Here is a 69870-nt window from a genome sequence, read left to right on the forward strand (position 1 = left end):
CTGCTATATTGACACCAAAGAGAAAAACCACCCGGAGACGGCTGAAACGTTTCCTAACCGCATATTTCACAGATGGCGCCGGATGAATCCGACATGTTTTTGAACACTACAGCCGAGCCGAGTTCGACTAAAACTACCTGCAAACACACGTTCCGCTTCCACGCCACGAATGAGGCAACATGCTGCAAAATATAATGAGAGGAATCAGCTCATCCTGGAATCAGTGTTTACTGAGATAAACTGTTGGGGCTCAAGGACTCTGGGCTTAATGAACAGCTGTCGCTGGCAGCGCTCAAGATGTTGGTGAGACGCTACAGAACACGCATGGAGCCACCAGTCAGTCATCAAACACTTGACAGCAGTTTATTCTCTGAAAAGAAGGAAACACACACACACACACACCTGAGTGGACGAGGTCGTGACCTCTGACACTGAATTTTGCGCTTGGAGGGGTTTGTTACAGAGGAAGGGGACACTCGTACAAAGACCCAATCGACATAAATAAGAAATAAATCTAAATGGCATTGTTGGAGATGTTTTTACAGCAACACCACTGTTTCATCAGTTAATTTGAGCATTATCAAAGATGATGTGTCCACCCGAGATTTTAGAATTGGTGTTTTGGTTTTCAGTGCCCTCCAGCGGCCGTTATGGAAATTACATCGGGGTGAAGCGACGCAATCCTCCCTAATGGATCTAAAACTGCTAATATGTGCAAAATCTTAAATCAGCAAACAGCATCACGCACTTTTAAGCTAATGATGATAAAGATTTCAATGGAGTTAAACTTGCTCTCGGTCTCAACATTTCTACAAACTCTATAAATGGAGAATTTCCCAGATTAGAGAGCACTAACCTAAAGAGGAGAATGAACAAAATGGACAAGATCGGTGGTGCCAAACCCACAGGAGTGACAGAGGCGTGTTTCAAACATCTCCGTAGCTCCTGAAATCGGTGACACTGTCAAACCATTATTTGTGTCACTTTTAGTGCACTTCTCCATTTGTGAATCTTGGAAAACAATGATTTTCTTCTAAATTCAAATTTTATTCCTTTTTTTCCCTCCTGGAGATGCACTGTCATGTGTCACTGTTTGTCCTTTGCTGAAGTTACATAAAGTCACCGTATTATCGAGCAAGTGAAGCATTTTGTTCAATTCTTGGGTGGAATAAGGCAAACAATAAAAAAAAAAACATCTAAAAAATATAAAGCATTTGGTTTCTCAGCTACGAAAACAAAAATCAAGTGAACGTTCTTTTTAATTCACACTTTCACAGATAAGTTAAATACACAAACTCTTAGCACAAGTAGCCATCAAAACAGAACCTACATTATTACATGAAGTAACATTTTAAGCAATTTCAATATTCAACATGTAGCTACTTAAAAAGCAGGAGAGAAACTGCAGCCTGATCATGTGACATTTTAGGACGCACCAAATTTTTCAGTAATTACACCCCCCCCCCCATAAAGTTCTGCTGCGGAATATATACAAGGGGCTCTTTTTGTAAAAGACATCTATACAGGAGGAATCAGAGTACCTTAATAAAAGATTAAATCCCCCCGTAAAGCTGAAAACGGGGCAAACCCATTTGTAGAAGACATCCACAGACGGCGACGTGACCTCATGACCTCATGTTTTGATTGTTTTGATTTGATCTGAAAAAGAGAAACGAGGGGGATTAATTAGGTGGCTCCGGCGGAGGAGTGTGTGGGTGTACTGGTGCTACTGGAAACGTAGAAGATGGATGTTGTCAGAATCTTTGAGGTGTAACTTCTGCTCAGTGCTCGGCTACGATAAAACGGGTCACAGACACACAGCACAGTCGTGTTCCACCATGAAAGCAACACGGGACCACCACCAAGTACTCACTGAGTCATCTGATCTATGGAGGAGTGTGAATGGAAGCAGCGAAGATGATGAAAAGAAAAAATAGGAGCGGTTTGTCAGACACATCTGGCTGTGTGAACTCTGCGTGCGGGCGGGCGTCCACACCAGCTAAAGACTGAAACACTTGACTTTGATCCTACCTTGTAACCAGTCGACTCCCTCCTGTAAACCTTCTCCTTTCAGAGCGTCGGTGGCGCTGTAACACAACAACGCTGTGAGGAACGCGTCGGCTTCGTGGAGAGAGCAACAGTCTGTACTTCAGTTTGCAAATGATTGTTGTTAAAACAGCCCATAAGTTTCAATAAAAAGTAAACTGCCACCCTTTTTTAGGATGAGATTACGTGTATTGATTAGGCAGCCGGCGACGACTGATAACGGTTGTATTTTTCCTGTTCATCACTGTCTGCACAGAGAAATCTGGGAAAGGATGTTCCTACCAGATGTGCCAGGGTTTATCCTTGATGTTCTCCAGACACAGGAGCTGCGAGACCTTCACTGACGACAGAGCGTCTCTGACATCCATCTTGTTGGCAAAGAAGAGGATGGGAATCCGCCGGTGCTTTATGTCTGAAGGCAGAGAGAGAATTCACGTTGATCAAGTGGCAGAATAACTGCAGGAGGACTGGAAGACCAAAATGTCTTAAATATTATCCAGCTTTGACCACTTCACACGAATAAAGAGCATTAAAGAGACGGGGCGGAGGAGCCACAGACCAGGGTGGTTCAGTAATGTGTCCAGTTCTTCTTTGGCCACCACCATCCTCAGTTTGTCTGCACTGTCGATGACAAAGATGATCGCCTGTCCTTCCCTGAGCAACAGAAATGGATCACAGGATCCCTGAATTATCACAAAAACTAGAGAGGATTGATCACACTTGAAGCTGCGACACACACTCACTTGTAGTAATGCTCCCACAGGTTCCTGTACCTGCCTTGTCCAGACATGTCGAAGACTGTGAAAGAAAGACTGCAAAGACAAGTTGTTATGTGTGAGCTATATGTGCTTGCTGATCATGACACTGATGTTAAATGTTGCTTCAGGTTCTCTACCTGGATGTCTTAAACTTCTCTATGCTGAAGCCAATAGTTGGTACAATGTCTTGTGCCTGAGCCTGAAAGATAACAGTAAATAACTTTGATGTGCACAAATGAGCTGGGGAAAATCATATGAATTAGATAGGACATTACAGGATATCAAAATAAGCAACAATAAGAAAGCAAACAACTGCGGTGACTTGCATTGGAGGGCTTGAGGCGGTTGATGATGGTGGTTTTTCCACTGTTGTCCAGCCCGAGACACAGAACGTTCACCTCCTTCTTCAAGCCCAGCCATCCTGCCAACTTATCAAACAGCCCCATTGGCTAGTCATCCACTACCTGCTGCTCCTTCTGTCTCCAAGAAAACCAGCAAAAATAAAGTGTAAGCAGAGGTTTCACAGCATCACTGGCATTATGTTTTCAACCCACATCAGCACCTGCAGATGCCATTAGCAGGATAACTTGGTGTCTTTACTAGCCAGAAAGATTAGAGCAGATACAGAAAATTGCCCCTGTGCAGTTTCAGTGAACATACATCGTTCAGCATAAACAAAGCTAACATGCTTAATTGGCTCTTGCGGGTTTATCACATGGTAACACTCAGCGACAGCTATGGTTAACCAGCTAATCTCCTGTTGCTACTGTTGCTAGCGCTCCTTAGCCAACCCTACATGGTAGCTAAACTGTAATCAGTATTGTAGCTTTCCTGGTCGTGTTGCTACTTTAACTAGGCAGCAAAAAATACGATATCAATTCAAAGTCGAAGCTGTGATGTCGAAAGCTCAACAGGCTGCTGCAAAGTTACGAAGCAATCAGGACTAATACGCTAGCCAGCGTCGATGTTAGCTTGTAAAATCCTTTCTCGAGTAGATGGTTACCTGCAGTTGAGTTGAGCAATGGGATTTTCCCCCAAAGATGCAATCGAAGCCCCGCCAGCTAGTTCATTAAATCGCCCGGCTCAATCCAGCGTTTCATTCATTTTGCTTCTGTCTTATACGCATTAGAGGCTGGCTAAAAGCCGGGTATTTACACTGCGTTGCTGGGAGACCGCTGCGCTGGCTCGTGATTGCCCCCTGCAGGTCAACCAAGGTAATGCACGCATACTTGTGAAAATGATGCAAATTGATAAAGATATTTAAGAATGCTGATACACTAATAGGAGGGGAAAAACACACCACAAAACACATTCAAAGATCTTTCAACTATATAATGATTCCATAGCTAAGAGGATCTTTCATTGCAAGTTCCTTCATTTAGTTGCATTAATTTGACAAACAGTTTTACGGTCAATCGTTAAACGAAAATATGATTCTGACAGGGATCCCAAAAAGAATGCCGTGCTTTTCACCTATGACCTCCCATGAGCGCCCATTTGACAAACTCACCTGACGATTCTTCACGTCTAGAAAACGTGTCTGTCCGCCTCTTGAGTGAATAACAAGAGCGTGTTTGAGTGTGCGTCCATGGACACCCGCACATGTGAGTGCATTTCCAAGAGAGGGTGTTTTCAGACCGAGAAAACAACGTTTTAAAATAGCGCTGTTTATTGGGGAACCAACATTTGGAATAAAACGTACAATTTTCACAAGACGATTTGATACAAGACACGGAGCGTCATAATGAGGATAGAACACACATCTCTATAAAATCTTTTGACATTCAGCGGTCTTTAGTTCAGAAACTCTGTATTTTACCATTCTGTGAGTCAGTCTTTATTTCTCCCTCACTGGTTCTCAGAGACAGGCTGCCTCACGTGCCCAAACAATGATCATCTCTGGTCATGAGGTAACAAGACTTGAGACCATTCAAAGTCAATAGAAACGGTTGGATTGTCACTTAAAAAGAGAAGAGGTATCGGTGGACACTTGAATAGACGACAGAGAAAAATAAGTCCTAAATTCAAGTGAATGCGAGCATTTGCAGAGAGAACGAGGAGACCACGTCTGGCCGATGAGGTTGGTCGTTGGTCGGGCGGTTGTACTGATGACGATCCAGAAGATGATGGAACTACACCCAGGTATGATCCAGCGGTGGAGCCTGCTACACCTGACAGTGGTCTCCGGTTGGGCAGGAACAGTCTCTCCTCCAGGGACCACCTCACACCTGAAAGCCGCTCTGCTGGATGTGGTGAAGCTGCAGGCGGAGAGACTGTATGCTGCTTATGATCCTCCTCTGGTGACCAAGCAAACAGATCCCGATGCGCCTGATGTCACTGAAGGCCGAGACCAACATGGTGAAAAAGCAACACTCACAATCGGGACTCAGCTTCTTATCTACCCTTTCCTACAGCATCATGTTTCTGTCGGTTGTTAATGCACGACTTACTCCATGCTCATGGTAGAGATGGAATCCAGGGTTGTGTATCCTGCTGCCAGGAAGTTGTTTTTGTACTGGCACATCTTGATGGAGTCCAGCCAGTCGCCAATGGAGATGAAGAGAGGGTAGTCGGGCAAGTCATCCGGGGACTCGGAGAAACTAAATACACAATAAAGAAGCAGGTCAACACATGTCTGATGGGAGAGACGAGTCCTCAGCGTGCCCTCACCTCTGCACATCCTCCATCAGACTGCTGGGATTGACTATGAGTTTGTCCAGGAACGACAGCACATTGCTGAAGCGCGGCCTCTGGCTGGCCTCCTTCTGCCAGCTGTGCAGCATCAGCTGGTGCAGAGTCACGGGGCAGCCCACGGGCGCGGGCAGACGGTAGCCTTCCTCGATGGACAAAATAACCTGAGGGGGGCGCCAGTCAGTGAAACACGACGCCTCATTCTGGACGGAGTTCAAGGGTCGACCACTTACGTCTTGATTGGACATCTCCCAGTAGGGCCTCTCTCCGTATGACATCACCTCCCACATGACGATACCGTAGCTCCAAACGTCACTAGCTGTGGAAAATTTCCCATAAGCTATGGATTCTGGGGCTGTCCAGCGGATGGGTATCTTCCCGCCCTGACAGGGAACACAGAGATGGTCAGTGGTCAGAAAGAGCCTGGTTGGCTGGCCTGACCATTAGGATGTGCGGGTGTAATTGTTCTATGCTCACAGTAGCAGTGTAGGCCTCTTCGCCCTCGTCCTCCAGGACTCTGGACATTCCAAAATCAGACACTTTGCACGCCAGGTTTTCATCCACCAAGATGTTGCGGGCAGCCAGGTCTCTGTGAATATAGCCCATGTCTGACAGGTAGGTCATCCCTACGGCAACGCCGCGCATCATGCCCACCAGCTGCAGCACCGTGAACTGACCATCATGTGACTGGAGGAGACGGACGGGGGTGTAGAACAAAAAAAGATGAGAGTTATGTAATTATGGGAAATGAATTTCTGCACGTGACGCTCACCCGGAGGAAGGAATCGAGCGCCCCGTTTTCCATGTACTCAACCACAATCATCACAGGTCGACCTGAGAGGTGGGGTAAACGACAGGATTTGAGCAAAGAGCAGAGGAACGAAGCTACGGCGACGGTCTTTGAGCTTACTCTTGGTCACCACTCCTTCCAGCCTGATGATGTTGCTGCTGCTAAACTGCCCGAGGATCGAAGCCTCACGCAAAAACTCTCTCCTCTGCTGCTCCCCCTGGCCGGCTCTCAGCGTCTTTATCGCCACGGTGATGTCCATCCTTCCAGGAGTGTGCAGCCGACCACGGCAGACCTCTCCAAATTCACCTGTCAGAGCAAGACAGGAGTTAAATTCCCCCTTTTCCACTGTGGGATTAAAGCATCAGCTGAATGAAAACAGAAAGAATGTGGAAAAATCTTTGTATAAAAGGGATAAACCAATTTTTTTTCTCAATACAATGAATCAAATGTGAAAACTAAGAAATACACACGGCCGCCATGCGAGAATCACTGCAGGCACGCGTGTCGTCCACTAGAGGGAGCCATGTGGCAGCAATGGAATTATAGAGAAGCAGCTAATCTGCTTAGTTTAATAAGCATCAAATACTTTTATGCACAGTTACAAGTACAGCAAATGGCTTTAAAATCAGCGTTTTAAAAGGAACCATAAAATTCCATCTGAAAATTTACGAGGTCTGACATTGTTATTGTAATAAGAAATACTGTAATATTTCAAACGTACACAACTTTCTCCGTATCGTTTTGAGGAAATTATATCTATAAAAAGACAGTGGATAACATGGGGTTAATGACCTTACCTGCACCAATCACCCTGTCGATGCCTATACAGGAGGAGTCTATCTCTTTAGCAAATTCCTCCACCGCCTGAGTGGGATCTTCGTACGTGTCTGGGTCCACATACGTCTTTATTCCAGAGAATGGAACTAGAATAGCAGAAACATTAGTAGAAAGCCATTAATGAGTGTTTATGAGAACACTGTTTCTCATGTGTCCTGTAAAACGTTATTACCATGAACTTCAGCTCCACACAGAATTCACAAACAAGAAAAATAATGTTGCTGTTTAACTATATGAGGGTATAAAGGCAGTTAAATGCGCCAGGCTGTAATCATTTTATATATTTCTGTTGAGGGATAAAGAGCAAAATAAATAAAAAATACCCAAGAGCATCTGAGCTCTTGACTGAGGATGGGCCCAAATAAAGTTCCCTCTGGCACAGCTCAGGCTGGTGAGCTGGGGACTAAATGTACCTCCTAACTTTTAAAAAGTCTTTACTGGTTGAACTACTTCACCCAAAATAGATTCAAGTTTACAGACTGTTCACTAAGTTGCTCTCTGGGGTTTCCAGGCTCAGCTCTAAAATTGAACAATCCTTTTACCAGATTGCCGAGTCTGCTGGCGTCGATCTGCATGGCGCTTCTGCCGCTCAGTGCATGGTTGGTTAATTAGATGAACACGACCTCTGACAGCTATGCGGCACAATAAAAGGTTCTGTATTCCACATAAAGTAAAACGACAAAGCAAACTGCGGGAACACCTCTACCCATGGAACACTGAGCCGCTTTCATCGCGTCTCGGTTTGAGAGGCTGTCGATATGCTAGCAAATGACAGCACTTTTGCTCACAGCTGTGCCTTTTTTTCTTGTCGATCGATCCTAAATCCTAAAATGTCCAGACGGCAGTGATGTCTCAGGAGCCACACATGTGCTCCCCCAGCAGGCCTCAGCCTGAAAGCTCCCAGAGCTGTCCCTTAACGCCACAGTAAATTACACCACACCTTTTTCCCTGCAGCCACCTGCCTCTAGAAGACAATCAATAACTGTTTTTAACCGTAGAACCTCACAGGGACTCCTGCATTTATTGTGGTTAGGAAAAAAAAACTCATCCTGATCCATGCTTGTGGGAGCCGCTGTGAGTCCTGGATGGTTGAAGGTGACACCAAAACATAGGTTTTCTATCCTAACTTGAAACGCGATTTAAAACTTGTTTCCCCCTGAAAGTCCAGTTTGTTTCTCAAAGCTTTTCATTGTTATTTCCAGTTAATTGTTATATGTCTATAGTAAAAACACATTTCATTCTGGAAGTTTTACTTTTGAGTTAAATCTAAAGCCTGAACAAAACCGTTGCAAAATAAAAATGTGCATTCTGACATCGTAATAGAATCACGGTTCAGGGAGTCAAACTAGAGGTGCAGAATACATCCGAACGCCACCGTTATGACATGATTAGCCGTAGAGACGTCATATGAGGTACCGTGTCCACTGTGGAAGCGAGTCCTCCTCTTCTCTTCAGACTTCATCCTGGCCTTAATGTAGCCCTGACAGCTGTACAAAGAGGAAAATCATCATCTTCATCTCCAAATAAAATAACAGACGTGCACCTTAAGTCTCCTCCTCACCACTATCCCCTCTAAAACACACCCAGTGTGACAGTTAGCAATTCTGTCAGATGACATAAAAGTGTTTAAAAGGCTTCCGCCTGCAGCGCCACATCATGGCTGTTGGGAATTCACGGAAACGTCTCGGCCATTTTCCTCTTTGTCTGCGTCATTTTCTGAGAGCATTTCTCGCCTTTATGAAGTTCCATTTCTGTTTCTGCATTTATCCTGCTCCGAATTTCAGGCTTTCATGCTCCGTGCACTGAGTGCCCATCAAGTAGCAATCAGGTAATATTGTTCACAACAGAATAAATTTGTTTCATCCAAGGGAAAAAAGAAGCAAAGATGTATCAAAATACAATAACGCACAGCAAATGTTGACTTTTCCAACATCAGTTGGCCTTAAACTGGTGTTTAGACACAAAGCAAAAAACACATTTAAGAAAAATTGCAGGGTTTTTGTCGTCTTTCCCGTAAAGCTGGATACAATCCTCTCTGAACAGCTCAAAACATTTAATGGAGGGGCCTCTGTTGAAAGCTCAGCTGTGCTCTGATCACTCCTAACATCAGTATACTTTAGATAAAAAAAAAGGCCAGGTGCACATTTAGAGATGATAGATGACAAATTTTCAAGGACATTAAATGCTAAACATCACATTAATGGCTGAAATAGGTTGGAAAATTTGTTGAAACAGTGTTATTCTCGTAGGATTTCGAGCAAATCCTGATAAATGTTGATGCACTTACAAGCAAGTTGTTTACTGTCTGTGCAGGGAATACTTATGATCCTTTAATTTTCTTAATCAAAACTTCCATTAAGCTAATCTCACTTTGTACACCTGGTTCCTACCAGGAGGCACCCATCAGTTCCAAAAAAGACAACTCACATGAGCTTTACTGATGGCTTCTCAAAGTATTTAATGTCCATCAGGAGACTATTAGAAGGACTATTTTTGCATGATGACAGGTGTCCACGATTTTGCCGTGGAAAAACTTTGCACGGACATGAATTTGGACCACTTTTCACTCTTTATTAATACCTGCCACTAATAGCCAAACCCTGTGAACCAGAAGGAGAGTGAAGACAAAAGCCTTAGATAACAAGTGGAAGTTAATGGAATGAGGTAAACTGCCTGTACATGCATTACACGCTGAGTAATTAGGCAGAAAATTGGTTCAGCCAGTTGGAAAATAGGAGTGTCTGCTTGGCGGCAACACAGAGTCCATTAAGAGACTTCTGGTTGTAACTTTACTCAGGAGAGAAGCAAGGGAGTGTGTGTGTTTTCTTGTACTTGCAACATTCTGAGTACAAAAATCTGCATTCATCTACCAAAGTGAGGACATTCTTGGGAAGTAAGGACATTTTGGCTGGTTCCCACAACTTCAAAAGACTGTTTGAAGGTTAAGATGTGGTTTTATGGTTTAGATTAGTATTGGGGTAGGGTTCGAGTTCAGGGGTTAACCTAAGGAGCTGGGTTATGTGTTATGACTATGAAAGTCCTCACAAAGATAGAAATGTGTGTCTGTGTGTGCATGTGTCTTGATGACATCTCTCACCGGCCAGTGATGAGGAGGAAGAGGGTAAGAATGACCAGTAGGGAGAAGCCTCCGACGGATGCTGTGACCACCACCAGGACCTGACCCTGATCAGCAACATCAGGATCTGAGGTAATTTAAAAGAAAACAAACACCTCAAAACAGAAAGCCGACCCAAAAATCTCATTGTCCCATCTGTCTTTTGGTTTGTTGTCAGGTGCATTATTAACCACCCAAATCTAAATTAAATACACTTGCAGTCCTTTCACCATCCTGCAGCAGCACAGCCGCTGTAGCACCTTAAACGATGCCCAGTCCATGTGATTATGGGATATAAAGTCAGGGAGTTGTAGGAGGCCATGCTCTCCCGCATACATCGGGATTAGAATCATCAGAGGATCATGGTGAATGAATTTATGGGCTTAGAATCACTTAAATAAATGGCTCGTGCCTGATAAAGAACTGATTGATTTCACTGATCTGTGGCTGGACTGGACACATAAATACGACCTTGGATTGGAGAGTTATTGATCTATTAATGTATAATTAAAGCCTGCACTTCTTTCCTGTCCTTCTGTGCTTGGTTTTAAACAGTGAATGTATCACAGCCCCCCCAACACACAAACACACACACACACATACGTACCCTCAGCCGCGGTGGAGAACTCAAAGTTAGGGCTGTAAGTTGTGTAGCCGTCAGCGGTGTGAGCACGCACATGAAAAACATAGACAGTGGAGGGTCTGAGGCCTGTTATTACCACGCTGGGGGCTTTGGTCCTCGTGGACGAGTAGCTCAGTCGCTCCTGCGCCTAAAAAAGCAGATAAGCAGAAGTGGTCGGGCTCATTGCGCCGTAAAGAAATCTTCCCGGCGATGTCTGGGACACAACACATACATTGCGGCCAATTAAGTGTCGGCGCAGAGGGCGGGCGCAGCAGAGACGGCAACATTTTACGGACGCCTCAGCACATTTGGGATTATGGATGTTATAATGCACGCTGCACTGCGGGTAGAGAGGCTCCGCAACCCCTTTCTGGTGTAATGTGATGTGAAAACAACTGCAGCAGATGTATTGTCTGTGCTGATAATCAAAGACTACCTTCTCATAGTATTTGACCTCATAGTCCACTATGTTGGAAGGCGGTTGTTCGACCTGTGACCAGGAGAGGGCGATGCTGTTGTGAGAGGCCGAGTCCTTCCTGACCTCCCCCACCAGGGCAGGACCTGCAGGGATGCAACAAACCTGAGAGCTGGAAGACTTTTAAAAATCACCTCTGTTTCCAAGCAGCAACAAGAGGGGCACTTGTACGTAACATTCGCCTCTGTTGTATCTCTGTGTGAACAATCAATTCCAATTTAAAATGCAGTTTTTATCAAAAACATTAGTACAATAGTTTACCTGAGACGGTTTTACAAAGACTACTTACACAAACGCTGCCGCTTTTGACTTCACTCTCATATTATTCAAATACAATATAACATGTGGAATTCAAAAATTTGAATGGAAACCACCTGTTAAATGAAAATGAATCACTTAAATAATCAATAGATTTGCCATTGCTTTTTCTCACAGATCAGGAGATTTACAGCAGGACGGCGTCAGTGTCAGTCACCTCACTGGGTCATTACAACAAATGAATCTGTTTCAAAGGGAAAGTTGCAGAAACCAGAGCGATTTTCAGACGTATCGGAGAAAATCGCTTTGATAACAACGTCGTTCTAACGGAGAGAAAGAAAGAAGGAACAAACAATAACAGTATAACAGAACAAAAACCAGATGCCGTCAGCTCCAGTTTTTGTTAAACAAAGCACATCTGTTTATCAGGAATGTCAAGACAGCTGAATTTGGGGGGATATGTTACCGGAGGGCTGCTGAGGAGGCACAAAATCGAATATTTACTATTAATTATTCATATAGTATTTGCTCCAACAGAATAGGATTTGGGAATGTAATGGAGGCAGTCTCTTGTTGATTGAGCTGCCTGCGAGATCACTGTTGGAATATAAATTCAAGCTTAGTTGGACGTCCGGTGCCGTCCTCGTGTCCAGAGAGGCAAATATCACACGAGTCATGAAAGGCCGCACAAAGGACGGGAGGATGGTTGGCACAGGTGTGTGGACACGAGAACAAAGCTGACCTCTGCAGAAGTGCAAATATGGAAATATATCCTGCCCCCCCACCCACACACACAGGCATAAACATGCAGCCACACACAGATGGGATGGAGTTGTGGTAGGTTGATGTCATATTCCTGGTGCCAGGTGGCGTGTGAGCTGCGCAGAGTGCCTGTGTTGTTCTGGGAATATCTCAAGCCTTTCAGTCTGGCTGCCGACTGCAGCTACTGATGGTAATACCGACAAAAACATACTCCGCACCCCCGTCTTTGAAAGGCGGAACAAATGCACGAGTGGGTTGAGGGCAGAATCCACCGAGATGCAAATTAATGATCACAACAGGAAGTCCGGAAATGCATTTAAAAAAATGTCAGATGGACCCTCAACTCAACTTCTGGTCAAAAATCAACATAACAGAACCAGTCTGAGATGAAAGAAATCAAATATGGACTCCTTGATGAGGGCTCGTACCTATGCAGTCTAAAATATCTGTAACTCTTTGTGTTTAGACATTTATCCAGAGGATACTGATCTTTAAACTTTATTTATAATATGTGCAATGAAGCTATATGGTTCAATGACACATGCTCAAACATGGAGGACAGGGAGGAAAGAGGAAGGAGAGAAAGAGCGAAGAGGGAGAGATGTAAAGAAGTCCCACGAGGTTCGATCTCCCCGGCATCTGAGCATATAAATAGCAGTCAGCCTTATTATTCCCAGAGCAAGGGAGATGAAAACAGAAAAAAAGAATCCACTGGAGGAAAGGGGGAAAAGGAGCGAAGTAGAAGCAAGAAAATCCCCAGAATCGGGCCGCGACACGTGAATTTGACATGTGACAAAAAACATGGAGCCTCTCAGTCAAACATGTGAGCTGAAGTCTCACGTACAGTGAAGCCAATCAGTGAACACAGCTGCCCCAAATCTGGCTGTTTTATTCTGCTTTGGTGGCCGATGGCGAGAACAGTTACGCAGGAACAAGTGAACCCAAATGTGCAGATATTAAATGATACAGTATGAGACACAATATGTAATACAAAGGCCATGTATTGGGAAGATTTCTCACATGTAGCATCAGATAATTAAATAATTCTGACCTTCATGTGTGTGTTCTTGTTGTCTCTCCTGTGTGGGGTTGTAGGGTTGACCTTTACTGAGGCCAGTGTAGCCTGTAGTTCCTTAAATCCTCTGACCTTTGTGACCTCAAGAGTTCCTCTGGTCTTTTTGAAGAACATTTGCAAGGGTCTTGAGAGTCTCGACAAACGTTTTTTTTCCCACAGGTTCCAGATGACAGCTGTCACTGTGGTTCTTGTTCTGTTCAGGTCCGATGAGGTCAAATGATATTGTATGTGTGTCTATATTATCTTTAAATGTATTTGTGTAACATGACTGGTGGGGTGTGTGGGTGTTATTTGCAGATTTCTACAACGGATCCGTTAAAAGTGTGGAACCTGAACCTAAAAGTGTGGCACAGCGCTCATAAACACGGTGATCCAACGTGCAGCCACGCAGCAGCAGCCTCCCATACAGGAAGCAAACAATACTTGTGGCGAGCGAGGACGCGGGCGTTCCAAATGTTCTAATGCGTGGTATAAAAATAAGATTAACCCAAAACCCACAACTAAAGCAGGTTTTTACACTAAAAACATTTTGCTCAAATCTAATTAAATAATTGAATAACGTGTTATGACCCCTGAATCTACAATTTATGTTTTAACAATGAACTGAAACGACCTAAAATCCGTGGGATGTGTTTCGTTCTAGACGTTTTGCCACCCACAGCGTTCGATCCTGTATTAAACTACAGCTCCAAAGCTATTGTATGCTCACAAAGGGATTCATAGAATCGCCGAACAGCATCTATTGCACCGTGTTTAACAGGAAATGTCTATTGGGAGGCGTGAATGAGAGACACAGCAGAGTGGAGAGCTGAGAAACAAACAACCCATCGCACGCAAAGCTGCATGAGGAGCGCCGGCGACATGAATGTGTGACACTGTCATGTGTGGCGATAGGAAAACTTTGTTTGCACGCCTGTGTGGGCTAACGGTGCTGCGGGGGCAGTCAGGAAACGCCATTTGACAACTTAATCCATTTTAAACATCCTGATGGGAACATGCCCACAGGCTGCATCTCCTCTCCAGAAATGAATTTGCATTCCAACATCGTCCGGTCGACCAGGCTGCCAGAGCCAGAGAGCTTTAGAAACACTTCTGCCCGACACCTGACTTTCACTGCCTATGACACTCCACCAGCAAAATGGTTTAATTATTAAAGTAATAAAGTACCGTAATGCTGTAATTTAAAGGCTGTTCATTACACAAGCACTGATGGGGTACCGCATTCAGGCTAGCATGAAAGCAACATGTCAGACAGAATGAACAATTGTATACAAATGCTAGATATGATGGAAAATGTGCTCAGAGACAGGAGCAAATTACTGTTATTGCAACTCAACATCAGGGATCAAAGGGAATGTTCTGCCTTGACAGCAGCTGAACTCACGGAATAAGCGAATCTGGTGGCCCAAACTAGAGATTTTGTTTCTGTATATACATTATTAGACATAGAAATATGAATAAATATCAGAAATGTTCACCATCTATATGGCATAGACACTGAGCTAGTTGAGGGTGGGAAGAATGGAAAGCTTTTAAAGATTATATGTCTGCTCCCGTCCCTTTTCCCTCTCATTCAGATCCAGTAATGATGGAAGAGTGGCTGTCTTGGGCTGACCAGGATTTCATCTCTCAACTGATTTTCAGCACATGCTGAAACAGGGAAAAACCTGATACCCAGAATAATTCATCACCTCCCCACCTTCATCTTCTCTTCTGCATCAATTATTCCATCAGTGTTCTTGCCTCTTAAAAAATGAAATGGACGTTTCTTTGGTGGAACTTTTTCACGCTACATTCAAAATCTGGGTCTCAGTAATTGGGACTTGTCTAAGGTCACATTGGTTGGAGGTCAGAAATACCCTGACCCATTGATACACTGAGGTGGAAGGAGAGCAGCAGCAGCTGAGGATAAAAGCTGTAAAACTCACCAGCGTGATGTGTGTTGACGGTGACGTTCACCAGCGGCCGCGCCGCCACGCCCAGGGCGGAGACGCCGTTCACGGCCTCCACGTGGAAAGTGTAGCTGACGTGCATCGCAAAGTCTAATATTGCCACAGATGTGCCGGTCAGGCCCAGTGGCCGGGGGATGAAGCGCAGGTCCGGCTCGCAGGGCTCGCACTGGATGATACTGCTAATGTCGGCGCTTCCGTCGCAGCGCTGGCAGAAGATGTTGTAAGTGATGTCCTTCCTGCCTCCGGAGTCATGAGGAGGCATCCACTGGAGGATGAGAGCCGTGTCGTTGATCAAGGAGACCAGGTTCCTGGGAGCCGACGGGGGTCCTGAAGAAAAGAGATGTAGCATTGTAATAGCTCAGTGATTCTTACATGTGCTAATAACAGTATAATAAGAGCGCATCAAAACTATCTCTGCAAATTGAAATTAGCAGCATCCAAGTCTGAGTAATTGTAAGTTAAACCCGTGAGATATTTAACAGCAAATATGTCATTTATAAGAGCTTCAGTGTGACTCCTAGAGAGACCCATCACCCATCAGGTGTGTGCCTGCGTGGCACATCTCATTTGCTGAGTGATCTCAGCAGAAGCTGAGGGCGTTTCTGTGGGTGGAAATCCTTGACAGTGATTTAGCTGTTTGATTCCTCGATTCCTCGATTCCTTGATTACAGACTCTAATGTGTAAACGAGGCGCGACAAAGACTAGTTGCTGTTCTCCAGGCAGTGGTTAAACTTATATCTGTTGATCAGAAAATGGCTTCGAATGGCTCCACTAACTTGTACAGGCCGTGGTGGAGGAGTCTTGAATGGCCCGGTAGAAGCCTTTCTCGCAGTGACAGATGGTGCCAGCTTGGTCGTGGCTGGAGCTATGCAGAGGACAAATGGAGCATTTATGGTTCCCAGCGTAGGCCTTGAAGAAACCTGGCTTGCAAGCTAAAGAAAAAGACACAAAACGGTTCCACAACCATAAAACAAATCATGTATATCAACAGGACAAATCTGTCATTTTTTATTAGCCGTTTCTTAGTTAGGCAAAGGTCAAAGCTTTGTGGAACAGATGGAGATGATGGCGTGGTGAGTGGGGCGTTTTGTGGGACGCTGCCTGTTACTGTCCGTGTCTAGATCCAGCGCCCAGCTGCTTTTGTCCTCAAATTTGGTTTGTCCCCATTTCTTCAGCTATTGCTCCGACTCAGCTTATTAGAACACTCAGTCCAGTTACAGTTCTTTACATCGTCTGGTCTAGCAAACAGCCTGCATCTGGTAGCCCCGTTCTCTCAGCAACAATAAAAGAACCCAAATGCACTGAACGCAATTACAAGGAACTGGTGCATTAAAATGAAGGTTGGACTGTTTATTCGTTGTTCTTTTTCAAGGTCCGGGATCAGCACACTTTTTTCTGACGCAACAAAAACAGCATTGATGGATTTTTGTGCCTGGCTGTCAAGTGGAGCCCTATAGCCAGCGAGAATGTAAACGAAAAGAAGACTTAAACGTATTTATTTTCAGGTCATTTCGGTCACATCCTCGACTCACAAGTTGCCATCTACAGCCTTGGCAAACGCACAGCCGGCTTGTTGCCCTGTGCTGTTTGTCAGACAGGTGGAAAGAGCTTCACATCACGCATTAAGAAAACGCAATCATAGCCTGCTTTCAGACTGAAACCAAAATCCCCAGCACGGTCTCTTCTGCTAACCAAAGTATTCTTCAGGATTCCATCATTTTCCTATACGTCCCCCGTCCTCTCTGATTTTCCCCTTCCCATTTCTTTTTTCCCTCTGTAGCTCACAGCTCCGCTTATCTTTCTCTCTCCCCAAGCAGTTTTGGCTGCGGTAAGTTTTTACCCTTAATTTGATTTTTTTCCCTCCCTCTTGCTACACCCCCACCCCTTCAACCTGCTATTCCAACTTTCCCTGTCCTCTGTTAAGCTTATCAGAAGATGGAGAATCCAATGAAGATTTCCTCCTTTCCACTGTATTATCTTAGCCTACAAACGCATCATCCCAAAAGAGCATTTGTACAATATTGTACAAATGTGGGCAGCGTTTTTTTTCTTCCAGGTTATGGTTCTGCCTCATCCGCAATTCTTGTGGGATGATCCTTTTAAATGTTAAATGCTGTCACATGACAGCATCTTTAATCTGTTTCTGTTTTCATGATGATTGTTCATGAAGGAAAGTTGCCTTCCATTTCATTCAAAACTAAAATGTACATCTATTTTTTAAAAATTCCATTTGTGATTATTGTGTTCTTTTATGTATGATTTTGCATTATGTGCTTTTCCTCACAGTTTAAATTTTCCCTGTTCTTTCAGATTTTAGGTTTCAACTAACAAGTTTTGGTTTAAACACCAATTAACTCACATCTTCTGTGCCTGTATTAAGTGCAAGTGTTCCCTCGCTGTGGGAGTTCATTTGTAGTGTTCCTCAGAGGACGATTTAACCCATTCATACATGAATTATGAGAACCTTAGCCAAGAATTTTACCAGTCGGCACTTCCGCTGCATATAGAGAACAGCTTTTGAATTGCTGTCAACTACACATCAAAGGGTCGACTCATTTATGTTCTGTACATTTGAGAATGCGATGCTCTATTAAGGGTCACTGTACGCCTGTAAGCTCCTGAGCAGCCCAATGCAAACGGAAAGAGTCTGTCACTGTACTTAATCCAGCCGGAATGAACGAGGGAGTTGAAAGTTATGTTGTGTGTGCCCTTGTGTTTCAGAGTGAATAATGTCTAGAAATCATTACATTCCAGTTAAATTTGCAGGAAGGTGAATTAAAAGTGCAATAAAAACCTTACATTAGAGAAAGCGGAGCCATTTCAGCAATTCTTCTTCAATCAATTACTTTTCTGGTTTCAAGAAGTCTGCAGAGGGCTATAAAACGGTAAACTGTGGGATCTGGCCTGTCAATATCTGCCATGCTGTGAAGCATCGGCCTCTGAATTCTAATTTGATCGGACGGTCACTGATGATTCCTTAATTAACCGTAGTTACGGTATCTATTACAATACAGACTTGAGCCATTCAAAGAACATCAAAGCTCCCTGGGGGAGCTGTAAAAAAAATCCCAACATCGCGCAACACTCCAACACAACACATCACCTGCATGTCTGCAGCAGCCTAATTCCATGCAAGCTGAGATTTAGCTGTTTGTATTCGTGCAGGGGTGGAAGTTTTCTCTTGGCTTTGCGCTGTCAGAGACAGATGGAGTCAAAGACTATGTTTACCCTCATCTCTGAGCTTTGATATGCAGATGGGAAGTTCACAGAGAATGACTGATGGTTGAGCTGGGCTGAGCTGCGTTAGAGGCCAGAGTAAACACAATCCTTAATGGACAGAAGAGGGGCTCGCTGATTCAGATACAACAGGAGAAACTATTGATTTCCTCATGCCCTATTGCACTTTACCTGAATTTAAAGTCAAGAAAGTTCCTGCCTGGTCAATCCTGCATCTCCAGAAAGTGGTGGAGAACATATACGCAAATATTCCCAGTCTCTGGAGATACACTTAGCATTTTAGAAGGGAAAGAGTAAGAAAAACTGTGATCAAATTTGTTTGCAATTCCAAATAAGAAAATAAAAATTGCTCTGTCACTATAGATCTGCAATAAGAAGAAAGTTGGTGGTTCCTTGGTGTGAATTCTATGCAGATGAGATATTAGCTGAAAAATCTATACAGAAGGTTTTTAAAAAAAAAAAAAACAGAACTAATTCATTACACAAGCTTGATCTGCAATTGAAAAGGATCATTTATTCTACTGGTTGGTCTTTTGGTCTTGGCTGCACATTTATTCTGACTTAAATGAAATGTGAAAAGATGTCTCCATTAGCTTCGCCCACAATTTCCTGCCTGCCTTTTGAGGAGCATGGCGTGGCGGGACTGTGATGGAACCAACAGCATTAGCACTATGATGTTGCCTTATCTAGGTCATGATATAACCAGTTATCTCTGAGTAATCCTCTCGCGGCTGATGCCGAATGAAAGGAATAGAATAATAAAGCGTTCGATTGAGATGTCAAAACAGTCTGGCAGAATGCTGCTGGGGTAGAAAGCACGGTTTGATGAGCGCCGCCGCCTTTGTTATGGGGTAGCGCAGAGCCCCGCTCATATTTAGGAGCGCTGAGGTTTTCCCTATTCTCTCTCTCTCTCTCTCTCTCTCCATCTCTCCCTCTTTTGCTCTTTCCCCACGCTGCCTCTCAGACAGCTTTGATCACAGCACCCTTTGAAGCAGTGTTCCAAAATGAAAACGGGGAGAAAGCAGAAGTCATCGCAAGTTCACGTCTAAACTTCCTGCAACTACTTGCAGAGTGCATGTCTCCATCGTGGCATCGGCTCCAGGTCCAGTGGAAATTACTGATGGGAAAATAGTGATAGGTCATAAATCATTTAGGCCATAAATCATTGATTACGAAAGCATAATGCTGCTGTCATGCTATGCCACACCTTTTTTGGGCCTAATGCTGGTCAGACATTATCAGCTGATTGGCCTTAATAGATGCTGACTGACATTCCAAAAACCTTGCACCAAAACAATAGAGCGTAGATGCACATCTGCATTCAGTTTCCTGGCATGTAACAACAATCATAATCGCTCTTTTGCAGTTCTTTTAGCCTTTTTCATGCATGCACTACTGACGAGTGAGTGGGCGTTCTTGGTGGTAGTGCACAATCTACCACAAGTGCCTGTGGTTGGCCCAGCTCTCCACATCCAGCCTCTGCTCACATTATGTCAATCACTGTGATCAAAGTGAAGTTACAAATAGTTTCAATCATTCACTTTTAACTGCTGCTTATTCCTAACTGGCATCACTGGGGGTTCTGGAGCCAGTCCCATTAGTCACCAGGCAACAGGATTAGACCTTAGAAGTCCATCCATCCATTCACACACACACACACACACACACACACACACACACACACACACACACACACACACACACACCACACACACACACATACAGACATACACAAAGACCCACACAGCTGGGGAATGGTGCTCGATTAGTGAAGTGCTACATAGATACTGTATGTGTGTCATTGAATGTACACAGCATGTCATTGTTAAATCAATCCCATTAGCACCAGTCAACCAGAAGGTCCTCCATGTTTCACCATCATTGTCTGGACTTCAGGGTGAGATTCACATCTAAAGAGTCTTGGGATATAAAGATTACCTTCGTGACACGAAGACCAGCAAATGTAATAACTCTCCAAGTCGTTCCTGATTGAAATGAGCTTCATCTCATCACTCATCTATCTGTTTCCCGACTAGTTTCATTAGATGATCGAGAGGGGGAGACAAAACAAATAAAAAGCAGATTAAAGAGCAGATGAGAAGAAAAATTACACTGTCGGAGGATCTACAGACGGGCCTATTTGTGCTAATGACTGTTCTCTCTGTGATAACATGAATAATCACATCACCATGGGCTTATGAAATGAATTCCACACCTACCAGCTCAGGCTTCTTCAAATCTGGAAAACATAGCAACTAAATGTAACCATGAAGTGTGACTTAATTTAGCAGCAGCCTTAATTAGAGAAGCAAGCCTGAGCCACGTATGCGAAGGAGACCGTGACTTTTTCTCTCTCTCTTTCTCTTTTGGAAGATGAAGGTGCAAAGTAATTTAGCTGTGAAACTAACAAATGGAGGTAATTAGCCAGCTTCCCTCTGTCTACTGCATAGTTTAATTGAGAAACCAGGCCAAAGACTATCTGGAGCAACTCATCAGTTGCTTCTACTGACAATAATCTGTTTTGCTGACAGTGGGTCACACCTATGTGAGGCAGCTGCAAGTGTTTATCAAGGATACATCTGAGAGAACTGTATTTATTCCCATTTGCTTTTGTTTCCTGGCTTTATTTCATCCCAGCAGCAGGAAATTGAAATACTCTTCGCATTCAGAGTGTTTGATTGTGGTGAAGGGATGTGTGGTGAGGGACAGCCTCACAGAGTGGGAAGTATAAAGGGGGAAATGAAAAGAGAGCAAAGACAGTGATGCAAAGAAGCGGGAGCAGCGTAAGTGGTGCATAAACAAAGTGGAGGAGCGACGAGGATGACAGGAGGCGGAGCTGCACTGAGGCGAAGGCAGAGGCTGATGGACAGGAACGGACAAGGATGCAGGATCTGGAAAGGCGGACAGTGTAGCATTTATGTGAACTCCACAAGCTCTGCCGTTGTTTCCTACCTTCGCAGTAACCGTCACCGCCCTCCTCGTGGCCGGCGCTGCAGACGCAGCGGCCCAGTGGGACCAGCCAGTCTCCATCTGCACCGCAGTAAAGTTTAGGGGTTTCTCTCTCTTCGGCGTTCTCCACACACGAGCCTCTCACCTCCACGAGGGAATCCATGTGAGGAACCGTGTCAGGAAAGGCTGCGAGGTTCCTCACCGTGGGTGGGCAGCGCTTATAGAACACCTGAGGTGAAAGAGCACGATCGGCTGCTGCCGTTTGAGTCGGCCACATGTTCATAAACTCAGTAATAAAAATAAAGCACTAGCAATTGGAGTGAGTGTTAATTATGACCCACTAAACTAGGCATGATTGGGCCAAGAGAAAGAGACTAATCCTTTAGCCAAAGTCCCCACAACCCAATCCAATCAGGCATTCATGGAACAGCGGTTAAATGTGTGATCCCACTGCCTCATTTCAAAGCGAACGCTCCATTGCTAATTTCCTGTTCAGGATATTATACAACAGAGTCCACGTGTATGGGAGTCAACACACTGGGTCCATTCAATGTTGGGGATCGGGTCAGTTTCATGACTCACACACCTTTACAGATACAAGCGCGATGCAAGCTCCCACATCCTGAAAGGCCAGATAAAAGCCTTTCTGTGTCACTGGGCCCACCTCCCTGACCTCAGTGTTGAGACGAAGAACTCGATCTCCGAGGTCAGTCTGAGTGAAACTCTCATCCGCTGCGATGGTGTCCACCTTAAAGCCGAAAAACCCGTCATTAGTAGAGGCGCTGACGTTTCGTGGTTTAGAGCGTATGAAAGATGAATGCAGTGACAGACTTTGGCGTAGTCTGTGGGTCGGAACCGTGTCCCTGCGGGGAGGGGTTCATCTCTTTGAAGGTAAAAGAGGTTGAAGGTTTCCTTACAGGTACCAGACACCCAAGGGATGGAGTTACAGTCTCTGAGTGTGAAGCGCAGCTCCACATACACCTGAAAAAAGGATTTAAAAAAGGGAAATCTGGGCAAGGCTTGTACACAATACAGCAATGAAAAAGAAAAGCACGTCTCCTGTACAGACTTTACTAGAAATCACCCTCGAAACTATCAAACTAGTTTAGATTTTAAGGCTGCTTCATTTCAGGAAGTCATCCAGACCCTCTGTGCAGCCTGCCGCTGGATCCACCCAGAGCGAAGCCAGTTGTTCTGGTTTGGCTCCATTACGTGGCAAACTTGGAAGGTGTGTATGGGTCTGTTCTGCTCGTCCATCTCTGTGATAGCATCCCACTACAACAACACACACACACACACACAGGGAGAGTACAGGCGTACAAATGAAGAAATCATATTATTATTAATATAGTACATTCTAATATAGCTTAGAGGGAGCGGTGAATGTGCAGAAGTGGCGCTCATACAATGTTCAACCTCTATTTTAGTGAGACATCAGTCTTTAAAGAAATGTGACATTTGAGAGACACCCAGTCGGTTGCACCAATGTTTGCAGGCCGTTGCGTCAGCCGGCCTCTCGTTTGACTGCTGCGCTTTAACATTGTGACGCCCGGAGCTTCATCTCCAATAAACGGACAGCTGACATTGTGTCACTTACACACGTACACGTACGGAGCCCTGTTCAGGTACGGGAGGCTGACTCCATCTCTACTTTTAAGACTTAAAACCTACCTCTTTGAAAAAGCTTATTGTTATTAATTCTGCAGTTCCAGTTACTGTCATAGACAGACTAATGATCATACTTAGGGGGTCGTCTAATCATTAGGTTAACATCTTAGCTGTGCTGTTATAGGCCAAGGCTGCCGGGGTCCGGAAACATGATCACCTGACAGGCCTCTGTCACCCCCCCACTGGGTCATGGTTTCCTCTCCTCTCCTCTCCTCTCCTCTCCTCTCCTCTCCTCTCCTCTCCTCTCCCCTCCCCTCCATTCTATCCTCTACCCATCCTCCCCCCTCTCTCTCTCTCTCTACCCAGCCGGCCATCAGCAGGAGGGTCCCCCTACATGAGCCTGGTCCTGCTCAAGGTTTCTTCCTGTTAAAGGGGAGTTTTTCCTTGCCACTGTTGCTTGTTGGGGGTTAGGCCCTGGGATTCTGGAAAGCACCTTGAAACATATATAAATATATAAACATATATAAATAAAGATTGATTTTAAAACCCTTTAAAACCAGAGCCACCATCCTCAGCCCACCGACACGTCGTGTTTTAAAAGGTAGGATAACGATGGCATCACAGAAATGTTCGGGAAGCTTTTCAGGAGGCTCCTCTGAGTGCAGCTCATCAGCATGGAGGACTGGTTTCTAATACATCCATGGATGTCACTAACTCTAAGCAGTGAACAAAAAACGGCGAGAATGCAGCACCATCAATCCCACCGGCGCTTTGGTGCCATCCTCACTGTTAGTGACTCCATAACAGCTCTCTGTTGCACTTAAGTGTAGCACTATGATTGACTATAAAGATCACACAGCAACATTTATTCCTGGCCTCCTCCGTTCAAGGCAGTGTTTACACCGGTCTCTTGACATCGGGGTAATAAACGCATAAACTGAATCACCCGAGTTAATTTTGGGACAAACACGTTCACGATTTCAACTTTGAGCGTTCGGTTCAATTATCAATATCATCATAGCTGAATTACATACATGACATTATGTATGTAATTACAATACATTACAAACACATTCTCAAAATTCATTAACAGCAAACATCACCAAGGATGCCGCACAGACAGACTTAAGAAAGTTCTGTGACAGACTAAGTTGAGAGCGTTATCTCATATACGTTATTACGCAACACTTTAACCTTGAGTGAACTATGCAGGCTGTTAATCTCTTATTAATTAAACTGAATTAGCTTTATGTGACTCTTGAGGGCTCTGCAGTCAAGCAATCATAATCATTTTTCCTTTTTTTGACAATTCAGACAATAGGTTTCACTTTCATATACTGAGTCTAGATGTTAATTATGAATATGCATCAGCGCTACAAGAATAAAGAAAATAGAAAAAATAGACCCAGCTATTTATGTTACTGTACTGTATACAGAATGGAGCGTCATCAAACATATGCATATGGCATCTATACTGCCTCATTTCACATGATTCATTATTGCTTTATTACTATAAATACATTTATATAATTATTTTCCAAAACTACGTTCATAAGCAACTCTGCAGCTGTGCTTGCAGGAACAATATTAGCATAAAGACATTTTGTTTAATGCTGGAATACAATGGTCACGAGAACTTTTGAGTCAGTTTTTGTTTTCTCCTCACTTATATCACAATATGCAAAGCTCTGCTGAAGTGAGCGTTTTGAAATTGCAGCTTAGCCCAATACACTCGAGTGATATAAAGTTGTTTTTGCAAATTGAAATAACTTTCATCATTTTTAAGTCAATGGCTCCTTTTACTTTCCTCCTCGTCGACCGCCGGCAGTTACTCGGAATCCGTCTGCGTGCGTTCCAGACGCTCGGCGCTGCGTCATTAAAGTTTAATTATGCATACAAACATGACAAAATGGTAACTTGTAACCCTGCGCTTCGCAGCTAAACCTTCCCCCGAGGATGTGGCACGATTCAGAGATGGGGAAAACAAATGTGAACCGTGAGCTTGAAAGAGCCGCGGCCTAAGCTCTGCGAGGCAGGTAGATCCCCACGGCTCAGCCTGTTATCCCCCGAACAAAAATCACCAGCTAACAACAAGGGAAGCGTTCATAATAGAAGTCAAGTCGTGCTCACATCACCCCTGCAACAGACCTTTTAATGGAATATTTATGCTTCAAGCTTCAGGAACATGAAACCTGCCTTCATTTATGGGAAAATGGGGCTCAAATGAGACTTTACTGCGCTGAGATTATCTAATCTCTTGTCAGAAGTGTGTGTAATGTGAACAGAGGGGTAGAGAATGTCCTCTAATCAGAAGGATAACGGTGTTCCATCAGCGTGTCTGTCTCCACACGGGGACAATTCAACAGTGACGTATTAATATCTGCTGCAATGTCCCCTCATTCTGCAGAGACGCGAATGTGGAGAGCTTTGAATGTGGTAACTTGTTTTGACATTTTTCCTCGACTCTAGGCAGCTTAACTTCTGCACTCATCTTGTGACGGGAAACTCTGACAGCCGCCGAAAACTGCAGCTGTTGTGAAAGTTGTTGAACGCAGACATGGAGGCTAAGGAGGAACTTTTGCCTCGCAGATAAGGAGATCATCTTCCAAATGAGTTATGACTGCATGTAGACCAGACTAGCACGGGCAGAATAACGCGTTCCCCTCCAGACACATTCTAGACTCCATAAAACATCATACCGTGAAGGATCGTTTATTTAAGAAAGTTTTTAAGTGTGTAAGGAAAAGGGGCCGATTGCGCATCGACCCCCGAGGCTGCAGTGATTCAAAAAGAAAAATGGAGGATGAGGAGTAAAAACAGAGAGGGCCAATGAGGAAAGTGTAGAAAAATAACCCAAAAATACAGCCCTGCTATAATGGCTGAAAATGTCATATTTAATATCTGGACTTATCCCCATGCATCACATTAGCCTGAACGGGGTCCATCTGCACTTCTCAATGAGCAACGTTCTGATGGCTATGAGAGGGAGGACAGAGGAAACCAAAGGGAAAAAAATGACGACAGTTGGTTTGTAGCTTCATTATAGCACTTTTAAATATGTCGTATAAATCAACCAAACGATCCTCCTTTTAAAACATCGATACTTTTAGGATCTTGTTTATTGTCGATATGAAATGCTGTGACCAGGAGAATAACAGAACTATTTCCTTTTTATCATCAGAATGACAGATTTGTGTGGCCAGTGTCTCTCAAACTGGTCCACAGGTAGCAGAAGATGGATCAGAAAGGAGTGGAAGACTCACACCTGTTGAGGTCACATTTCATCATCTCTTTTATTAGATGTTACACAGCTTCCATTCATTCCGTTTAATTTTTAAACCCTTTTTCTCATTTATCTGACTACAGATAGATAACGGCTGAGCTGTGCAAGTATCACGAAACATTTGTCTCATAATTTGAGACAAATGTCCCTGCAAAGTCTGTTTATGAAAAATTAAAGACATTATAGTGGAGGATATGGCTGAGCACTGCTAGAAAAATAATATGAGTGCGTGTTTGTTGTTGTCTTAATGATATAATTCAAAGAATAAACCCAGATATGAGCTCAGGGTTTCAATTCAACACAATGAAACACAAACACCTTTACATATGCATTTAAATCACAGGGACAACAATGGTGCAGCGTCTAAAAAGGCACAAGGTTTTGATTAAAACACGATCGTTTGTCATTGTCAGACTAAGGGGATGTGAGGGAGAGCGCGGAGGTGGTATAAAACTATCATTAAATCTCTGCAGCTGTGATGAATTATTGATTTGACGTGAATCTGAGCGCTGGTGTTGTGTTTTGTTCGACTAATTAATGCTGCTTCTGCTTCTCCCCATAGCAAAAAACCCAGCATTCTGGATGAGGACAGGCTCCTTCAAGAGGAGTGTCTCAACCTGAAAGATACCTCAGTATTTAATTTCTGTTTATTGGTTTGGCTCCAAAGGATTTATTACGTTTTCAATCACAGCCCCAACGCTCAAACAGTCCCTCTGTCACCATGTGTGCGGAATTAGAAGCATTATTGTGGGATAGCTATTGTTGCTTGCTTGTATTAAAAAAAAAAAAATCTTCCCTTCTGTTTTAGCCCTGCAAAAACTGATATACTACAATGAGATTACTTTAATCTCTAGTGGGATTATGATCAGGCTCTGTTTTCTCTTACAGATGAAAATACATAATAGATGAGGAAGCGCCAGTTGTTGTGACACACTGTGTTTGTTTGTCGGATGTTTGATGTGAACGGCAGAAGTGGTGCACGAAATCGGTTAAACTGCTCCGAACCAGGCCGGAGCCCCCTCAGCTACCCCGCGCCCATCTGCTAAATCGCACATACTGACCGTGAATCACACTGGCGGCACAAAGTTTGCACACTTGATGCCGATTTCACGGGATGCTGGGAGGCGTAATGTTTACAGCAGTGTGTACATTTGCAAGGTTTCTATTGACAGTGAAATGCCAATCAAAAGCTGGAGGAACAAAGTGAAAGCAGTCAGTCTATGCCCTGTAGCTATAAATTAATAATAATTCTTAATACTAATACTACTACTACTACTACTACTACTACTACTACTACTACTAATAATAATAATAATAATAATAATAATAATAATAATAATAGAGCAGCTGCAAATCACCACCACGTATGGCCCATTGGGCTTTTTAGTCCAGCCTCCCTAACTTAGTCAAACTATACTATAAATCTAATTATTTTAAAATCGTATTTGTTTCTATCTTGATCTGTCAACTCAGGTCTCATTTCTCCAATGTTTCGAAATGCATGAATGCAGCGTTACTCTCAGGAAAAGAAAAGAGGACAGTGAGTGTCGAGAGAGGATCGGACAACATATTTTTACAATGATATCAACCAACGGCTGTAAGTCTGAAATGCAGATTTTAAAGAACACAAACATCAGCAGTCAACACGCTGAAAAGAAAAAAAGCTAGCACATGCTAGCACTCAATTTTAGAACTCAGAACCCAGACCGGTGAGGCATAAAATGAGGATCACTGTCCTCTATTTAATGCATTTAATGTATCCTATAATGCATTTTGAAAATAACTAAGCAGTTAAGCCATCATCCTTTGTGGTAGACATGAAGCTAGATATACCGTAAAGTTAATTATTAAGGCCACTGTAGTAACAACGAAACGAGAACCATTGAGCAAATATTAAATATTCAGTAGGAAAAATAAAGAGATCAGGCCAGTGCAGACGTCAGTCGAGTTCGTATTCATTATGCAACACTGTGATGCCGTTTGAAGCGAAATACCTCGGTGTCTCAAACAGGTTTCAGCTCATCAGCGAGTGCACCAAGTCACGCAGGGTTGAGCGCACTCTCTGCACTCAACCCTGCTTGATTTTTGGACATAGCAGGAGTTATTTCTCACTTTCTCCTGCTAATGCGATGCTAAGCTGTGTAGCAGAGCAACAGCAGCACAATGCTGCTACACTTGATTGAGATCACATGTCTTCACTTGTTCTGGGTTGTATTCATTAAGATAACAGCTTTAACTTTCATTCGGGTAATAAGAAATGATCGTTTCACTCACCCCATTGACAGGATATGTCTTCCAGTCTAGTTCCCCCAGCACTGTCGTTGTGTCCAACAGAACCACTTGAGAACGTAGGGGTGGGCAAAAATAAAAGTGAAATGGAGGCGAAAGGCAGAGGCCAGGGTGATAGAGGAGAGCAGAAAAGGGCAAGGGTAAGAAAGGTAGAGGGGGTAAATGTTAAAAGAAGAGAAATAGCAATGACCAAGAGGAAAGAGAGCAGAAAAATTGTTATCAAGTTGTCAGCGAGTCGTACAGCCCTTATCTGGTTCAACGACCATGAAATAAGAGCTCTTAAGAACTGCCGCCACACCAGCGCGGACCCTCCCTCTGTCTTGGTGAACTCTGAAAGATTGGTACCTTCACAGAGGTCAGGAGTTTCCTGTGCTGCCTGACATGAAGGATAATCTAAACATGACTGAAGGGGAAAATAAAGGAATAAACTTTCCATCTCAAACTTTAACATGTAGTTCAAGTGTTAACCCAGCATGTGGAACAACTCCCTGCAGCCATTGATTAGAGATTTAAAGGCTCCATATCATTAATAGTGGCAATATCTTAGGTACCTGTTTTGGTCCCTCACAGCCGGAGCTCTACTGTTCTGTCAACCGCTGACTTCAGGTTTACACAAAAGAAACCAGACAAGCCAAACGGATCTAGGAGGGCAAGGTCAATTAAACCCAATAATAAACTGTCACTTTCACATTAAACTTAACGGTGCTCACCAACTACTAGAATGTCCTTCTAAGTGTCAGCACTAGACTCAGGCTCAGTCATATGAGAAGGGCCAACTTGAGATGGTACTGCTTCTTTTTTATTTGAAAAGAAGTGCACATTTCCACGGACGAAACATTGAAAATTCTCTAGTTTCCATGCCAGGCCACTAGCTGGCGCTGTGTGTGCGGTCTAAAGCAGGAACAATTGTAACCTCGCAAGCGCTTTAACACTTATTTAATCTCATTTTACAAATGAAACAGATATTTAAACTTCCAGTGACCCAGTATTCCCCTCACGCTACCACAACATTTGGTCCGTACCCGACGGCAAGAAAAACAGAACACTAGCAGACGGCTGCGTCCGTCTCAATGGGCCCCGGGGGCAGCTGTATATTCCTTCCTGAAACAGAACATCTGGGACCAACGCTGCACTGACAACAGCATTTATTGCCTACTTTTCCAAGTTCACATCCCAGCGTTCGTGGATAATCCTGCCTGCGATGGCCGTATCGGCGGCCTCAAGCCTCGTGCACCTACAAGCGCTACCAACTGTTTGCACTCTGGTCACGGCCGATGCGTATAAGGAGTCATTATCTGTCCCTTGCTAAGCCCCCTGAGTCGATTTGATATGATGAATGTGCAATTTCCTTTGTCTCCACGCAGTCAGTTAATTACAGTCTCTATCAACAAAGTGTGTCGCACTTCAGGGGTCAACAAAAAGTCACATTCTCTTAGCCACCACTTCAGCGTTTGGCCCGGCTGTGCCAAATCTGGACTAATTCAATGCAGCTGTGGCAGCGAGCGAGGTAGATAACCAGAGAAGATATACCTTAGTATAAGGTATATCTGACTAAGGCTTAGTCCGACTGAATGAACCACTTGAGCGTTTGCAAAGACTTCATTTAGCCTTGACCACCAGCCGGTAATTAAAGCAGGAATTACAATCATGCTGTCTCGCCATTCAAGGGAGGATGCAGACAGAAGGAGGAATAAAGACAGTCTGTCAGACCGCCAGAGACAGAGAGCTATTGATTTTCAACAAAATTAGAAAAACAATCTTTCATGGGAGAAAGATTGTTTTCAATCTTTTGTTGATGAGAAATGTCCCATTCGTCCATGGTTTTTACTGAAGCTACTTTAGAACCAGGAAATAACAGATCAATCTTCAAATCAAATCAATCTTTATTTATATGGCATCTTTTACAATCAAAATTGTTTCAAGGCGCTTTCCAGAATCCCAGGGCCTGACCCCAGCCAAGCAACAGTGGCAAGGAAAAACTCCCCTTTAACAGGAAGAAACCTTGAGAGGAGAGGAGAGGAGAGCGTGATGACACCCCCCCCCCCCCCTCCCCCCACAGGTGCACTCTCAGAGAAATACAGCAAAAAGCTCATTATTCTTTTCTGCGTAGTATGTCTGGGAACATAACGATCTGCCACCATCATGCCTTAACGCTCCTGACCGATGAAAAGGGTTGGTTTTGTTTTTCCTGATAGATTCCTAACACACGAGTGTGAGGACCTTTAAACTGGGCTAATTTAGTCACGAATAAATGAGAGAACGTCTAATCAATGCAAGAACTAATCCTGTGAGTTTTGGATAACCTTGAAAGTTCCCGAACCACCTAAACAATCACAATGTGATTCTGAACTGTGCAATTAGAGCCAACGAGTCTTTCAACCAAACTCCACCAATTTAGATTGGTGCTGATTATGGTTGATTACTGGCTGCTGCTATAGTGAAAAATCATTTATCAGCTCAGATGTGAAGCGCAAGTAGATGTGGGAGCGTGAGAAGTAGACTCAAGTGTAGAGACGGGAAGAAGGCGGGTGATTAAGAGCAACATATAGCTAAAAAAGCCGGGTTTGCTTGAAGATTCCACGTAAAATCAAAATGCATTTTCTTGGGTTTCCTTGGGTGGGGGCTGCAGTTGGTGGTCAGTCACCTGTCACCTTCACTCTGGTGGCCCAAACCAGAGGGCCCTCGTTTGAAGGACCTAACAGGCTCACTCTTTTAAATTGCAGTTGTTTAAAACTTGTTGAAAAGCACTTGTGCCTCTTGGTCTGATGCATGACGCACTCCTGGAGTGTCGTTATTAAGGGTTTAAGAGTGGCCATGACGTGTGTTGTCAGTCCAGTGTGTATTCTGCATAATGAGAAAAAAAGAGAAAATCAGGAGATTTTGATCCTTTTGATCTTTCAAAATCAAGCTTTTTTTTATTTTTATTTTTTTTACTTTTTTGTTTGTTTTTTCTGTTTATGAGCCCAAAATAAAGAAATAAATGTACACAGATCTGACAAAGAATTGTTGTCTCCCTCCTTTGGCAGTGATTACACAGGAAATCACTGCCTTGGTGTTTTAGCTGCATAAAAAAGCAACGCGTAAATTTACACTATGGACCTCCTAAAATTTGCAGTAAATATACGCAGTTATGAGCTCATTTCAGATCACTTCATGGCACCACCAAGTCTTTGTTTCACCCGAAGCAGTTCAAATACCATTGAAGAGAGAGAAAAGGAGAGAAAAGGAAAGAAAAGATTCTGTAATCTGAACTCCTTCTATCTTCCTGTGGATCCCAAACTCTAATCTTAACCCCTCACTATTGAATCTGTAACCCTGAGCCTAATGTTAACCTACTTGTGCTCTCAACCGTGCAGGGAGGACCAGTAAAAATAATAATAAAAAAAGTCCTCATTTGCTAGTGAAACGCATAACAAACACTTGAAACCTGGATGATATATCCACCATGACATAATCACAGTGTAAATATAGATGGTCTAATGAGCTACTTGGAACTCTTATCACCACAGGTAACCTCTTAGAATGCCAACTTCTCTTGTTGCCTTTCAAAGTGCACATCAAAGCCCAGCCATTCAGAAAAGGTGTTTAAATCTGCCCACTGCTGAAGTACAAGATGGAAGCTGTCAGATGCATCACACTGAAGACAGTCCTTTACCCGTAGAACAGTCCCTTGTGTTTCTTCAGCCTCGCACGTCGTCCAGCACATGTTACAGCAGCACCTGCGTTAACCACCTGACCTACATAAAGGCAAAAAATCCACATTCTTGACTGTAAATGTGGCTTATTTTGAAGAGGAATCCTCTTGAGAATACGTTGCCCAAGCCCCTCTTAGATTTTCACCCATGGATGGCTGAACTCAGGGAGGACAGAAATAGACAAACTCAGACTCGCTGTAGCTGACAGGATGTGCTCGAAGCTGACGTTCACTGGAACCCTTTGAGGGTCCCTATAGTTGCGGCAATGTTTTTGCATCGGGGCAGAAGTATAATCTGGGATCCTCCTCCACTGGCTGCGGCTTGTGCCTGCAAACCTGCAGGTGTTTGTTCAGGAGGCTGAAAATGTGCGTTTCTTTCTGTAAATTCAGCTCTGAGGATTCGCGCAACTTCCTGCATCCCACAGTTTTGCTGTCTCTCACACCAGTAGACAGACTCAACATAAATATGTCATAATAGTGCTCTTGGAGGACAGAAAAATAAGAGTAATTAAATCAATTTAATAGAAATCTCAGCTCTTTTTATTTAATGTTATTCTTAGTTTCTTCTGGCTGTTGTTTAGTGGCAAATTAAACTGTTATTATAAAACAAAACTAATGGAATTTTAGGGGGAAACACTTAATAGTCGTCATTACACACTTAAACAACATTTTTCTGCATAAAGAGGTTATGAGTCGTTAGTTTTAAAAGAAAATGAAAGTTGCGCAACCAGGCTGGTGTTGACGCGCCAAACACTCACCTTGATTCGTGGTCGCCGGGTCCGACAGGCTACTTTGAAGCAGGAACAGAAAGACACAGTATTTCCCACCGGAACACATCGTTGAGTGAGACACAACACAAGTGAGATCCGAACTAAGACGCGGCGGAGGCTCCTGAGCAGAAACCTCGAATGAGGAGTCGCGGAGCTGTCATGAATCGTCTCGGTTATCCAAACTCAGAAGGTCACTCGGATCCACATGCACTTCTTGTTTAGTTACGGGGTGTTTTCTCTCTCCCCCCTTCTCTCTCTCTCTCTCTCTTTCTCTCTCTCTCTCACACACGCCCCCTCTCTTTAAAGCGAGCATCCATTTATGTGGAGGCGGGCAGACGGACGGCGTAACTGACCAGCCATTGCGCACAAACCGACGCGAATAAGTTCAGGCAGGATTTGTTTTAAAAGATTAAAAACACAGAAGACAGGTCGGTGGGTGCAAACTTTCCATCAGGAGGCAGCACCCTGTCTGTTTGTCTGCTAATTGATTTTTCTTATCCAAAATGAAGTGAGAAAATGGGAAACCTCAGACTCCCCGCTGCAATCTCTCTTTCTCTCTCTCCCTCTCTCTCTTCTCCCCCTCCTTTTCCCTCTCTGGTGCAGAGTTGAATCTCTTTTTTTTACATTTTCACAGCACATCCAAGATATTTCAAAGCCAACTCCAAAGTCACCTCTGCTTCCCGACGAGGTTTCACATCTTATTAACAGTCTTTTTTTTGCGTCAGTCCTGTTGATTTTTTGGGGGGACAGGGGGTCGTGGGTGGGTTTCGTATATCACTCCTTGGATCTGATTATACATGCATGGGAATACGTTGGGGTTTTAATTTGTCAAGGGCGGCTTCTCTTTATTAACGAGGAGGAGGAAGGCGGGCATACAAATACATTGAGATGGTGGCGAGAGCGCAGTATCACCATGAACGCACGGTGCTACCCGTGGGCTGATATACGCTCTAACACGATGCTTTTTTTAGAAGAAATTGCCTCGATATATGTTTTAAAGAGTAATTAAAGTAAATTTATCATTTTAGAGGTCACGAGCTTTGACAGTTTTATCTCTGTCCTCTTTTTTCTCCTTTGCAAAAGGTCCTGTGAAGTGGAATTTGCCTCCCTTCAAACACCTGTATACATTCAGATCTATTTGTTTTTTACATTCACATTTGTGTTTGGAATAATGTACTTTCCTAAGTAACATTCGGCTGAAATGATCACAATTCTAATGCTGTGTGGTGCTTCTGTGTACATTTCTGCACTTCAAAATTTGACAGATTCTCTGAGGAGACACTGGAAATAATCCCATTTAATCCTCTGACATTTTTGAGCTTTGAACCAAACACACCCTGACACAAAGAGGCTCGTATTTACTCGGAGGAGACTTCTAGCCATCGTGATCGAGTGCTTGTGACCTGGAGTGTGTAACCCAACATGTGGTGGTGGATGCTAACATGTATCTCCAGTAAAGGGGGCACGTTGACACTACCTCAAATATCCTGCAGAGTCACTAACCAGCAGTTGGTGCAAAAACGCCTCTTTGTTGCTTACTTGAGTGTCTCGAAAATAACTCTTAGAAACTGCTCAGAGACATAGCTAGAGAACTACCAGCCAGTCTATGAAATGTAATTCTTTATTGTCAATCTTGCTGGAGACTAAATATATTTTTTGCTATAAAACCATTATCACAGTGTCAGGAAAGTGTGGCAGACCTGTATTCCTATGTTCTACTCCAACCATAAAAGGATATTTTCATGGCATCCAGATATAAATGTATAAGTAAAAGACATTTGGATGTCAGGAATCTTTCAATGCAACTCGGTTATATTTCAGCACAACGGACAGTTACTCCAGAGAGCGGATACATTCTTCATTTATTATTTTGAATTTTAGTTCACATTTGAAAAATGTATGTTGCCACAGGTACATCCTGAATCAAGGTCAGTTTGTTGCATCTCTTTTATGTTTTCCACCATTTCAGACCTCTTCATTTAGCCCGGTTGGGGCTCCCCCCTCCGTTCATTACCTCACCTCTCTCACCTGTGTTTTATTGCTGCACTCCCTGGTGTAACTGCTCTCTGCTCTCCGTACATTCATTGCTTTCTCTGAGCATTCCAGCGATTCCCCCCGTGTTGCTTCCTTTGTGCATGACCTAGTTTAGTTCATCGTCTCTAGCCGCTGTGTTTCTGGATTACCTCTGCACTGTCTGCCTGCCTGCCTCCACCAAACCCTGCAAAACATCTATATTAGTCTACAAATATGTATGATTGTTACATCACTGAATGATTTACATTAAATCTTTTCCTTTTCGTTGTTCATGTGCAATATTGACCACAATCAAATATGATCTAAAAGCGTGATAAACTGCAAATGGAACATGTTGCTGAGAAATTAAACCACTGAAAACGGCCTACAGTCGAACGCCATCCCATTAGCATCAGTCACAGGTAGACATCTGGTGAAACCTCAGCCGGAGCAGCAGTTGCCAAAAGGAAAGCGCTGGACCAGGCTGCTGCTGTTCAAGTCATTATAAACATATCTAAACACTGAACTTCCCTCAATCCTCCATTGAGTCGAGCAGATAAGGCATAGCATTTGAAAAGTCATTCAGGACTGCGGAACCGAATGTCCCTGTCAAAGAAAGCACTCCCATTAAGTTCTGAGTGAAGACTGACTGGTGCACAGAGCATTAAAGCATTATTTTGTTCCATCTATTTACTGCACTTCTGCTGTAGGACTTTGCACACTCTGCTGCCTGATTATTTCTATTTTTCTGCCTGTCAGTCTACAGCCTATTTGAATCTTGTTTGCCCTCTTGACCTGCCACACTTTCACCCTCATGATGTTTTTCTTTCTCTGTCCATCCCCTCTCAAATCAGCCTTTACTTTCATGTCCTTTTCATTTAAGTCACCGAGGGTTGTTTTTTTTTTTACAGGTGTTCTCCTGTGTCACTGACTATCTCCCCACCCCTGCATCCATCTCCTTCTGTTGGGCCCTCCCACAGTTCTCTCTGTCTCTCTCTCTCCCGTCCGTTTTGCAATCCCACTTTCTTTTCCCATCGCTCTCTCTGAATATTTCATGATTTGGTTGCACAGCGCTAAGGTGAGAAGGCTTCCGCTATCTGGTGCTTCCACCGCACAAATATTTACTCCCAAGACTGTGTTTAGCTGAGTCCATGGACTCGTGCGTGTGTGTGTGTGTGTGTGTGTGTGTGTGTGTGTGTGTGTGTGTGTGTGTGTGTGTTCAGTAATTTCATGTGACACAAACCCGGGGGGTGGGGGGAGAAGGTCCTTTGGTCCCCTCTGACATTGATGTTACCACAACAAAGCATGCATTCCTAGATGGACAGACAGGCATATAGATGATAGATAGATAGATAGATAGATAGATAGATAGATAGATAGATAGATAGATAGATAGATAGATAGATAGATAGATAGATAGATAGATAGATAGATAGATAGATAGATAGATAGATAGCTAGATAGATAGATAGATAGATAGATAGATAGATGGATGGATGGATGGATGGATGGATGGATGGATGGATGGATGGATGGCTGGATGGCTGGATGGATGGATGGATGGATGGATGGGTGGGCAGACTGACGGACAGACAGACAGACACTCAGAGACCTTGAGGAGTGACACAGCTTCTGTTTTGGCTGACGAGAACACGCTCAATTGCAGATCTGAAAGAACATCCAAACACAATTATGGGCTGACATGGAACTGGTCATGCAAAAGAGTGAGAACAGAGAGATGAAGAGGAGGAGATAGACGGGGTTGAGATAAAGTCAACTACCTTGGGGAAAAAACAAGCAACCATACTAAGTTGTAGTTTCTGGTTTAATGTTCTGTGCTGAATAACAATCTTTATTCCCTGAGAACGTTGACTGATTTTGGTGACTTTTCAGGCAGATGAATTATTAATTTAAGGGTATTGATAAGACCCAATAATCATGGCTGATGAATATAATAACTGAGAAAGATTTGTAGCGGTGCAAGTTTTATGTTGAAGCCTTTATGGTGGGTTTTTTTTTTTTTTTTTCAAATAAAACAAAATTCATGCGTCATCATAACACTTTCAGCTCCAAAGCAGCTACATATACAGTTAAATTCAGGGCATTACCCTCCTACAGGCACAACAACTGAGAGCTGTTTAGTCAGCAGGAAGTATGCCTTCCGATATTGTGTGTATTAGTCACAGAGTCACACATTATAAGTTCTTTCTGTCGGTTTTGTAAGTGCGTAGTGCTTAACTGATCAACTTCTCGCCCCTCTGAGGCATGTAGTTTTGGGCAAACGCAAAAAGGTCACGATTAACATTTAGTTAAAGTTTCTGTGAGCTTATAAAAATAAAGATTTAACTGTGAAAGGACACAAAGAAGATCAAATGCACACTAAAGAACGCACGTTATAGCAAATTGCTTTGAGATCCCTGTAAAACAGGATACGCAGATGCAATCACAAGCAAGCGTTTCAAAAGAGAAAGGTCACGCAAACGTATAAATGTGATTAGTTATGCCCTGGCCTCCGCGCAAACCCTTTATTGGGGTAGGTGCAGAGTGATTTTGCAAACGCTAGATTACTAGCCAGAAGGAGTCAAATAATTGGTTAGATATCATCTTTCCTACTTAAGGAGGAACATATATTTCTTTACTTCTGCAAGTGATGAAAGTAAACTTGAGTTTATAACTCAGAGAGGCATCAGCACAGCTCTAAAACATTTAAAGGACACCCTATGGACACACCACCTGCATCCTACCGAGCGATGGCCTTTGTTCTGGAGGTCTGCTGAGGGTGTGCAAACACCTCTGAATACCTGGTGTTAGAAGATCGATGATGGAGGAGGGGAGGCCCAGATTTGCGGTTCAGGGGCCGACGGTGTTTCTAACAGGCTCAGTGGGGCGCCGAGTCCTCTGATCGATGAAGCCATGAGCGAGGTTCCGTGACCTTGAAAAAAACGTTCAGCGTTTGCAAATTTGAAAATGTCAAAAGGTCACGGATGGCTTTTCATTAAAGTTAAGTTAAGGCAGCGGTTTAAACAGTCTGGGATTAAGGGCTGCGTGTTCAAGTCCAAAATGGCCACACAAATGGGAAAAACAAGCTTTGTGCTTACAGAAAGTGAACATTAAATGAATGCCTCTCCAACAAGGACAGCAGACGTAAAACTCAGAGCTTTTTCTAATTAACCTGACGTTTTGGACTTGACCCCCCAGATTTTGCAGACACCTCTGATCTGATATTTGGGTGTGAACTGGATTATGATGTCCGTCAGTATGAAAGACAAAAATTGTAACAACTCAACCGGCTTATTCTGGAAATGTTGCGGTCTTCCAGACATCAAATATAAACAAACAAGGCCAGATCATCAAACTAAGACTTATCAATCGCTAAGATTCTCTTCCCCTTTACATCCATACTTCCTTTTATATTTGCTCTGTTGAAAGTCCACTGTCCTTCTAAGCCTCAGACAACCCTGATGTGGCTGCTCAGATGTCCACTGGAAGAAAAAGAATGTCTTTAGCTGCTGTCCTTTTGGCTCAATAATATGATCCACACCACAAAGATGATGCTTCAAATATTAGAAATAGCTGAACATTGAAGGTGGTTTTACACAATATACTAATAATAGATGATGTGTTGTCCATTTAAATTGTGTCTGAATCAGTGTCTGAGAGGAATAAAGCTGACTAATAATGATCTGGTCAATAATAATAATAATAATAATAATAATAATAATATAATAATAATAATAATAATAATAATAATACAAGGTATATCATTTCTTCTCTAACATGTATGGTGAGGCATTTCTGTCCTTGGTGTATGTTGTATGTCGTGATTGGAGCTACTGCTGCTCTTGCCTCATCTCTTTTCCTTCTGGGTGAACAGCCTCAAAAATGTATGTTATGGGTCCCGAGTCTGAGTGCACTTGTTAGTTTTACAAGAACATCAAAACACAATCAAGTTGCACGGCTCCCTGAGGCTTCAGACCAGGAGCTGCAGCACTTAGGGGAGGAGAGAAAGGGAGAGGAGGAGGTTGGATGGAAGACAGAGGCGGGAGATGCAGACCGACGGTGCTCCTTTGTCTCGTGTATGAAGGATTTCGGAAAAAATTAGATTGGGTGGTAGAACAGGGTTTTGAAATGAAAAGAAGAAGAATTAATTAATATTAATCATTGTCATCACACACCTTCAATGAAATTATGTGTCTGCATTTAACCCATCAGAGGGCAGCCGGCAACCTGTGCCCGTGGAGCATCTGAGGGGTTTCAGTGCCTTGCTCAAGGGCCAACAGTGGTGCCAGTGGTGGTGGGCAGATGGTGGTCCTGCACCCCAGTCTGCTTCCTGGTCACCACTCCAAGTCCAGGTCTTTCCTTCTCGGGCCTTGCCATCCGGGGTTCAAACCGGCAACCTCCCAGTCACACACACACCCCCCACCCCCCCAGCAGACTTCATTACAGCACTATTACTCAAAAGTGAACAAACCAGCCAGAAATCAGTCCAGTAGCTGCTTCTACCTGACCGCTGTCATGTGACTATCCGACCAATTGAGGTATTGATTTTATGCATTTTTAACCAAATATAAATAAAGCACCAAGGTGGCCTCTTTCAAAACAAACAAAAAACGATTTTTGCCCCCCAAAAAAAGTCAAACCTTTTAAGGATCTTCAAGAAGAAGCCCCACAAAGGCATCTTTCGATGTCAACACAGCTGACTACACGTGTAAACACGGGCGGGTAAAGCTGGTGAATCATTAATAATCACACTGCATCTGTGAATGTGGGCGCTCTGCATGCGAAGCTTCCGAGCTTAATGAGTTGATGCGAAGCATATTTCCGATGTGTCACCTTTGCAACACAAGAATGATGATTTTCCTTATTTTGTGCACAAGGCCAGGTGAGTCACCTTGGCACACACACACACACATACACACACACCTCACTTCATATTTATCTTTACCAGATTGTTACAATGCCAAAGGGAAAATAGTTTCTTCCAGTCGTCCTGGAGTTTTACTTCTCAGACATTCACCCCCACCAAAAGACACACAGACTCACTTCCTTGAATTAAATAATCGGATAATACAATTACGCAGTAACACTCCCTGCGCGCATTTCATTTGTGGAAGGTTAGGGTTAGGGTTAGGGTACACACACAGAAAGGTCAGTCAGGCTTCGCAGCCACTGAGGTCAGGTTGACAGGGCACACGCAGACACACAGTATCCCCCCCCCACACACACACACAGAAAAAACATGGAAAAATCCACACAGAAAGGTGACTCAGTCAGAAAACAAGTATCCGGTGTTTCATGCCTGAGCTGAGGAAAGGGCAGAGTTTGACATTTCCCGCAGCCGACCGTCAGGACACCGGAGAGGTGCTGACGTCACTATTTGCTACTTCCAAATGGAGCCTGCTGAGTAATCCACCCAAAAACGAAGGGGAGCTGTAATGTGTCTGGTTTATTTTGTTTATGAAGCCCTCTCATGCACGTGTACGCATGCTTGTGGTTAAGGGCGACAGGGCCAGTCAATAGAATGTGCACAGCAGGGAAATGATGTCTCAGTGGACGCCAGAAAGGCGGCAAGTGAGTCAAGACATTAATAGGCAGAGAAAAGTCATCCTGCATCACTGTGGAACTCTGGGCTAGAACCAGCGAGATCAAAGGGAGAGAGAGGGGAGAGCCACTCAGACAGGCACACACACACACACACACACACACACACACACGCAGAGGAGAAAAAGTCATCCAGCTACAAGGAGATAGGGAGAATAGCAAGTTCCGAATGCACAGCAGGGACGGGGAGGCAGGTAAAGTGGAAAAATCAACAGGGAGGAAAAATAGGAGGCATTTCCTGTCTGCTGTCTGCCTTTGTGCTGACTTCATATTATACACTGCTGTGAGCTCGGTGTCACCTTGTGTGTGTGTGTGTGTGTGTGTGCGTGCGTGCGTGCGTGCGTGAAACCCTGGAAACAAGGTGGGTGTGCTGGCGCTGAGCACCGCCGTTCAGCACCCTAACTACTGAGTCATGCTGTTAGCAGATGAGCCTTCAGTGTTTTCAGGAACGCCAATGGCGACGGACGGTTTTATTCGACTCCGACAACATTGGCAACGCCAGTCTGTTGAATCCAGGATTAAAGCAGTGTCATTTTCTGCAAACATCGGAATATTTCTAGCAGTGGAAACACTGAGAGGCAGAGTCGACCACTCCAGCGCCGCGCGCTCCTCCAGCAAGTGAATATGAATAATAAATGTGTTGCGTAAGCAAGCGCATGTGTATCAAATCTGACGAATACAATTTTATCAAATAGAAAATCCACTTTATCAGCGCGTTAAGTAGGTTGAAAGTGCTCCCAATTATTTTGTAATCATCTTATGTTATTAGTGAAGTGTCATTTATCCTCTTGTCTTCTTTTAGAAAAACGGTTAAGATCTTCTCTGGCTGCTCCTCATCTGCTGCTGCTGATGGGTCACATTAAAATGAAACTAAATCGATTCTATTACTTTTGGGAAATGCTTCCCCAGTTTTTCTGCTCGTGTCCTTGGATACCAACTACTGACAAAGACCCCCCCCCCCCCCCCCCCCCCCCCCCCCCCCCCGCCCACCCCCCTCAAGTTCCTAAACAACAGAACTCCACTTTTAATCCTCCTTAGCTGGATCACATTTGGACTCTTTGAGAAGGAGAGACAGAAGATCAGAAGATGAAAGATTCGTCGTCTTTCTTTATCTTGATGGATCTTTCGCTCACTCTGTCATCCTCTTCTTCGTCTTCCTCGGGCAACGTCTGGCAGCCCTCGCAGTGAGCGTACCTGATATCCACCACAAAACACAAAAGCTTCTCTTCATCCAGTTAGTCCTGCATGCAGATTACAGGGATTCTAAACTAGCTTCTTTTTTTATGGCATCCTCACATATTTTAAGCCAGAAAAGGCCACATGATAACCATAATGGATTGGCTGGATTCTAACCACCTGCTCCTCTTTGTGCCTTCCTAACACCATTGTTCTTTCCAGGATTATCTTCTCACTCTGGCTAGTTTACTCTAAAATTAGAACTCAGCTAAAATATTCCTCTGTTTTTGCACATAAAGAAATAAGTAGGTTTCATTCTTTCAAGGGATAATCACTTCCACTGACTGAATATGGACACAGGTGACAAACAGTAGACTGTAGATTCAAACACAGTTACGCATTTAATGCAGAGGCTGTTTGAGAGGAATACGTAAATGCACACGGATGGAAAATCAGACGATGGAAGCAGAAGACGCGACACGGTTGAGCTTTAAATTCTGCACCTGTCTCCAGACTTTCAGCCTGACAGGTATTTGACTTTGGCAGCTACATCACGGCAGGTGTGTAGTAAATGGTTATCAGCAGCAGGGATTAAAGTGATGTCAGGATGTCCGAGCTGACTGACAGAGCTAAATGTTACCACTGGAGAAAAAATGTCATTCTGGCTTAACCGAGCTCAAACCAGATTAGCCGATTTAGCGGTGGCGTCCTCTGGCATTCAGGCCCATCTTGTACCCAATTGCTGCTTCTCCTTTTACCCGCTGTTTGACAATTCCTTCCCTATTCCCCTTCGCCGCCCGGTTTATTGTCAGCAACTAGAGTTTTAATGATTACATCTGGCGGAGGTACAAATTAATTCCTGCCTCTCTGGCAAAAAGCTGTTCCCCACCTGATTATGCAAAGGAGGCCTACATTTTCTCCCTTTGAAGTGGAGGGAAAGCTGCTTAGAGATTCTCCCCTTGAGGGAAGACTGCAATATGGGGGAGCATCAACACAGCCGGGTTCAGCCAAAGGTCACAAACGTGGTTAACCCAACATCTCGCTACACTGGCAACATGATGATGAGCACGTATCAGATGCTGAAGTTATTAATCAAAGGCAGAAGTGGAGCAGCCGGTAGAAACATCTATATTGACGTGTCCCAATAACACTTAGGTTCAGTGGAGTTCTCTCATTTCTGCAGCTCCATAAACTTCATTTACCTCGTAGCACTGCAAGGGATGATGCTGCCTCCCAAATCAAGCGATTGCACATCAGACATCATTAACTCCAGCTCGACTTCATTCGGAGTGAGACGGGACGGCGACAGTAGCAGAAATGAAGGAAATCGGAAAGTTAATTAGCTCCCGATTGCTCAGTGTTTCAGGTTATTATTCTAATCTCTCAGACAGGAAAAGAAACATTTACCCCATGATGTAGTGTCACGCTGCGAGATATCAGCAGCAGCGTTACAGTTCTGGGACAATCAAGCGCAGGTCACAGAAAAATACCGCATACGTATTTAATATTTAAAGTAATTTCCTGAAAATAGCTGGGGGACGAATCGCGCACGTAAGCCCGGCTGATGATTTAAAGAGGCATGTTTCTGATGCAACATATGTGTCTACAAAGCAATAAGTAAGTTTAATACCACCAGAAATGCAGTGGGTGGACCTCAGAACTGTACCACAGTGACCCAATTAGTTCTCTCATTCTTCTCACCTACACCTCCTCTCCATCCATCCCTCCATCCCATCCATCCATCCATCCATCCATCCATCAGCTTTGCTGAGTCAATAACTACACACTGAGCTCTGGCCCCTGTGATAAATCCATATTTCCAGGGTAATAAACCATAACATGTATTTGTATGTGTGATTTCTCCATTATAAGCCTGATTCTAGGGTGTAAGCCATTTAAAAGAAACACTGTTCCCTATTTACTCAATGCATCCCATAATACATAGTGAAAAATTGTGTACGTATGATACGCCCTAACCAAGAAATATATCTCACCATTCTCTGCCATCTTATCCGAGAAACTAGGCAAAATGCTAATTATTAATGAAGTTAAACATTAACGACATAATAGTACATCAACAAACAAGAGACCCTTGAGTCTTTTATATTTATTAATTTTGTAAAAAAAAAAAAAAAAAAAGTACATAAAATTACTGTCAGTACCTTGCTCAAGAGTACCACGGTGGTGCTGTGAAGACATATAAGCACCTTTCTACCAGTATACTTTGCAATTTTTGGCGCACAACCAGGACCAGAGACCCTCCAACCTGCTGCGAACGGCTTAACTTCCAACTTTTGTCCAACAGATCCAGTGAAAGGTATAGAAAACAGAAAAAATAATAATATATTAGTATACAATATTTTATTTGAAATGTGATGAATGTAGCTTTCTCTGTTTGTTTCAGTGTCATTAGCCTGTGGGATATTTACTTCTCGCAAGATGTAAAATACGAGCAGAAAAACAAAATTGCACTTCTTCATTTCCTCATATCCTTTTGGCACTATTTTTAAACTACTGCTTCTTTTTAATGCGAGATAAAAACATGGGTCCCCAAGTCTTGCCAGGCTGAGGAACCACTAAAATCCCCAGTCTGTGGTGATTACAGGACATGATGTTCTGTTGCAACAGGGGCCAGTCGTGAAGCGTGTGTCCTCCTGAGTTAAAGAAGGTGAAATATTTAGAGGTAGAAACAGCCAGCTCTTCCCACAGGTCTTCAGGTTCAGCCTCAGGGCACTCTTTCAGCACCGTCTTTACAACACTGTAGTTCTCAGAGCTGGAGAGTGTACAGGTCGAATACACCACCACACCACCTGGGCGCACCGCTGACAGTGCAGACCTACAGTGATGTAAAATAGTGCAATGATATTCAATCCGATGCCATTTAATACTAAAGCATTTACCACAGTCACAAATTGAATTAATATAACCTACAACTAGACTCTGTTGGTGATAAATCTATATAATTGTAAAGTTTGGAGTCATTTTCAAGGATGAGGCTTACTTCAGTAGTTGGGCCTGAAGCGCAGGTAGCTTAGCTCTTTCCTTTAACCTTTGCTCCCCCTGCTGGTTATTTTGGGAATACAGCCAGCTCCTGTCATTTGAACATGGAGCATCAACTAGAACCTGCGTCAGAGCAGCAAGAGCGACAATTCAATCATTGGTGTACTTTTTCAGTTTGGTTTAAACGTTTGGGGTGCAAAAATGGGTGTTTGCTTATAAAAAACAAACAATAATAAACAACCGTGACACCCGTATCAACCCACCTTATCATATTTCCCGACTTCACTGTGCCCAAAATACCGTCCATCCTGTGCAGACAAAATCACTCTGTTGGTCACAGACTGAGGCAAAAATGACTCCAAGGTCTTGGCCAGCCGTTTTTGTCTGTGAGGGTCCGGTTCATTACAACAAAGAAGTTCTAGAACAAAGTAAACTGCGTTATTACATGTTACTAATATTCAAGCCCATAACTAATATAAATTTTTGATGGAAGCTCAAAAAAACATCTTAGCCATTTTGCAAATCCACTTAATTTGTTCAAAAACACTGCATTCTTATACCCAACTGAATAAAATGAATACAATTCAATAGAAGCTTGTAAACATTTAACTTCTCGCTCTCATTTCACCTGGTGTAGCACACTGCATTATCACTAAGGCTTTGCCTCCAGGAGCAGAGCAAAGGTCCAGAATCTTTTCTCCATCCCTGACTTTAAGAGCTAGCACTGGAAGCAAGGACGCAGCATTCAGGAGGTAATACTGCTTCAGTTGTCCGGGTATGTGAAGCTGAGAGGGGAACCGCAGTGGATATGTGTGGATGTAACACTGTAATGAAGTAGATGGAAAACAGACCGAAGGTGATGGAACCTCTGGAACAAACATATGAGAAGTGCTGCCAAGTTGGTCATGAGAGTCATTCGGGGGGCACTTGGAAATGCAGTGAGTTTGCAAGAGTGAGTCATTTCCTGCTTGGTTTTTTAAATTTGACACTGTTGAAGGGCCATTATAAACCAGCCCTGGTGCATCCACTTGTGGCAGGAATGTGGAAAATCCCTGTGATTGGAGAGTCTGTGTGATGTCTGTCACAGTGCTGAAACGGTTAAGCATGACTGCATACTGCCAGGAGTGGGGGTCCAGGAGGACTTCTCTGTGGAGAAAAGCAATCCCAGTGAATGAAGAACAGACATCTATATGAAACCAGACTTTCTTCTTAAACAAAATTTTACCTTGCAAGTGGCCATAAAGGTCCAAGTTCCTGATTATACTGCTGGTCAAAGCTATCCAGTACTTGTTGGCACAACAACTTTCCCTTTTTGCTCTTTTTTGTTACCTGTTATTAAAAAAAAACATTATTGGTTTTATTTCTGTGTTTGAAACTGTGGCATGTAAATATAATGTGGACCTTTTGTTATGAAGAAAATACTAGTAAAATATCACATGGACAAAGGTCAAGTTAAAACTCGTTAACGCGTATAATCTGTGCCAATTCAGAACAAAAGCTAGCACTGGAAGCAAGGACGCAGCATTCAGGAGCTTTATTTGTACAGTCTGAAGCTTAGTCATAATAAATAAAGACTCTGGTGTATTTACCTGGTTGCTTGAGATTCTTTTTTGGTTATTCACGTCCAAACCCGAGGGACCAGTATGACAGTTACACGACAATAAACACTGCGGATCAAGCTTAAATTTTTTCAAACGAAAAATCCCCCATCTGTGGTAAAGTTGGAATATTGGCCCCATGTATTCTGAAATTCAATTATCTATTTGCTATCATCATCTAACATACATAAACGTTCAAAAACTCAGAGATGATACTCAAGGGAGAAGTCCGTTGCTGAATTCCGTCCTTCCTCAATTTTTGTTCCGTGTTTGGATAATTAGTTCCACCTGACAAACGGCTGAAATTCTCCTGAAATCATTATTGGGATCGTGAGGTTTAGGTGATCACATCTGCTGTTCACGGATCCATCCAGGACTTTGCATTAAGGCGTCGAAGTAGTATTTTAAATGCACCATAATGCAATTTCGCAGCGCCATCTAGCGTAGGTATTAGAAATTTAGAAAATTAAATTACCGGATTAAAAACACACTCTAGGTTACAAAAATTGCCTATGCATAAGTTCTATTATCATTTTGTAATTTGTTTCGGATCTAATTTTTTTTTTTAAAATGTTGAGATATTTCAGGCAAATGGGATGATTTATTCAACATAAACTGACAGAAAAGTGGTATAAAAAAACACACATTAATATTTAAATGTTTATTTCTCTTATTAGTTGCATGCTTATTAACAAACATTTGATTAAATATACAATACAATGGCAAAACTATTAAAACAATTTAGGCTTGCCAGAGTTACATACATTATTGGATTCACAATCTCTGAAGAAACACCAATGAGTTAAGGGCAAAAACAATCTGAATTATTTAGCCCCATCATAAGGCATTTCGAACAGCTAATTCTTGCTAATATTGTGACAAAAGCCTCTGGGCTTCACATAGCAAACAGAATAAGGAATGCAACCATCAGACAGAAAAGACCCATAGCTTCAGAGAGAGCAAAGCCCAGGATGGCATAAGAGAAGAGTTGCTGCTTCAGAGAAGGGTTTCTGTTGAGAGAAAGGACACAAAACAAAACTCAGCTGTAAAGCATTCAAACAATTTTACTCCCAAATCAATATCTGCTTACACTGAGATAAAGTCTTAAAATTGGTTTAATTTACCTAGCATATCCGATAATAAGGCTGCCAAACACTGTTCCAATTCCAGCACCAGATCCAGCCACACCAACCGTGGCAGCTCCTGCACCAATGAACTTAGCGGCAGTGTCGATGTCACGGCTCACAGCACTGGTCTGGAATCCCCGAACAGCTACCAGCTGCTGGGAAGTCACTCCACCTGGTGGTGCCAAGAGGGAGGCAGTCTGAAGAAAAGACAAAAAAGAATGACTTTAAATTCCTTTAAATTTGCTACCACAGATCTATGTAGCCATAACAATATTTTAAGCCTATAAAGAAAAATAATGTGCAAACTCTATTTTAAATGGGACCGTAGAAAACCTGTTTGAACCTCATAGATGCAAATATCTTGTCATTTGTAACTTGGCTGTATCACCATAAATGTTACTGTTCCAGTCTGCTGATAGCCTAAAATAAGGTGATTTACACTCCTGGCAAGTTAAATGTAATTTGTGTTAAGGGTCTAGTAGTTGCAAGTACAAATAAAGGATTACATTTGATTTCTTGACATCTGAAACTACAGCTGCAGAGAGTGGTCTGAGCAGAGCCCGAGATCCCGCACGGACCTGTGGAAGAAAAACAAAAAGTCAGAAAATATTAATTCACACAGGAAGTTCACCTTTTAGGAAATGTGCCTAAATACACGTTAACACTTGAATGACCACAGAATGAACAACACTGGTGGACAAATGTAACAAGGCCTTTAAACATAAGAAGCTGAGAGACCCACCAAATGTGGCTGACTTTTGTCCAGATCATGTAAATAAGGATGTCCTTGCATGCATATGAACGTTATCTGACAGGGTCAAAGACAGCTACACAGCAGAGTGACACCGCGTTCTGGCCCAACAACCAGTTGCTTCAGTTTATTGCAGATTGTTACACCTTTTGTGAACAGGTTGTACAGTCTGGCTCACTGAGCCCTTTGATAATTCCATTCATTCACAGACTCACCAGAGAGGGTGTAGAAACGAACTTAGCACAAGCGTACATGGCGAAAAGGCGTAGTGGTCGACTGATTGCGCTGCCGTTGACTCACAGTCTGCAGAAAACGCAAAGACATACATCAAACGTACATCCAGTCATGTCAGCTATTTCATTCTGTTAGGACTCTGTTAGGACTGTTAAGCCAGTAAGGCGACGCAATATATGCAAAAGTGGCCAAACAATAAAGGTCAAGATTAGCTACAACCCGAAAGCTGCTTAAAAAGCTGGAGCGAAAGAGCCAAATGATTGGTCATTTAGGCGTTGCCAAACGTCAAAGATAACGGGTTACACAGAAATAGCACACGTGTATTTTTATAAGAAGTTCACAATAGAAGACGCGAGTTCTCACCGGTGTAGAGGTCGAAGACACGAGCGGTTTGCGCATGCGCAATAGTGCAGCCAGCGTTCACTTCCGGTGTTACAGTGACGTAGCCTCAGTGCGCAATAATCACTCTGATTGATTGATTGATTGATTGATTGATTGATTGATTGATTGATTGATTGATTGAGATTTTTTTCATTCGAAAAGAGCTGTTCAAATTTACCTGAATCCAGTACATGACTATGACTGATATAATTGGAAGCATATCCATCAGCTTTTAATAATTACGATTTATTCTATATAGATCGAAATCTATATAACTCACAAAGAAAAAATTAAGGTGAAAAAGATATATATGTATATCAAAGGAAATAAAACAGAAGTGTAGTATACACTTTTCACACAAGGGGGCAGCAACAGATCATACGCACAAAACGGAAACTGTAATTACATTTTTCAGTACACTATACACCATGCTGCAGGCTACAATCTGGGTTTCAGTTTAAAGATATTTAATTAACACCAGAATATAAAGCCAATGCACTTATAGATTTTTTAAAATGGCGTCTACATGTTCAGTAGCCTATTTTTAAAGCCTTTCTTCTCTGTGGCTTTGTTAGACCTGTGAAATTATATGTGAAGGATGTAGATGTAAAGCGTTGAATACCGCCATCGCAAGCCTCTGTTATTATGCTGAGTAGATTGTCATTGTTAAGAGAATACAATGTCGAGCCACCACATAATGAAGATTGATTTGTGTTTTTTCGTTAATTATGCTCAATGCTATAATACTATAATTCGCAAAAAATGTATCGCCTGCGATCCAGTTTGACCCTTGTTTTCTAGCGACCTTCATAGCCATGACTGTATCTTCTTTTTTAATGAAAGTCATCTGCGTTGCCGTTGGACGCCTTTGCACCTTTTCCACATTTATTGCATGAAACAGTATTAAATATTTATATCACTTAGGCTTGATGTGGGCTTCCCCTGCTCAACGATTCTTCCCTGGCCGCCCCCTCAGAGGTAAGCTCTCCATTTGGTGATGCGGAAGGGAGATTCCTCAGCTCTTCCAGTCATACACCCCCTCCGCTGTATGATGTTAACATTACGCACCGCCGTAATAAGCGGAGACGTGATTCTCCGGGGCGAATCCCTGGCGACGTCACTCCCAGCCTCATATAAGTAGGATGAGCAGCGCCTCTGATCAGACTCAAGCAAAAAAGTGTGTTTTCGACATCGCCTCAGACCAAAATTATTGGATTAACTACCAGCACCAAGTAAGTGTTTTGGAGTATTGTGATATTCTTAGTGGCGGTGCGCTCTGTGCCTGATGTGTGTTTTATTGTTTGAGATTAAGACCAATTTAAACCGATATCTGGTAAATTGTGAGAATAGCAACATATGTTTTATTGATACGCTGTGATTTATCAGATGTGTGGATAACTTCAGCTCTATTGTCCTGTCAGAGCAAACATTTACGCAAGTTCGTGTCTGTCCTCAGAGTCCCCGCTTTACGCACAATGACTCTGAACAAGGGCGATAAATTACGGAACATGGACAAGAGAAGAGGCAGCATGCCGTTCCCCATGAGTATACCGAACCTACACCGGAGAAGCATGCCGGTGGACGACCGGGACCTGCGCTCCACCATCCCACAGACCGGGCAGACGGACGAGCTGTCCAACCTCCTGCGCTGCGCGTCCTTCTCCCAGGAAGAGCAGCACCGGGGCAGCTGCGCGTCCGACTCCTCCGACTCCGTCATCTCCACCGGCAGCGAGACCGAATCCCAGGTGTACAAGGTGGTTCTTCTCGGGGAACACGGCGTCGGCAAGTCCAGCCTGGCACGCGTGTTCGGAGGGGTTGAGGATGCTGGTCACGACTACGATGAAGCAGGTAAATGGTGACGACGCTGGTGACTCATCACCACAGCCAAACGCACAGATGGAGATTGTCCAGGACGGTGTAGCTTACTCATTAGGAAGGGTGGAGGTTGATAAATGGTACAAATGCATATTTACAAATATGAATAATTGCCCGAAGTCAATTTAAATGCGGGTTTAATAAACATAGCGTGCGTTTTCATACGCCCATATTGGAGAGTTCATCACATTCTTACGCTAATTTTAAAGTGCTAACACCTAAGAAAAGGGCAGTTTTTGGGGAATCCTGATTTGAACTCTTTCTAAAGCACCACCCTCTCCACTCCAAATATCTGTTATCTCTACAATACAATGTAAACAGCATCTATTTGGAGGCTGTGATACTGCTGTTTTGGTTTTTATTTTAAAGTCTATTGCAAACGCTATGAATGATAGAAATTTAAAAAAAACACTGATGATGCACAGCTGATACATTATATTCATTTAATCTTTTTTTCCTCTGTGCCTTTAGGAAGCACATATGACAGATGTATCGTGGTAGATGAGGAAGAAGCGTCCATTGTCTTGTACGACATCTGGGAACAGGTACGCTACCTCCATGGGTTTCATGGATGTTGCATCATTTCAAAAAACCAAGCTGGACCCGCGCTGAGTGATCTGTGCTTTGTGTTCTGGCTCATGAAGGATAACAGCCAGTGGCTGAAGGAGCAGTGCATGAGGATGGGAGACGCCTACATCATTGTGTATTCAGTGACGGACAAATCAAGCTTCGAGAAGGCGTCAGAGCTGCGTATTCAGCTGCGCCGGGCCCGCCAGTCCGAAAACATTCCCATAATTCTCGTGGGGAACAAGAGTGATCTGGTGCGGTCAAGAGAAGTAACAGTAGATGGTAAGTTAGCTCCAGTTTTGACCAAAACACACAATGCGCTAGGCTGATTTAAGTTTAAAAGAAAGCTCATTTAAAATGTTTTTAAATGTAAAATTAAAAATGTATCATTGTGAATCATATATGAATGTCATTAAATCCACCTTAATCATGATTACATATGATCTGGTGGCCCAGTTGTTGCATTAATGTGCAGCATGGGTAGAGAAATAGCACCATACCAATAGCAACACACGATGCTATAATTTCAAGGCCAAACCCCACAGTTCTGTGTTGGACATGACTCTGAGGTCAGTTTGAGGTCTGGCCTAACACCACTGAGCCAGGAAGCTGCCTTCTACTGCCAGGGCTAATTTCTGCTGTCTACAGTTCAGGTTTGCATATTAACTAACAGTACTAATATCAGTTCCTGCACATCTGCTGTCTTTGCAGAGGGAAGCGCTTGTGCCGTGGTGTTTGACTGCAAGTTCATCGAGACGTCCGCATCCCTTCACCACAACGTGCAGGATTTGTTCGAGGGCATCGTCAGACAGATCCGCCTGAGGAAAGACAGCAAGGAAGACAACGCGCGGCGCATGGCTAACTGCAGGCGCAGGGAGAGCATCAGCAAGAAGGCCAAACGCTTCCTGGGCCGCATGGTCGCACGCAAGAACAAGAAGATGGCTTTCAGGCAGAAGTCCAAGTCCTGCCACGACCTGACCGTTCTCTGAGGAGCTGAAGGGACAGATGGACTTTTGTTTTTCTTTGGCCTCTGAAGACCCGAGTCTGTGTGTGTGTTTTAACACTAACCCTAAAGGACTATTAGAGCTGTACAGAGATATATTTTATAGACCTCGGAAAAAGGACTTCATGAAAAAAAACATCATCTTCATCAACATGGTAAATGTGACTTGCCTGAAGCTTTGCAAACAGTTTATACTTTTTTTCCCCTTCTGTTTGCCTTAAACCTATTGTTGATATAATATAGCCCGCTGAGGGTGGAACTTTGGAGCGGCTACTACTGTATAAGTGTGGATAGTATGGAAATGGGCGACAAACCCACAAAGCCTGCTGTTTCTGATAGGAACAAAATGGCCCCTGTTGGGTTTTTGGGGCTCCTCCGTTAGGGAGAAACGATGTACATATTTGAAAAAGGAACGACGCCGAATGCAATACATCATATCAGAACAAGCGCGGTACCAGGTCACAGGACAAGAGCGGGTCATTTACTTGAAAGGTGGTACGCTGGTTCGTGCCTCCGCCAGGTTACGCAGGACGCGGGAAAAAATAAATAAAATAAAAAAGATGAAACTTCTGTTCTTCTCTGTTGCAGAATGTTGGATCCGGGATGTGAATGTTTGATTCGAGCAATAAGTTATGTTGGTCGTGTGAACTCTGACATGATTTGAAAAACTCTTTGTTTACGTTGGTTACGTTTTTAAATAAAAGATAAAACCAGTACATCAAAGCCCGGTTCTCTGTCTGTTCCTCATTCATCAGGAAACCTTCAAGGAAGCTGCAGCTCATGAATATACATCTGATTTAATCGGCGAAATGGACCCTCACCCTCGTTTTTTGTTTTTTCTTTTAAGAGGCAGGAAACGAGGTAGTTAGCATGTTTATTTGAAAGGGTTAACCATTAATCCCAATAATGAGTACACAGGCAGACCAGTCTTCCACCCAATTTAAAAGTCTTCTCACAACTCCCAGGAGGACACACACACCTGTTGGAGAGGGTAAGCTAGAAAAGATGATGCCTTTTGCTGTAGTTGAACTTGATTTTGTTGGGGTGAATGTTTTATTTTTGTATTTTTTAGAGGTTTTAATGAAGGAAGGTGTTGTGCAGCTTTGTAGCTTAGACTTGGTGTTACTATAATCATCGCAGGCCTTTCATTTTCCAGTATGGTCTCCAAACCAGTGTAGGCTTGTCATATTCTGTCCCGTGTTGCCGTCAAGTGTTCGAAGGTCTTCAGGCAGTTGCAGATGTTTGGGGGTGTTTTGCTTTTTTTTTTTTAAAAGAAAGCGTGTGAATGAGTAACGAGGAAGACATTGTTGGGCTGCAGCCATGTGGCCTGAACTCTGATTTTGCTACATTCACAGACTCATGGCCGCCGGAGCAGCTCCACCAATGCACATCGTAGCTCTCACCGTAAGACGTTTGGGTTCATTCCCGTGTATCGCTCACCTGCCAGAGTCAACCGCAGCCTGATCTTGTCTTGCAGTTGGAGATCCTTTACCTCTTTGCACCATGCCATGGGACAAATGTTAAGATTGGTGTCCCTGAGAACTATGATGGTATTTTCCCATGGTATCTCACCAAGGTAATCGACTTCTATCTGTTTTATGGATTGTCTCTTATATTTAACATCTATATGAGATTTATCATCGATCTGACAGGGGTCTTTTTCAACTCTGCCATTTTTCCAGAAGGTTCAAGATGTGTGAATGTGCTGCTGTCACCAGTTGACTTTGATTAGAGTGTTCGTGGTGCGTTCTAGTTTCAGCCTCTGCATTTAGTCCAGCTTGGTGGCAGGCACTTTATTTATTGCACATGAATATCTGACACTTTAATTGTCTTTTTTGTGACGTCAGCATGTCCTGGCAGGCACATATTCACGGTTTTTGATCTCCGTGGTTGAATTACTGCCACTTTGCAAGCGCCGTGTTAATGGCCGGAATGGAAAGATTGTGTAATAATGATGTTTTGGAATGTGAAGGAGAGTGATTTTTTCTGAGGTGGAAGAGTCTTTCTATCTGCCTGGACTATCGTGTACCAAAGCATGACCAAGGATTTTTATTGTGTGTGGAGGATTTCATTTTTAAGAGATTTCAGATGGATAAGGGATAAAAATTGCATGTTTTTCTGTAAAAATAGTTATAGAAATGGCTCAAATCCTTTTCATGAAAATACCAAAATCTATCTGTGAGGAGTACCCTTCTGTAGCAGCAGAATAGCATACTTTTTCCTGCATGTAGTGAAGAAGGATTTAAAAGCAAGAATAAAGTTTATTGAATAAAGTCTAATGAATCAATGACTACTGATGATGTTTATCAAATCTCTGATGGGGTTTTACATTTGCATCTGTGAATTGCAAATTCTAACTATAGTGCAAACCAAAACTAAAAATAGGGCTTGTCACACTGATTCAGTTTAAAAAAACCAAACATATTTTAATATAGCTTAGGATTTAATGGCAACATAAACACACAGCCGTGCCCTGTGGTTTCAGCCCTCCTCCCTTCCAGAATTGCTGTGCAGATCTGACCAGATTGTAAGCAGGAGTCATGACATGCAATTTTGCTTTCGCCGCCACAGCTTTATAACCTGCCCCCCAATCACACCGAGCTGGCAGTGACGGGGGACGATGAGGGCATATTCGGAGTGGACACTCAGTTTCTGTATGCTCTGAAACCTCTGGACAGAGAGAAACAGCCGTCATACTCACTGCAGGTAGTGTTGCCTCTTCATCATTCACAGAACCATGATCGTGCCTACGCTGGTTCACCATCAAGGTAACAAAGTGTGGCTGCGCAGGTGTCTTTCAGGACGCCAGCGGGCCGTCAGAGCTTCACGGTAGAAGTGTGCGTCATTGACAAGAATGACAATGTGCCCACTTTTATCGGTAAGAGCATGCGAGGCAGCGTTCAGCTCGGGCTTCTCAAAGGTAAGAGAACCTTGAGCGGTGGTGTTTGTATGGGGATAAAAATAAAGAAAGTTTTCATAAGGGGAGAAATCACACCCACCAACTTCAGCAACATGTGATTTACTCTCTTGGTGTTGATTGTCAACTTTGTGACTCCTGCCTGTGTCTCAGGGATCCCGTTTATGCAGGTGGAGGCTCTGGATCGGGACGATCGCGGCTCCGTCAACGGCGAGCTGCGCTTCAGCCTCCAGGAACAGTGGCCCAGGATTCCATCCAGCCAAATGTTCTCCATTGACTCCATCACAGGAGAGGTTTCTCTCACGGAGGAAGGTCGGCCCATTACTATGACCTCTTAATGAAAAGTTAATGGCTGTACTTGAATTGTGGATGTTCCAATGTGAAGATTGTGGCCGATACTAATAACCGATATGAATGAAGCCGTGAGCCACCATAAAAAATAATGAAGGGTTGTCTGCTTCTATCATGTCATGGTCTTTATTTATCATCACGGGCAACAGGCGTAACTCAGAACAGCTCATAATAAATAGCATAAACACCTTTCAAAGCCAGACAGGGAACAATCTGAATCCTTTAGTTTAGCCAAACGCCGTGTTGCTGGTTATAGACTTCTCTGTGGTAGGTTTGTTCCTGTTGCTGCTATTCCTGTAGCCACAATGCTTTCTTTTGTTACGGCTCAGTCGGAGCCGGATGGCATATTTCCTGGCCTCGTTCGGTTCACATAGCTGCTGATTATGTAGTTGCAGAGGAAATTGACAATCACCTTGCTGATTTTTCTACCTCATTTCCAGATATGGCGGAGCTCATTTTAACTTGTCTAAAGGCTAATTTTGTTGCTATTTCAGAAGGAGCTGACAACCTTGGAAAAATACTTGACGGTGTTGTTATAAGCCAGTAGATTTTGTTTTGTCACTACAATTTTGTGTTTTTCTTTTCCATTCTGATTCCTTCGCTTCCGAATCTGTTGCCTCAAGGAGCGTCAACGCTGGACCCGGAGATGTGCGGCCGTTATAAGCTCTCAGTGATGGTCAGAGACATGGCTGGCAAGGCGAACGCTTTTTTCACCACCGGCATCGTAACGGTGGAGGTGACGGGAAACACCTGGGCTTCACCCGACCCCGTCAGATTCCAGGAGAACCTCCCAGGCCCGTATCCCATCCCCATCTCTCAAGTGAGACACAAGCCTAATTATCACCTTCTCTCATAACTCAGACACACTTCAGAATGTCTTTCACATTGGGGTGAACTCTGACCCTTTTGTTAAACATTCCAATGATCAAATTACGACAAACCAAACTCAATAACGTGGCCCCATCTTGCCAGCTGCCGTTTTGAATTCCCCTGGGTCCTCCTAAGTGACCAAACGCTGAATAATTGATGCCGTTCAAATGCCACTGATCTTTACAGACTGCCTCCCGACTGAGTCAGCTCAATTCCAGTAATCTCACCCAACACTGCCACCCACCCACCACCATCACCACTACCTCCGCAACTCTGAGGGCTGCTCTGCAAACCTGCCTCAATGTTGCTCTCATTCATTCATTTATTCAGCCGCTGTTTCAGAAGCTATTTGGCCATCTTGGAATAATAATGTCGAAATAAAACAGGTAAACGCTGTTTGCTGTGATCCTCCCGACAAATAAACCGAGGTAAAACTAGTTTTTGATACTTTCCTGGACACAAAAAAGAAAAGGCAAATTAAGATGGAAAAGGCTTAGTTTAAATAGAATCACTGATTTTTTTTTGCATGTTAATAGCTTGAATACATTCAAACCTCAGAGACAAATGTAAAAATCGAGTCATTCAGATGTGTTGTGCAGTTTCTGCTGGCTGTAGTCGGTAGGTGCACCACGACAACCGCCCCCTCCTCCTGCTTCTTTTCTTCTCCCACCTCCCCCACACCCGCCCTCAGCCTCGCATCTCTCCGGTCTAACAGCCCATTCCTCCCACTGAAAATGTGTGGTTTCACATGTGTGGGCAGAACATTCTGATTTATTTGCCTTTCAAAGATTACATCCAATCCACAGTGAAGTTTTTTCCATTGATTTTGTCTTTTAGGCTGAAACCCTAACATTGAGTGGCCATTTAGCGACCCCAGAAAGCCTTTTAATTCAAACAAAATTGCCAATAACATCTGCTTTCCAGCATACGAATGAAGAGACCCTCGTTTTGTCAGAAAAATGGAGGCACAGACTAAATTACTTGCATATTCCTGGAATCTGTTTGGTTACGGTGTCCTTTGCTGCCTAAATCACAAAAAAAACGGAATTATTTGAACGTGGAGGTTCACTTTGGGGAAGCCTGAGTTCTCCCACGCTGTGTGATTGAACTGCTGTGCTCAGTAGGTGTCGGGACTAACCGCTGCGATGACACATACAGAAATAGTCGTGTTCCCAGACCCACTCCATAGATCTCACCTCCACGCATGTCTCAGATAATGAGCAGTCACCACGTCCGCATCTATTTGTCCTTCTGCAGCAAATGCCTTTTCTGTTGTGCCAGCATCATCCCACCCACCCCCACCCCCACCCCACCCCTCATGATCAGAAATGTGGAAGAGGAATCTGCAGCCCAGAACACTCTGGCCCTCTCTTACCAATAGAATCTGATTTGAAGGTGTGGATTTCAGGGACCGTGTAATCAGAAGTCTGCACCATTGGGGCTGGCAGGTTAACTTCGGTCTGTCATGTATTGTGTGCGTCTGATTGCCCTCTTGAAATCTTGCATGCATAATGCTGTCAGGAGAGCGTTTGTGGCAGAGTAGGTTTAATCCTCGCCAGAGCTTCACCACAACCGTCTGAGCATCACGTCCTAGTTTTAATCAGCTCCTCTGGCCGTCAATGCTATTTCTTTGGGTTAAACTGTGCAATATTTGCTCAGAGCCTCAGAACATCAGCTTCCGTGCACTCATCAACTAAAAATATAAAATGTTAAATTTCAGCATTTGCGTCTTGATTGGATTAAAAATTTAGGTCCAGGTTGTTGTTCACGGGCCAAACTGACATTAGCAGAACCCAGAACACTGACCTGGAGGACAACATACAGTATGGAGCACCCTCCAGAGAAACCAATCAGATATTTGAATCATTATGATTGATAATTGCAGCTTTACTTTAGAAATGCAAAGTTAGCAACAACTTAATAAAGCCAATTATGTTGACCTTCAGTCTTTCTTTTAGCATGAAGAACAGCATCTTTAACAGCTGGGAATTGAGCTTCACAGTCTTCCTGATTTATCTGTTTAGTTTTTTTTAATCCCAGTCTACCGTGTTTTGGAGAAGAGCTTCCACAGAGACGAGGTGCTCGCTGTGTAAACTCTCAGCAGGACAACAGGACGTGCTCTGCAAACCCGAACGCCGACAGAGGCAAAACCGATGACATCATAAATGTTTTGTGTAGCACTTTATGTAAAGAGACCATTAATCAGCTCTTTAAACATATCTCCTCAAGGCTCTGGGGTCGAGAAACACCATGAGACTTTGGAGCAGCCAGCTGCGTGAAGCTGCGCTGTGTATATAAAAGCACACTGTTTGGGCAGCTATCTCCAAAACAAGGGAGGAGTGTGTGACAGTGCGCTGAGGAGACACACATGCCCTGAATGCACATCAGCTGTGCTGTGTCTGGGCCCCTCTCCTTGTTGGGTGCTGTTTGATGGCTACTTGGGCCCTTTCTGCCTCACTGCACAAGCCTCTGTCAAGGGCTGTAAAGCAGAGTGGAAAATCCCCTTCAGGCTGCATCGTTAGTTTTGGCTGTGCGTTCTGTTCCACATCATTGTCACAGCAATTGGTGAGCCCCTTATCACGCAAATAAATGTTAGTACTCAGACATAATGTGGGCAGACGCTGTGGAGCGGCCTTCCAAGTGTACAGCAGGTGATCATTTTCCAGTTGAGCACCGTGTAAAAGCTCCTTGTATTGCATTTGTGCCATTAGATGCTGACTTTCCCTCATGATGCAGTTTACTACCTTCACGGCATATAAAATACATCATGTGTGTGTGGTGGGGGAAAAATGTGCTGTGTGTGTTTATGTAGGTGAAATGGAGTGGAAGTCAGGCAGCGTACAGTCTGGAGGGGGAGTTTCCAGAGATGCTGTTCACCATCAGCGGGGAGGGAGTCATTTATCTCAATGCTCCTCTGGACAGAGAGACCCAAGACCAGGTCTGTGAGACGACAAATCTTACACCTCCGACACCTCATAACGGTCGGTGATTATCTGGGTAATCCCTGTAAACTGCGTAGGTTGTCCCAACCCCATCTCTAATTTATGGAAAATGTATTAAAATCAGGAAAATTTGTTTCATTGTGTTCCTCCTTTAGTTCCTCCAGGTTATCGTCTATTCTTCCATAGACTCTGTTGAATTTAATCTTCAATAAATATGCTCATCAGAAGTTCCAGCTCCCTACATAATACCTTTTACAGAGAAAAATCTGGAAAATTTGTTGTCCCTGGTTGGCACAATAGCTAATGTGTCAGTCATCACACGTCTTGTGAGACTCACTATGATTCTCCAGTTATTTTCGTAACAACAGTGAGCTCAGAACAGCCTCTTTTTATGCTCAACGCCAAGTCATAAATCATCTATTATCATACAATATATGCGATCGTGTCATCCATCAAATAATGACACATCATCAGTCAGACTGTACATGATGTGGTTTTGTCAGCAGGTTTCACCACTGGTGCACTGGTTCTCAAGTGAAAACAAGAGGAGTTCATAAACGTAACCATCCTTGTGCCCACTGCACAACTGTGCTGCATGTAGGTGCCCGTTCCATCCCTTTTGGTCTTTATGTTTTGTCAGTTCCTGATCAGTATCGTGGTTGAGCGTCCCGAAGGAAGAGTGATCGCTAAGCCTGTGGAGCTGAGAGTGATGGTGGGGGACGCCAACGACAACAGGCCGACGTTCCCACAGGCGCAGTACCACACCGTGGTCAAAGAGCTGGCAGCCCGAGGTAGCTGACTTCTTCTGTGTCAGAGGTTAAATCCGTTGAGCAGTTCTTCACGGGCCTTCCCTCTCCACAGGCACGGAAATCCTGACTGTACAGGCAGCCGATAACGACGACCCCAAAACGGACAACGTCCGCATCTTCTACCGGTTAGTCGGGCAAATTCCCGAGAGTCCCCGAGGGCTGTTCCGAGTGGATCGGGATTCAGGGGTCATCTCCGTCCAGGCAGACAGTATGGAGGGCACGGCTCCTCAGTACACCCTCACCATCACCGCCGAGGACGCCAAAGGTGACCTCGGTTCGATGAGAATCACATCCAGCAACTTTGATTTAATAACCAAATGCTGACTTTGCGGTGACTTGACAGTGATTCTGTTTTTCTCCTGTTGCTAAAATGGGTCATTATCCTGGGAGGAACAGAAGTTTAGAGATAAAGATAATTTGATCCAGAGACTGGGTAAAGCCAGTGTTTTTATTGATTTCTGGGAAGTGGATATCGCTGTAGCTTCAAGCCAAAATCCAAACTGCTTTGTCTAGTAAACAGGATATTGTTATACCCCATTTTACATGGTGGAAAAAAGAAGGGTACATTTTCTTCAATAGGCAGTTAGTTATTACATGCTGTTTATTTTTACATATATTAAATATAAGTATATTTAGTAATGTTTATATGTTAAATAGAATGAAATCACTGAATAAAATTGACCCAGACTGGTTCAATTTTCCTTTTAGCCCCAAATGAAGTAAATGAATCAGTACAAAAACTGCATGTCCCCAAAATAGAATTCTCTATGTCTGTGTTGCGACTCTCTGAGACACACCGTAGATTACAGTGACAACCTTAGCTGTGAGGCAGAAATTACGAGCAGAGAGGGAGTGAGGGCGAGCGAAGAGCAGGGACAAAAGAGAAAAATATAAACACTTAGTGTGCCAGGAAGGGACAGGACATATTAGCCGCCTTAGCCAGTGCGTCAGCAGCTTTGTTGCTACTACAACGTGGGGAGGATGTAGCTATGTTAACCCCCCCCTCAGGCTGTCAGATGAAGTGCCATGACTCATGGGCCGGGGTGTGAAAAAGAAGAAGGACCGCTTGTTCCTTCAGCATACGTTATTTTCTTGATGGGTCGACCTTGAGTCACTAACAGAAGGAACAATGATGTGCTTGGTAGGTCTGAACAGCTCTTGCACGGTGGTGGTGACGGTGCAGGACGAGAACAACAACCCGCCGGTCTTCTCCAAACACGAGGTACAAACGTTCAGACGGACTCTCAGGCAATCACTTGCTCAGAATGTAATTTAAAAAGTCCAGAAATCTCAACCCATATTCTGCTCTCAGGCTGCTGATCCAATTATTCCCCCTTTAATCTCAGGCTTTTTCGCCTGAGGAGGAGTCATTTCCAGTGTGTAGTCCGGTCTACATTGTAACTCCATGCTAAATGTCATTATAATAAGACTGTGTCACAGTGGCTCAGGTACAATTTCACCTGTGCTGACCCATAATCCCCCCCCCCTCCCCCGGTGGTCTCTGTGATGTCTTACCTATAGGCGGAAAGAAAATATCATTCATATTTTCACATGTGCAATGTTTTGACATTTAAATTGACATTTGAACAGTTCTTTTGTCCTGTTTGGGGAAAGATGGTTTAAGAAGATATAAAATATGACATTAGCCATCAGTCCATTTTAAACTGTCAGTTTCAGCCCTGAAATATTAAACATCACATTGATATCTGGCAATTCTGAATAATTGTTTTGCTTCAAAGTGTAAATTACATATGCTGGTCTTTTTAAATCAAAATGAGACTTAAAGTTACGGCTGGATTTGGAGTAAATTCCACTCTAGAGTTGACTTCCCCCCAAGACACCTCCATTATCTCTATAATTTATAATTTCCATGTTACACAAGAGGAAATGTTATATTTTTCTCTAGATTTTGTTGGATTGTTCAAACATCATAGAGGGGCCATTTATTGTTGCTGGTGCTGAGACTATTTTGTGTTCCCTATTTCCACTATCATGCACCTATTGTTTTTCTTTAAAAAAAAAACGCTTTCAATATTAGCATTGAAATTCAGATGGACATTTGTTTTTTAGCGCTGCAGTCAGAATGGAACATCGGATTCCCTAATGTTGAAATACTGTGGAGAAAGAAAGAAATGTGATAAGATTGGCTGCTACATGGAGTCCCTTAAAATTACATGAAAGCTTCAAGGAGAGGGGGAGTGTAGGAGAGTACCATGCTGTGATAATGGAGACCCAGACAGGCTCGTCACCCAGTGTGACAGTCACAGAACAACATGGACGTTGTGAGCAGGGAAGGAAGGTAGAGCTGTGGAATTTACAACTGTGAAGGGAAATGGGCTGTAGATCTGACGGGCGAAAACCAGTAAACCCAGAGAACACTGACTTAATTAAAGAATGTTAATGATCAAGTGTCATTTGGGTGTTATTCAGTTCCTCCTTTAATCCTTACATGTGTCTCACTCTTCATGTTTATTGCCTTTATGGCCACATTTGCCCAGATAATCGATGCCGCACTTCCAGAAAACACGCTAAAACACAAAGGTGGAAAATACTCTTGAGCAGGTCACGCTCGAGGAGTGCAGCTTTTTCCATGGAGAAGTGAAGGCTGTGCGGTGGAGGGAGGGACGTGGGAGGAGAGTGTTGACAGGGCTGGGTTCAGTGACCCTGCAGACGGGCCAGCCAGATCAGAGGCATGGCTGCCTCGCCAGAGGACATCAGTGAGTGGCAGATTAAACGCCTGTCTAAACACACAGAGGTGTGTGAAGAAAGGTCAACTCACACCAAGAGGGCAAGAGGGGGCAAATGTATGTTCACGTACTGTCAACTGGCAACATCAAAATCCAGACAAGTATTGTTCAGATTTTTTTGGTTCCGTGTATTAATATTTATGCCAATGCTAGCTGTGAGTGCGCAGTCAGCTCATAATTGCACACTGCATATAGCCTTTGCTTATTACTGCCTGTATTTCTTCTTCCTAATCAGTACGGCCCGTTCCACATCCCAGAAAACGCTCCAGTGGGCACCACAGTAACAGCTGTGCTGGCAGGAGATGCAGATGTGCGCGGGGGCGACAGCTGGCAGGTGAACTACCATTTAGAGTCTGGAAATGAAGAGGAGGCGTTTACGTTAGTGACAGACAAGCAGACCAACGAGGTCGCCCTCGTCCTTTCAAAGGTAAGCAACATTTGTCCGATTTATCGACTAGATCCTGCACGGTACATCATTCAGAGGCGCATATGCAGTCCCAAACAACTACTAAACAATGTTTATGTGGCTTTTACGGTGTGTACGTGACTAGAAGGGAATATTCCAGAATATCACTATTAAAGCCCCCTCATGCCTCAAACCGTCCAGATAACAATTGAATGTTTAAGACCAATAATCTCTTTCCCCTGCGGCGCATCACCTTTCGTCTGCCTTGTATAATCCGGCAGGGTGTTTTTATGTAGAGGAGTGTGTGTGTGTGTGTGTGTGTGTGTGTGTGTGTGTCTAATGGTCTGCTCTCTAAGTGGGCCAGGCAGGAGACAGTCTATTATTTTCAAACCCTCTGTGGGAGTTGATGAATGTGACTGAACTGTGAGATTCATGCGCTCTGCTGAGATAAAGCAGGAGCCGTGGAAAAGCTAAAAATGGAAACTTGTATTATCTCAGATCAACACACGAGGATTTCTGTTTTCCAGAAATGCGTTTTGGTGCAGACTCGCTCGGTGCCTCCTTGAGTAGCTGCTATGAAGGCCCTGGCTTTGGCCACGTGAGGCATGTCAGTGGGACCGCATGTTGGACAAAAGGCTCCAAAAAGAAACCAAAAGAAACTCCTCTGAGTTTTTGTGTCACAGTGTGATGTCAGCACGGAAAGGCAAAGGCATGTCTTTATCAGAAATTACACGTTGCTCACAGCCCAAGTGAATAATTATGCTGGGTGAACCGACACTAATGGAGCTTTTACAACAGTGGCGACACTCCTGATGCTCACGGCGATGGGAATCTAATCAGGGATGATTAAAGAAGGAAAAGGAAATTTGTGAAAGCGGAATACATTAGAATTGGTGTATTATTGTCATATTTACATTAAACAAACATTTTCAAATAGGTTGTAATTATTCAATCGACATCAATTAATAGGTGAGGGGTGAGTTTGAAGTGAAAATCTTAGAGAACTGCGGAATTCTAAGAGATTGTTTATGTTAAATTTAATTACGAAACATGCTTTAAAATAACAATAAGCTGTCAAGTAGCCCATTAGCAAATGATATGTATATTATTCATTTATTCAGTCCCCTGGTAGCAGCGAAGGTTTTATTGCAGCGTCAGAAATAGTGTAAAAAAGGGCAAAGTGTCGAAGCACAGATCGGATTTAAAAGACTGTGGGATGTCCTTGTGCATCATTTGTGATGCCATGATGGAGGCGATAGTGGTTTGGAGGTTTTAGTTAAAAAATGTGATGGAACCATCGAGCCGTGAGGTTCAGGTGAGCGACGGGCCTCAGGAGCTGGCGTGCGTGTTCCTTTGTGCTGGTAACACGGTGACTGGGTCCTTGCGTCACTTGCAGTCAGCGGTGGTACTCATCCACCCTCTGAGGGCTGCGTTTCTTCTCCCTGGCAACAGAGACGCACTTAGCCCGAGACAGATGATGTCAGGCTGGTTTAATAATGTCTTGTTTCATGTGAAGTCAGAGCACGTTTTAAAGAAGAAGAAAAAAAAATCATCCTGACAGCGATGACGAGTTCCAGGCAGGATTCGGAAGGCTGCTTTAAAATAATCAAATTCACAAGACTGTGTGATAAACAGCAGGATTCCTTTCACTTTTGTCCTTTTGTCTCTAAAACGTGCGGCCAAAGCAATGGAGGGTTGTGAGTTTGATAACCCCGCCAGTAAAACAAGGACTGGGTTTTTTTTGTATCAGTCACAAGGTCACGTCACCTTTAGAAAACAGATTACAGTACAGTAATCTTTATTTTAAACTCTTCAACTACATTATTTATGAAAAGCTTTTGCCCCAAATTTTGTGCAGCCCATGTTAAAAGACAGCAATTGAAAGAAACTTGCTATTATTTGCTATATTACTTGCTGCTTATTTGCTATTATTGCTTTGTCAGGCAGCATCTCGTCCAAGTGGATCATCATGGAAAATGTCTCATTGGTGACTCAGTGACTCAGTTGGCTGGTTTTACTGTGACTAAAATCTGGCTTATTCTGGAAACTGGCTCGATAAATTCACCGATTTTATTTTCAGATATTCTTGAGGTGCTATTTTCACCAGAAAAAACTACTCCTTAAAGCCCACGTGCTTTTAAATACTGTAAAATTCACCTACATGTGTGAAACGTCCACTCATTCCCAGGTCCTGGACTTTGAGCGGGAGAGTGAGTACATCCTCGTGCTCAGCGCTCAGAATCCGGTGGCTCTGGTGCGCGGCCGGTACGGACATGCCTCCACGGCGACGGTCTCCATCTACGTTGATGACGTGAACGAGGGTCCGATTCTGTCTCAGAGTCACTACGAGGTGACCGTCAGAGAGGGCGAGGAACCGGGCCGGGTCATCGCGACCATCCGGGGCTATGACCCCGACTCTCACCCCATCAGGTGAACCGGAGGAACTGCGGCGGCAAAATCTGCCCAGTTTGAAAGATTCTGATGTCACATTTCCCTTTACGCAGGTACTCTCTGCAAGGGGACACAAAGAAATACTTCTCAATAGGGAAATATTCTGGTGAATTAAAGACCGTGCAAGCCTTGGACCGAGAAGAGAACAGCACTTACACCATGGAGGTCATTGCAGTGGACGGACGTATGTTCTGTTACACACAATATAACATAATAAAAGAAAAATATGTTTTGCGCCACAGTCCTGGCAGTAAATACTTTTTTATTCAACTGGAAATCTCATTTATTTCTCTGCATAATACACTAAAAAGTTTAGTGCAATTAAATTTGCACTAAAATACAGCAAGTTCGTGCAGATTTGCAAGAAATACCCAATGATTCTGGTGAAGCTTGATTGAAAAATTTTGAATCTTCACATTTTGCACATTGAGCTCAGTAAAAAAAAAAGTGTGATTCAGCACCGCTTGACTGTATAAGCATAAATGACTTTCACAGAACAGATCTAGTGGATGCTGTCTTTGCACCACAGGGTCACTGTTAGTCTCTGGTTGTTCTGGCAGGAAACTCTTCCTTATCTGCATCCACCCTGGTTACCGTCCAAATCCTGGACGTGAACGACAACAGCCCCGTGCTGGTTGGAGACTATTCCTGGAAGTACCTGTGCACGCCGCGCTGGGAGGATCAAGCTCTGGTCCTGGCCTCGCGGGACAGCGACGGGCCGCAGCACGGGGGACGTCTGAACTTCTCCCTGCGCAGTGACGCCACAGTCCGCCATAACTGGAAGCTGACGCCCATCAACGGTGAGACAAGTGCAGCTCGTGAAGCCACTGGACTCAGAGTATATTATTAGTATTTAGATCTCAATCACATGACTGTAAGGTGATCCAGTGACCCACAAGCAGGTCACAGCCAAATGCTATGATTCAGAAAACTCATGTGGTCGGTGGTCAACAACTCTAACACACAACAGGGACGATCCAATGGTCTTGTACGAGAGACAAACTTTTGTCCCTTCGTCCTGGATTTAAGCAGTTAGCCAATTAAACTGTGTTGTAATTGAGGCGCATGGATGGAGTAATTAACCCGTTAGAACACCGCTAGTGGACATATTCCATGATTGCTTTAATATAATATAGACTTTTTCTATTATTACTCAAACGATGTTTCCCGGACCTCAAAATAATTTTCTGTGCTATCTAAAATTTTGGGCCTAAGGTAATGATCCTTTCACGCAGGTTAAACTGCCGGTCTTATGTTCATTTAATGCAAATAATTTGCTGCTCTGACGTTCGCCATTGAGTCATTCAAACCGCTCTCGTTCCTTGCAGATTTTTTTTTATCTCCCTCTTTCACTCCCCTGTTCCTGTTGGTATTGATTGAGCCCAGCTGTAATTATATCTTCTGTGTAATTTCTTTGGCGTCATTGCTGAGTTCCTGCCAGCTAATGGAGGCTAAAAAAAGGCACCTCCCAGAATGCCTTGCACCTGGTCACAGCCGGTAACGCTCATACCAATAATGTGTACTTACACTGGTGGAAATGTCTGCTTTTTCACAATTTGAGTGACTGCAGCATTAAGAACACTTGAGTGCGTGCATGTGTGTGTGTGTGTGTGTGTGTGTGTGTGTGTGTGTGCATGTGTGTGTGTGTGAAGAGAGAGAGAGAGAGGGAGGGAGAGAGAGACAGTGAGTGGGTGAGATATTTTGAATCTTTCTGACCTTTAATTTCTGACATTAAACTACCTGGCAGTCTTATTAAGAGCAAACCTGATAAAGAAAAAATAAATAATAATTGAATGGCAGCAGAGTGGTTCTCCTATGGTTCTCCTTCTAAATATGCTACATGAGGTGGGTGTTAAGAGAATCACAGCATCCAGCTAATTTCCAGGAAGATCACAGACCCAACCTGTGACACGGCAGCGCAGATAGACGATAAGAGCCCTGAGTGGCACACAGCTCGCATGTCCCTGAGTGACAAATGCAACATGAAGGGGAGTAGCGGCGAAGCGCAAACATAGAGGCTGAGACCCTGCGATAGGAGTTCAAACAGCTTGATAAAACATTTCTCTTTACAGGGCTTTTGCGTCACGTGGCCAGACCTGAGTTAGCCCAACGGCCGCAGATAAGATAGACACACTCCAGACCTCTAAACATGGATCCCTTCCTTTTGCCCGCTGCACGGTTTTTAAGCTGTGTGTGTTGTTTTACAGTTGTTGTACTGCCAGATGTTGAATTCTGACTTCCAGGTTGATAATGTGTACTTGCTAGATCCTTTACCCTGTAAAAGAATATAATTTAACACCATTTACAAGGGAATGAATTGGTCTGTGATGAACTCAGCGCTGCAGTAGTCCTCACTTTTGTGGTAGTTTGTAACTATTATGATATTTTCTCCCTCAGATACTCACACCAATCTGTCCTTAAATGTCCCTTACCTGGCCCCTGAGGTCTACACTGTGCCCTTCACCATCTCTGACAGCAGCTCCCCTCCCAGGAGCACCTTCATAAACCTGCCAGGTAATGACAATTCTGTCATTCAGCAACAGAGTCATGCAAAGGTGACAGGACACGGGAATAGGAGTGACCAATATACATCAAAGCCTGCGTGCCAGCTTGTCCTTGCTCTGCTGTTTAAAGGGGGGTCAGTGATGCTTCACAAAACCTCTGCCGGGATGCTCCAGAACAGCCTGTTGACATTAAACATACAGACCCTTGATGCACTCGAGAGAAGCCATCTGTTCCCGAACACCCTTGTAGGCCGAGCACAGCCTATCATTGCTGCATCCACCAGCACATTGAATGTGACAACAGCTCAAAAGTCCTACGAGGACCAAGCAAGAATCAAATTTGGTTCATTAAGACAAGGATGAGACCTCTGTGAGGCGTATTTCTGGTGTTCAGCAGAGTCCAGATTCCCCAAAATACTTAATAATTAATCCCTGATCATTTGGTGCAGTATTTCCTTTTATCTGGTTCTGTTTTGAAGGTCGAATTATGATGGTATTACTTTCTTAGCAGGTCAAATGGGATGTCTTTTTTCTTACATTTCTAAGAGTGCATTAAACAAAACATGATTTATCACCATGTTGTAGTTTCTGCTTCCTGGGCAGCACTTTCAACACCTTGAACAAACTTGCCTGTGTGCATCCCTTCCTCCCTCCCCGCCTTAGTGACCGTGTGTCCTTGCAACGTGAGAGGAAACTGCAAAATGCCTGTCAAGCAGTTGCAGGGCATGCCGACGATCCAGTCTGCAGTGGGTATCCTGCTTGGCACCTTTGCAGTCATAGGTAAGAGGATGGAGGAAAAGTCAATATAAAAACCCCTGCAGTTTTGTTTTTTACTTTATTGGCATTTTTAACACATCGTATCGGAGGAGTTGGCATTGCATTAATGTTAAGTTTTCACTTTCAGGAACAATCCTGGTGGTTGTGTTTGTGAGGCTCTCCTACCAGAACCCCAAAGAATCGATCAAAAGCAACCAGGAGACGGTCCCGCTGAAGATCGCCATCTAAGATCTGTTGCCTTCTGCAGACACAAAAACAAGACACAGAAACTCTGACATGATGTTATGGACGTTGTTATTTTTTATGATGTTTTCCTTCCATTGTATCCTGACACAGCTGTAAAGAAGCTGTAGATATGAACCCGTAGCCATAGAACTATTGTTTCTCCTGCTAGCTTTGACATAGTAAACTGATTTACTCTAATGAGACAGCCTGAAATTGTCTCGTGTTTGTAATTGCATAAGCAGCTCCAGTCTCTGAGATTAAGCCTTTATAAATGCTTGCCCAGATGACCCCACAGGCTTGCAAAGCTATATTGAGACCACAGTCTCGTTATAA

The 69870-nt window shown here is 43.6% G+C and overlaps 6 protein-coding genes and 1 long non-coding RNA gene across 10 annotated transcripts; 2 read left to right on the forward strand and 5 right to left on the reverse strand.

The window, feature by feature from the left end:
• Positions 1-337: 337 nt before the first annotated feature.
• arl6 (ADP-ribosylation factor-like 6) lies at positions 338-4007 on the reverse strand. 4 transcript variants are annotated; one of them, XM_057025675.1, is made up of 9 exons: positions 3808-4007; positions 3131-3280; positions 2942-3003; positions 2790-2858; positions 2606-2700; positions 2329-2458; positions 2032-2087; positions 1874-1886; positions 338-1659 (listed from the first exon to the last, which is right to left on the reverse strand). In XM_057025675.1, exons 2-9 carry the CDS (start codon positions 3248-3250, stop codon positions 1626-1628), a joined length of 579 nt encoding a protein of 192 aa, XP_056881655.1. In that variant the 5' UTR covers positions 3251-3280; positions 3808-4007; the 3' UTR covers positions 338-1625. The 4 variants fall into 4 exon arrangements, with proteins under 4 accessions (XP_056881655.1, XP_056881656.1, XP_056881657.1 ...); XM_057025676.1 differs by having other exon boundaries at positions 3131-3284; XM_057025677.1 differs by lacking the exon at positions 3808-4007 and adding an exon at positions 3367-3740.
• A 448-nt stretch (positions 4008-4455) lies between these two features.
• On the reverse strand, positions 4456-33682 carry LOC130521820 (ephrin type-A receptor 6-like). The gene is made up of 20 exons (XM_057025638.1): positions 33201-33682; positions 28734-28798; positions 22715-22843; positions 22400-22549; positions 22155-22316; positions 21572-21797; positions 16159-16314; positions 15358-15708; positions 11296-11420; positions 10845-11007; positions 10220-10325; positions 8539-8609; positions 7083-7208; positions 6406-6591; positions 6268-6329; positions 5973-6182; positions 5729-5878; positions 5475-5659; positions 5255-5404; positions 4456-5141 (listed from the first exon to the last, which is right to left on the reverse strand). Exons 1-20 carry the CDS (start codon positions 33277-33279, stop codon positions 5027-5029), a joined length of 2967 nt encoding a protein of 988 aa, XP_056881618.1. The 5' UTR covers positions 33280-33682; the 3' UTR covers positions 4456-5026.
• Positions 33683-44094: 10412 nt separating this feature from the next.
• On the reverse strand, positions 44095-46929 carry nsun3 (NOP2/Sun RNA methyltransferase 3). Its single transcript, XM_057025662.1, has 6 exons — positions 46592-46929; positions 46228-46331; positions 45631-46148; positions 45266-45420; positions 45004-45125; positions 44095-44838 (listed from the first exon to the last, which is right to left on the reverse strand). Exons 1-6 carry the CDS (start codon positions 46739-46741, stop codon positions 44514-44516), a joined length of 1374 nt encoding a protein of 457 aa, XP_056881642.1. The 5' UTR covers positions 46742-46929; the 3' UTR covers positions 44095-44513.
• A 317-nt stretch (positions 46930-47246) lies between these two features.
• On the reverse strand, positions 47247-49206 carry LOC130521847 (ATP synthase F(0) complex subunit C2, mitochondrial-like). Its single transcript, XM_057025680.1, has 5 exons — positions 49076-49206; positions 48694-48781; positions 48234-48305; positions 47725-47924; positions 47247-47610 (listed from the first exon to the last, which is right to left on the reverse strand). The coding sequence occupies exons 2-5, from the start codon at positions 48730-48732 to the stop codon at positions 47496-47498; spliced, it is 426 nt and encodes a 141-aa protein (XP_056881660.1). The 5' UTR covers positions 48733-48781; positions 49076-49206; the 3' UTR covers positions 47247-47495.
• A 902-nt stretch (positions 49207-50108) lies between these two features.
• rrad (Ras-related associated with diabetes) lies at positions 50109-53261 on the forward strand. The gene is made up of 5 exons (XM_057025663.1): positions 50109-50325; positions 50550-50941; positions 51440-51513; positions 51613-51817; positions 52247-53261. The coding sequence occupies exons 2-5, from the start codon at positions 50569-50571 to the stop codon at positions 52522-52524; spliced, it is 930 nt and encodes a 309-aa protein (XP_056881643.1). The 5' UTR covers positions 50109-50325; positions 50550-50568; the 3' UTR covers positions 52525-53261.
• Positions 53262-53433: 172 nt separating this feature from the next.
• Positions 53434-69750, forward strand: cdh16 (cadherin 16, KSP-cadherin). The gene is made up of 18 exons (XM_057025639.1): positions 53434-53529; positions 53894-53942; positions 54016-54114; positions 55110-55244; positions 55329-55458; positions 55609-55767; positions 56430-56626; positions 59489-59614; positions 60259-60409; positions 60480-60692; positions 61573-61649; positions 63410-63601; positions 65769-66010; positions 66085-66215; positions 66592-66831; positions 68429-68545; positions 69199-69315; positions 69440-69750. Exons 2-18 carry the CDS (start codon positions 53898-53900, stop codon positions 69538-69540), a joined length of 2472 nt encoding a protein of 823 aa, XP_056881619.1. The 5' UTR covers positions 53434-53529; positions 53894-53897; the 3' UTR covers positions 69541-69750.
• LOC130521849 (uncharacterized) lies at positions 64667-65966 on the reverse strand. The gene is made up of 2 exons (XR_008949466.1): positions 65742-65966; positions 64667-65022 (listed from the first exon to the last, which is right to left on the reverse strand). It is a non-coding gene; the product is annotated as an uncharacterized LOC130521849 (long non-coding RNA).
• Positions 69751-69870: the final 120 nt, after the last annotated feature.

Source organism: Takifugu flavidus, chromosome 2 (assembly GCF_003711565.1).
Source record: "Takifugu flavidus isolate HTHZ2018 chromosome 2, ASM371156v2, whole genome shotgun sequence".
Taxonomy (NCBI): Eukaryota; Metazoa; Chordata; class Actinopteri; order Tetraodontiformes; family Tetraodontidae; genus Takifugu; species Takifugu flavidus.

Coding starts and splice junctions, on each gene's coding strand:
- nsun3 (XM_057025662.1), bottom strand. CDS start 46,741: ATGGGGCCAATATTCCAACTTTACCACAGATGGGGGATTTTTCGTTTG. Junction 46,149..46,227: donor CCTTTATGGCCACTTGCAAG/GTAAAATTTTGT, acceptor TTTTCTCCACAG/AGAAGTCCTCCTGGACCCCC. Junction 44,839..45,003: donor CTTCAGGCCCAACTACTGAA/GTAAGCCTCATC, acceptor ACATCACTGTAG/GTCTGCACTGTCAGCGGTGC.
- arl6 (XM_057025675.1), bottom strand. CDS start 3,250: ATGGGGCTGTTTGATAAGTTGGCAGGATGGCTGGGCTTGAAGAAGGAG. Junction 2,701..2,789: donor CTGTGGGAGCATTACTACAA/GTGAGTGTGTGT, acceptor TCTGTTGCTCAG/GGAAGGACAGGCGATCATCT. Junction 2,088..2,328: donor GATAAACCCTGGCACATCTG/GTAGGAACATCC, acceptor GTTGTGTTACAG/CGCCACCGACGCTCTGAAAG.
- rrad (XM_057025663.1), top strand. CDS start 50,569: ATGACTCTGAACAAGGGCGATAAATTACGGAACATGGACAAGAGAAGA. Junction 51,514..51,612: donor TGTACGACATCTGGGAACAG/GTACGCTACCTC, acceptor TGGCTCATGAAG/GATAACAGCCAGTGGCTGAA. Junction 51,818..52,246: donor AAGAGAAGTAACAGTAGATG/GTAAGTTAGCTC, acceptor CTGTCTTTGCAG/AGGGAAGCGCTTGTGCCGTG.
- cdh16 (XM_057025639.1), top strand. CDS start 53,898: ATGGCCGCCGGAGCAGCTCCACCAATGCACATCGTAGCTCTCACC. Junction 55,459..55,608: donor TCAGCTCGGGCTTCTCAAAG/GTAAGAGAACCT, acceptor CCTGTGTCTCAG/GGATCCCGTTTATGCAGGTG. Junction 68,546..69,198: donor CACCTTCATAAACCTGCCAG/GTAATGACAATT, acceptor TCCCCGCCTTAG/TGACCGTGTGTCCTTGCAAC.
- LOC130521847 (XM_057025680.1), bottom strand. CDS start 48,732: ATGTACGCTTGTGCTAAGTTCGTTTCTACACCCTCTCTG. Junction 47,925..48,233: donor CAGATGTCAAGAAATCAAAT/GTAATCCTTTAT, acceptor TCTTTTCTTCAG/ACTGCCTCCCTCTTGGCACC. Junction 47,611..47,724: donor CTTATTATCGGATATGCTAG/GTAAATTAAACC, acceptor TTCTCTCAACAG/AAACCCTTCTCTGAAGCAGC.
- LOC130521820 (XM_057025638.1), bottom strand. CDS start 33,279: ATGTGTTCCGGTGGGAAATACTGTGTCTTTCTGTTCCTGCTTCAAAGT. Junction 21,798..22,154: donor TCGCGCTTGTATCTGTAAAG/GTGTGTGAGTCA, acceptor CTTTCACCTCAG/GTGTTCTATAAGCGCTGCCC. Junction 6,330..6,405: donor GGAAGGAGTGGTGACCAAGA/GTAAGCTCAAAG, acceptor CCCACCTCTCAG/GTCGACCTGTGATGATTGTG.